The 72,089-nt window shown below is 38.8% G+C and overlaps 1 protein-coding gene across 1 annotated transcript; it reads right to left on the bottom strand.

The window, feature by feature from the left end:
* Positions 1–16,429: 16,429 nt before the first annotated feature.
* On the bottom strand, positions 16,430–68,173 carry LOC120522836 (high-affinity choline transporter 1-like). The gene is made up of 9 exons (XM_039743526.1): positions 67,761–68,173; positions 66,262–66,493; positions 64,442–64,555; positions 63,816–63,971; positions 33,464–33,612; positions 28,407–28,550; positions 26,807–26,960; positions 25,245–25,462; positions 16,430–19,502 (listed from the first exon to the last, which is right to left on the bottom strand). Exons 2-9 carry the CDS (start codon positions 66,443–66,445, stop codon positions 18,852–18,854), a joined length of 1,770 nt encoding a protein of 589 aa, XP_039599460.1. The 5' UTR covers positions 66,446–66,493; positions 67,761–68,173; the 3' UTR covers positions 16,430–18,851.
* Positions 68,174–72,089: the final 3,916 nt, after the last annotated feature.

Here is a 72,089-nt window from a genome sequence, read left to right as displayed (position 1 = left end):
GTCTTTTGAATATTTTCTTTACACAAATGTCATGCAGGGTGGCATGGTGGCTTAGCAGTGCTGCCTCTCAGTTCTAGAAGGCTCTGTTGAAATTCCAGTCTGTTCAATAATATTGTTCCAGGGAGGAAAAACCAAGCTGGTGTTTATATAAACAGGAATGGACAAGGAGTTAAATGGGCTAAGAAAAAGAGCAGTCAAAAGACAGACAGGAGGACAATCGAGATCAAGAACATATTATAACTAGCAGATCAGAATGAACTTATCTTTTGTTCTTTTTTTTACAATGGCACGGACTAACTGTGAAACATTTTACAATTAAGATTTCAACTTTTTGACTCTACAATTCATTCACCTGTTGTTAACAGTTGACTGGAACTTTGGACTTGTGTATGAACTTTGGAGGGTGGCTAGGGGTGTGATTTTCCACTGTATAGGGGTTATTGGTAGGGATGTTGCTGTTTTTCAATCTTTTTGACTCTCTTTTTCAGATCTTTCTCTCTGCTTACTGATGTTGCTTTGTAGCTGTTTTTTTTTCTCATATACTATATATATTCATTCATCTATTAGAGCTGATCATTTCAAAAGGGGTGCTTTAGGGTGCAATATCAGTCAATCCTTTTATCAGCCGCCTTACAGTTAGGAAGGTGAGCGGTACCAATTGGCCCGTTTCAGTGTGTCCGGTCCGATTCATTACAACATCATTAAATAGTATACAACATACAACACAGTGATATTTTTGATTGATGTGTGCTTTTTAGAAAACTGAGTTTTATGAAAAAATATTCAGCCGTGGGACAAAAGGAAAAAAAAAAATCAACCCAAAAAGAGACAAAGAAAGTAAGGGTTAGCTTAACCCTGGAAGACAGTAGAACCCTAGAGTGAATGTAATTCAGATCCATCAGTTCAATACTTTGAATTCAATCAGTCTGTAAAAGCTTAGTAGACATGGATTTGGGCAGTTTATCCCATTCTTACTTGGATAATCTTCATCTTCCATCTTCAGGTCTCTCCACAGATGTTCATGCTGATGGTCATACCTCCAACTCCTTAAAGAAGGTACGGTTTAGTTTATCCTGACAGATAGTAGAACCCTAATATAAATCCAATTTAAATCCTAACCTTACTGTTCACATTGTAAACTGACTTTCAATTCAGGGGATTGCATCTCAAGCCCAGCACCTTAACAGAAATAAAATGTCTATTAGCAGAAGGTTAAAAAAAAAAGGTATTTCTAATTGGGTCTCACCATAGAAACAAGCAGCTTTTAGGTCCGCAGGACTGATATGTCTGACACCTGCTATGGTTATTACTTTCTGGAAAAAAGTCCTGATTGATGCAGCTCACCAGATGTCCACCCTAAGATTAAATACCTGGCTGGTCAATCATTTTCAGATGGGTGTGTGTGAAACTCGATTGAAGGGCAAGCAGTCTCATCAATTCTGATCTCGTGAAAGCCGTGCTGTGGTCTCACATCTTTGATTCAAGGTCATCCTCCGGGGCAGCGACATGCCAAACAACTGTCAAGTATTTTAATATTTGGTTTGCTTTATGAAAAGGAATGGACACACACGGCTGTCATGCACATATTTTATGTTTAGCAATATGCTGTCAGCTGGGATTCACTAAATAAAGCAAAGGCATAGGGACGTGAGCCTGGCTTTTCTTTTCTCCTTAAACATATTCCACCTTCTGCATGCTGCTTTAGCTTATTCTTTTTTGGATTTTATTAGATCACAGAATATTATTGCATTCAAGACAGGCTGTCCCTTGACATTTGACAAGATGCAATAGAAAGAACAATTAACAAATTAAATAGTCTTTCTTTCTTTATCACACGTGCTCATTCTAAACTTGCTTAATCCAATTCAGGGCCATTGAGGGTACAGATCTTACGTGGCTGCACGGAAACAAAAGTCAGGAAATGCCACCCAAGCTGAAGAATGTTGAAAAATACTTGTCCTTTGATGCACCATTTGCATTTGAGTGAGTTGTGTGTTTTAAAAATCTTTTAAGAGAACGCAAATATGTTTTGTGTGTTTAGGAGAGAAATAGCAAGACTGGAGTTTTGCATGGCCTAACCTGGGTGGCCCCAAAAGTAATCAAGGTATATGAAAGAAATATTTGTTCTTTGTTTTTCTGCTGCCACACTTGCCGATCAAGGTCACTTTATCCATTTACTGTTACCCTGGAGGCAACACGCCCGTCATGAGTGGCATGCACACCCTACAATACAATATGTTACAATTTATTTTTGTATAGCCCAAAGTCACACAAGAAGTGCTGCAATGGGCTTTAACAGGCCCTGCCTTTTGACAGCCCCCCAGCCTTGACTCTCTAAGAAGGCAACAGAAAAACTCCCCCAAAAAAACCCTAGTAGGGAAAAAATGGAAGAAACCTTGGGAAAGGCAGGTCAAAGAGAGACCACTTTCCAGGGTTGGTTGGGCATGCAGTGGGTGTCAAAGAGAAGTGGGCAATACAATACACTACACAGAACAGGACACAAGTCATCCTCAGTGCAATAGAAATATTACAAGTACATAGCAGTATTTAACAGTAGATGATATCACATAGTATGATTTGTTCAGAGTCCTAGGTGACCTCAGCCATCAACCTGCCTCCCCCTATTGGCCATTCCGCAGCTGAGTCAGTGCTGGGCCAGCCAATCCAATGAAAGGATCCCTCTACCCGATGACTTCTGCAATCCTCCATCAGAAATGACTTAACATTAGACAGGCAAGACAACTTGTCAGGTGGGCAGTGGCACCAAGTGCCACATTTGAGTACCAAGAAGAGAAAAAGAATAGGTGAGGGTTAGTATCAAATTATAACTATCATATTACTCATGTTTTAGTGCTAATGACCAACAACAGAGATGAAGTTTGTACAGAAATTCAGCAGCTCTAGTCAGGGTATACTAATACCTGAAGTAGTGAGTCTTCAGCCGGGATTTAAAATCTGAGACTGAAAGGGCATCTCTTATAGTAGGAAGCAGAATATTCCACAGTGTATGGGCCCTGTAACTAAAAGCTCGACCTCCCACTGTTATTTTATTAATCATAATAAAATCATAAACAGACCAGCATCTTGAAATGCGTGGTCTGCTTTGTAAGTCATGAAAAACTCAGACAAGTACCGTGGACCTTGGCCATTTAAGGCTTTATATGTTAAAAGGAGGATTATGAAATCTGCCAGTGTAAGGATTTACGAACTGGAGTTATGTGTTTGTATTTTGTTGTTCTTGTAATAAGTCTTGCAGCAGCATTTTGGATTAACTGGAGGCTGTATAAAGAACAATTTGAACATCCCATGAACACAGCATTGCAGTAGTAAATCCTACTAGAAATAAACGCATGAATTAATTTCTCAGAATCCTGTTTATTTAGAAAGTGCCTTAATTTCCCAACATTTTTAAGATGGGAGAAACATGATTTGGACAACTTTGTAATATGCGCTTTAAATGATATGCTAAATTCAAAGATAACTCCTAGATTGTGGGCTGATTCGGTAAATGGTGATGCCAACTGTTAATGATGACAAAATATTATTGTGATCAGCGTCATTCCATCCAATAATTAACATCTCTGTTTTATCGGTGTTTAAAGACAAGTAGTTCTCATCCATCCACTCCTTTAATTCACTAAGACAACTAATGAAGCTGTGGAAGCATGTAAAGTGAAAACAGTAATGGTCCCAGTACTGAGTCCTGCGGGACACCATATTGAACTTCTGTGTATAATGATGGAGTACTGTCAGCACATTTCTGTACATACTGGAATCCGTTTGATAAAAACGAACTAAACCAGGCAAGATAGTATTTATAAGCAACATCACTTTCCACCCTGTGCAGTAAAATAGAATGGTCAATGATGTCAAACACTGCGCTTAAGTCTAACAACATAATTACAATGGATTTGCCTTCATTAGAGGATACCAGAGTTTCGTTTACAACATGTGTTAGTGCCGTTTCTGTACAATGACCAGGGTGGAAACCAGATTGGAATTTCTCTAATTAATTGTGATGTTTAAGGTGTGACTAAAGCTGATTGGAGCCTACTTTTTCAAGTATATTAGAGAGAAAGGGTAAATTTGCAATGGGTCTATAGTTATTAAGTATATGTGGGTCTATGTCTGACTTTTTAAGTAGTGGTTCAATAACCAGCAGTGCTTCTTGGTGGAGCCAAAGAAACTCCAAGGTCCAGGTTGCAAACAAACTGCATTGCCTTCCTCTGGAGTGACAGTGTGGACAACAACTATTTATTTCTCATATATCCAAAATCACACAAGGAATGCCTCAAAGGGTGTTAACAGGCCCTGTTTTGTAATAGACCCTCACCTTGGCTTTGATTTCCTAAGAAGACAAGAAAGTAGGAGTAGGATGACATTCACCTGGAGAGCTTTAGAGGAAAGAAAGGAAAGAAAAATAATTGTGTTGAGGAAGATAGAAGAAGCCTGTCTGATGGTAAAGCTTTGAGTGTTCCCAGAAACACAGTGCCCTAAATAATTGTGAAATGAAAGAAATTTGGAACCACCAGGAACATTACTAGCTTTGGCCATTCAGCCGAACTAGGTAACTTTGCAAGAAAGTCCTTTGTCCTTGTTTTCACTCTTATTTGTCTACAATAGATGTCCTTATCAAGCCACCAACTACAATGTATTCAAGCATACAAAGAATATGTACTATTTATATGTTATAGACTGACTGACTGTCCAAATGAACTGATGTTTACATGGGATTGGTGCAGGAAGTCACATGAGCATGCAGACATTATGAAAGATGGAGGCACACACAGTATGATGTCCAATGTTTGGATTCGAAGAGAACTAAAAACAAAATAGTTAAGGAAGGAGAGGGAAAGAATAACCAGATTAGCGTTGCTGGATTTGGCAATGCTTTGAAAATAACTTGACTTTGTTTCCTAACTTTGAGACTAGACTCCTTCATGTTTCTTTTCATGCTTTGACCCATACCTAATATTTGACTACTCTTTACTTTGTCTTCGGATCCATGGTTTCTTTCTCAGTTTTCATTTTAAATATATCAAAGTTCTTGGTGATTTCCCACCTGTGATGAGTGACACAACTTGCACAAAATTGATTCTGCAAATACAGTGTTTCACTACACCTAAAATATGCAAAATGAATTGCATTATACTTTCAGCGATATTCTTGCCATTGACACCAGAAGAATGACATTTAGTTCCTTTGAGGAATCGTTTTCATGCTTTAATTCTGCAGATGTTTGTCTAACATTTAGTACTTAAATAAAGATCTGTACTGAAAAAAACACTGCAAGTGTGCATATCCTCCACTAGGATAAGGGCGTTTTAATATGGAGAAAACACAGTAATGTGCCAGATGGTGCCTTTATGCCGTGTCTCTGCGTGTAAAATAAGGAGCTTGTCATATTTAAAAAAAAATGTACAACCTTCGCAATGTGAAGAATTAGTTTTACTGGTTTGGTACAGATTACTGGCTTGACACAACTGCAGAAAAGAACACATAAACGATAGACGTGTTAATGAGCCTTTCAGGAGCAACATTCCTTGTTTCCACCAAAGAAAACCTTCAAAATCCCAAAATGATCTTCATTGAGGTTTGAGTTTTGCAATTGTGAAATTTCCACAAATATTAGTGTCACTTTCGCAAAACTGTATGTAAATCGAAACCTACCTGTTTAACATAGGGCTACTTTCCACTGTTATCATCTTTGAACCCAGTCACCTGGAGGTGTGTGATGACCCAGTGTCCACAGCCATGGGCAGCAGCCTCTGTTGGGACATCCAGACTGAGATCATGACTGAAATGGACCAGGGCAAGTAATCAGACAGACCAGACTTTCTGTGCAGAAGTGTGCAGAATGAATTCAAAACCAAGAATTAAAGTTGTAGCAGTAGGTGGGCACTATCGCTCCCTTGAACCCTCAGGTACCACGCCAAACACCAGGTAAAAGTGCCACAACAATTATTTTTATTATAAATAGTGCACTAAGCACCCTCCACTGCACACTATTCATTAACCAAACAATACTAATCACTAAATCACAATACACCAATCCTCCGACTCCCAGACGTGTTGCCCTTCTACCACCCAGCTCATCTCGCCGTCTGGGAGCTCCCATAGTCCTTTTATAGTTCCTGACCCGGAAGTGTTTCTCATCCTTCAGTCCATAATTTCTTATCACTTCTGGGTCAGATAAAAATCCTTTTTTCTCACCCCGGAAGTAAATCCTTCCTTCCGTTCATATGACTTGGGGCATAGGGCAAATAACACTCCCCAAGCCTCGCTATAGCAGCTCCTGGTGGCCCCCATGGTATCCAGCAGGGCTGTCCATAAAAACTACAATGTCCATGAGGCTCCGCTGGAATTTGGAGACCTTCCATGCCGCTGTGAGGGCTCCCTCTGGCGGCCTGGGGGTATTGGCCGGGATACAAAGCCGGCCATGGACCACAAAGTGCATACAGTACATAAATTTAAAGATCTTCTTTTAAGTCATTCCTGTAAAATAGTCTGTTTAAGACTTCTAAATACATTTCATTAAAGCCCCAGGTAAAGTCTAAACCATGATAAGCCTTTCCTTTGCAGAACAGCAGTAACAAATCCCTCCCACACAGCACTTTCACCCGACACTTCCACCAGGGCTCGCAGATTGCTCCAGTGCAGTCTACAGAATACCAATCTGCTACCTCCACCAGTACCCACCGATCCCTCCCTTGCAGTTCACAGCATCTCGACCTGCCACTTCAATTAGTACCCGTAAAACCCTGCTCTACAGTACGCATCATCCCGATCTGTAATCTCCATCATTACCTCATTTCCCTTCCTGCACAGTCTGCAACATCTCAAACTGCCACATCCATCAGTACTCACAGATCCTACGGCAGAACAAGACTACTGCATCTCTTCTTCCAACAAAGACCCCAGTAATCTGCAGCTCTGCACTCTCCCAAATGATGCTGTAACACTCTGGAGTCATCCATACATGGTTCCTTTTCCTGTGGTGACTCTCCAACTTTCTCTTCTGTTCTGTATAAGTAAACCAGGAAACTTGAAAAGCATTACAAACTCTTTTTGCTGATTTTCCTTTGTGGAAGGAGGTGTATTTTTGACAAATACATTTCTCTTGTCATGCAATGCAGTACACTGATGGAGGGCAAGTCTATTGTAAATCTTTGAAGGAGCAAGTTATGAAACCAGATGAAGCCTAAACATGACTGTTTGTGTCTGAGAAACAGGGTCATATTGTACTCTAGTAAAATGAACAAATGCTACTGCAGTAAAATGAGGGGGACTTTATTTCCCACTAAGGCTTGAGCGATAGCCAGGGAAATGTGAATGGTTTATATCAGGGCCACCAGGGATGTAAACTTAAAGGCTTGTAGGATTATTGCATGAATGAGATGAAGTGCTGGAACAGAAACAAAGCAGTAGTCATCTCAAATGGCAAGGCTTACATGATCTGGGTTATCATGCAAAAAGCAGCTGTTGTGATTGCAATCAAACGGGAAAACCAAGCGAAACCCTTTCTAGCTCAAAAAAACTGATATGGATGTGGTCCTCAAAGCACTTCCATATAAATTTTACTTTTGTGATACTGGAGGGAGTAACCCAACAGAAGACTTTGCAGTACAATACAATTGATTAACATATATAATATGTTCACAAATAAATGTGGAGTAAAATGAACAAAAATTGAATTAAGGAAACAACTTCAAAAGTATTTCATTTGATACTAAACACAATGGGTTAAATAAAGTAAAGAAGCTGCATAGACAGACAGATTGGTGCAGGGCTGGCTTAATGCCTTTGTGCATGTCCACCTTTACAGGTCTCTTTGAGTGCAAATAAGCTGTCAGCTATCTTTACTTATACATTTCTCTGAGTGTGTGTTCACATGTGTGTTCAGAAACTGCACTCGTTAAAGTAGGTAATGACTTGCGGGTAAATGCAGACAGAGGCCGTTTATCTGTTCTCATCCTCTTAGATCTGAGTGCCGCATTTGACACAATGTTCACAATATTCTTAGAAATCACCTTAGTCAATGGGTGGGACTCTCTGGCAGGGTCTTAAATTGGTTTGAATCTTACCTGGCAGATAGAAAATTCTTTGTTAGTTGTGGTAATTATATTTCAAAGGAAAATTGATTGATTGAAAAGGGTCTATCCTGGGTCCGCAGCTTTTTTCAATTTACATGCTTCCGTTAGGTCAGATTACCTCAAAGCATAACATGAGCTACCACAGCTATGCTGACAACACACAATTGTATTTATCAATAGCGCCTGACAACCCTGACTCTCTTGATTCACTGACATAATGTCTTACTTGTGTTTCTGAGTGGATGAGAAGTAATTTTCTCAAAGTTAATAAGTTGAAAACAGAAATTTTAGTAATTAGCAAAAATTGATATAATGAGGGAATTAGAAATAAATTTGATCAATTAGGATTAAAAGACAAGACAGAGACAGAGGTAAAGAATTTAGGGGTAACTATTGACTCTGACCTGAATTTTAAATCACATATTAATCAGATTACTAGGACAGCGTTTTTTCACTTAAGAAATATAGCAAAAGTTACACACCTCTTATAACATTAAAAGATGCTGAGAAATTAGTTCACGTTTTTGTTTTCAGTCGACTAGATTACTGTAACGCACTCCTCTCAAGACTACCTAAAAAAGACATCAATCAATTGCAACTCGTGCAGAATGCAGCCTGCTAGAATCCTAACCCCTACTTTCTCTGCAGTTCTTTTTCCGGTTTTCTGTGACAGTGATCTGCGCCCCCTCAACCTGATCAAAGCACTGTGATGTCCCTACATTGATGGATTGAAGGCCAGAGATCCACATGATGATCATCATCAAGTTCTTCCATGTGAAACCTGTAAACCATGAGGACTGATTGAGGTCATTTTTGTTAGGTAGAATGACTACAGGGGGCTGGGTGGTCTCATGGCCTGAAACCCCTGCAGAGTTTTTTTTTTCTCCAGCCATCTGGTGTTTTTTTTTTGGTTTTTACTCTCCTCCCTGGTCATAGAACATTACTTTTATTCTATGTTAATTAATATTGCCTAATTTTATTTTTTTGTATTTGGTCTTTTTTCTCTTTCTTCATCCTGTAAAGTACTTTGAGCTACATCATTTGTATGAAAATCCGCTATATAAATAAATCTTGTTGTTGTTGTTGTTATTGTTGTTTCTCTCTGTGTGTGCATGTGTGTGTCTCTGTGTGTACTGTCACACACGTGCAAGTAGGAGGCAGCTAAAGGGCCTGAGTAATTGTAATAAAGCATCTGACCAGGGGGCTGCGGAGTGCGCTGACTATCTTTCTCAGTTCCCTACAGGCCTTTCCTGAGAAATCCTGCAAGGTTCCGGCCCCTTTGATGACATCACTGCCGAAGTCCAGAACTATGGCACTTAGAGTTTGACAATAAGGTAAATACCAAATATCATGCATGTGTGTCAGCGTACCTCCTCGTAAGCTCAGCTGAGGTATGTGTATCAGTATACTGCTGCTGGATTATGTGAATTTCCCCTTGGGATTAATAATCTATCTATCTATCTATCTATCTATCTATCTATCTATCTATCTATCTATCTATCTATCTATCTAGTAACTCGCTGGGACAAGAGGGGGCTCTACCACTAATGTTGTCATCTCCTTCTTTCCCCACAGTGCAAAGAAGCCTCCGAATTTAGGCATTTGACCCCGCGCCTTCCACTTCAACCATCATAAAATCAGGGCTCCCTGAAGGAGGTGTCATTATTGAATAGATACTGTAGCTCCACTAGCAGTGTCTACAACCCCAGACCATTTCATTCGCTGAAATTCCAAGCATTTGGGACATACACCAAAGAGCGTCATTTCTGTTGTTTGTTTCTCGTTTGTTCACGGACAAAAAAAGGAAGGACCTGGTTGGCGCCCCAAGATTTCTTTGCCATCTGGAGATCTGTCATACTTGTTAAACATTTCTTCTGTACTGGAACCTCTAAGATGTCATTAATTCTTGAGCCTACGATAGGGAATTTAATAGCCAAGTTCCATAAGCACATTCTCTAAACCCCATTATGATTCTCTTTGTCCCTCAGTGCAGTTTGAGCAACCTCCTCTGGTGAATTTCTGCAGGCTTCACTCCCTCTGCCCAAAGAAATCTCACTATGGAGTGTTGTACGACAATGGTACCAACCCTCAGAGGAGCGTCCATGTTCATCTGAGTTTGAGTTCAACTTGACTAACAGCAAAGTGCACTGCTGTGCGTGTTTGAACTACCCATAATCCATTGTGAGTGTGTTGTATTGCGTTAGCTTCTCTCCATTGTAGTTACCACATAATTATTAAAATACGTCAACTTTTTGATTTGCCCTCATAATTCAAATAATTGAAAAATGTCCAATAAAAAGAAATTCACATAAATCAGAATGGTGGCATTCATGGAAACAACTAGAAACCTAATAATGTCTAGAAAAATTATATGTAAGTAGAAAACACGTGTTCTTAATTAACCTTCAAAGCATTGGTTCCAGCTTCAAGTGGGTGAATTAAAATAATATATTACAAATGGTTGGATATCTTCAACATTTAATGTATATTTCAAAGTAATAGACATAATAAGTATTTTCACAACATCTAATGTTTTTGTGTGTAAAAAGAAAAAGAGATTCAAAAAATGATGGTCCATCAGCCACTTACCAAAAAAAGTGTTTTTTTTAAATAATATAATTTATTTCTGTTATCTATATAACATTAAATTTTAACATGGACACTTTATAAATAAATAAATATATTTCTATTGATGATCCTTACATAACTTAAAAACTGTACAATATTTATGAATTCTATTGGCACAGTTGACAACAGAACTATTGCATCGTAAACGTACATAAGAGGAAGGTATCTACTGTACACAGTCTTACAGATTTACATATATTCTATCTGACATTGACAAAAATATTCATTATTGTTTACAACATGTAATCACTAGGATATGTCCACCTTCTAGGAGACCTTACTGCATTTACAGGGCTAAAACTGAAACAGCATTCTGGAAGAAGCTCTAGAAATTAGAATTATGGACACCCCCAATGTATTAAAAGAAAAACACTGGAAGCAAAAAAAAATAAATGTTTTTCCCATGTTACATTCAGTTGGATTAACATATGATAATGTGCCTGACACACTGAATTTAAATTTGCATAGTATCAGACCAGGATCCTCATATTCCTTTAATTAAGGCGCTTAAAAATGTACAGATAATTAGGTATAAAATACTTTGGCTACACAAAATACCATTTACCGGAATGCTATTAAGGGTGGCTGAATTATAAATGTTATGTCAGAGACACTTGTATTACGTTAATTTGCCACACGTGACTGTGGGTGTGGTGCCCAGGGTTACCCCCAAGACCCTAAACTAGTTTAAGAAGTGTCATGGAAGGCAAGGTGAGGCTGGAATCCTGAGTGGGATAGATGACAGTTCCGTACCTGGACAGGAGGCTATCAAGTCAAGTCTAATCGTATCAAGTCACTTTTATTGGCACATAATGGATACAAAGGGGGAGATTGCCCTCTGGAGGCACATGTCCATTGTGTACACGTTTGGGTTTGGGGGCTCCCACATGTGTTCCTGCAAGAGAGCATGGGAGCTGTAATCCTGGTGGTAACCCTGTAGGGGTACTTGGGTGATGCCAGGATGAAGCTCCTCCATTCTAGGCAAGTTCTGCCTGACCCAGCAGTGCTTCTTGGTGGAGCCAAAGACACTCCAACAACAACAATATTTATTTCTATAGCACATTTCCATACCAGCAATGTAGCTCAAAATGCTTTACATGATGAAGAAACAGAAAAAAGATAAAATAAATAATTAAAATTAGGGAACACTAATTAACATAGAATAAAAGTAAGGTCCAATGGCCAGGGAGGACAGAAAAAACAAACAAAAAACAAAAAACTCCAGACGGCCTCAGAAATAAATAGAAACTGCAGGGGTTTCAGGCCATGAGACCACCCAGCCCCCTCTAGGCCAAACAAGCTGCACTGCTGCCCTCTGGGGTGACAGTATGGACAACAACAATTTATTTCTCATATAACCCAAAATCACACAAGGAATGCCTCAATAGGTGTTAAAAGGCCCTGTTTTGTAACAGCAACCCTAAGAAAACAAGAAAGTAGGAGTAGGATGACATTCACCTGGAGAGCTTTAGAAAAAAAGAAAGGAAAGAAAAAAATTGTGTTGAGGAAGATAGAAGAAGCCTGTCTGATGGTGTTTCTTACGTTAAAGTTGGGATTTGTGTAGGTAAAGTTATGTCTGGGGTTTGAGGCCTGGTACACCTCCTACAGGCAACAGAAGATATGAAACTGTTATATCAAAATACCGCATTTACTCGTGTACCACGAGCCCTCGTGTAAGACGCGCACCCTAATTTTTACAAAGAAAATCGCAAAAAAAGTTTTGCCCCATGTACGACGTGCGTTGTGATTGTATAGGAAGCGTTTAGAGAGAGAGAGAGCGATGTTGAGCGAGAGCGTGAGTGAGTTAGCAAGCGAGTGAGAGAGAGAGAGAGCGAGTGCGCGAGCAAGAGAGCGAGAAAGAGCGCGAGTGGGCGAGCAAGCGAGCGAGAAAGAGCGCGAGTGGGCGAGCGAGAAAGAGCGCGAGTGGGCGAGCGAGAAAGAGCGCGAGTGGGCGAGCAAGCGAGCGAGCCCAAGCAGAAGAAGTAAACATTACAGAATTACAGTTCCTCGTGTATGATGCGCACCTGGTTTTCTAATGCTAATTTTTGGGAAAAAAATGTACGCGTGGTACATGCGTAAATACGGTACTATTCATGAGATGGCTAGTTAAAAACTTAGTCGGGCCTCCAAATTGATTGGCACTGAATTGGGCCCTGAAGACAATTCACTTTTCTGTGACTCTTGAAGGTCATAAAGTGAACATTCAGAACAGGTCTGGCATGTAGGCCCAGAAAGAGCCACCTAAGTCATCCTAGTTTAACATTCAGGACAAATCCAAATCAACAAAATGCAATATAACACAGTGCTCATTTTTAACATTTCTCATTGGCTGGATATTTTTTGGAAAAATTAAATCAAAATCAAACATTTTATCCTTCAAGAAACATACAACATGTTGTTGTAGTTCAAACAAAACAAATGGCCTCATCATGAACATTTTGGCATGATGAAGATCTGCTATGCACAACCGGACTATTTAATATATGGAAGAGCTACAGGACAGCCCTGTCATAAAGCACAAGCAAGAAAGCAAGCATGTTTTCATCTGTTATGGCATCTTTAAATCGTGATCATTATCATGTGCTCAACAGATTTTATTAAAATGACTGCTTAAATGACATCATACAGTATGCCAGTCACTTGTAAGGTTTAAATCTATAATTTAGAGATTTTGTATACTGCTATTCTCTTATGAGTTTGTCATATAGCACAATCATTACAATCTTGCCATAGCTACCCCTCAGCCAGAATAATTGATTCACTTGGCATGACGCAATGTGTTAGCGGCACAGTATGAAATGGCGTCCATGAGATTTTACACAACGTGCCCGATTCTGATGTCCCATTTAGATTGACTGGTGTGTGCCAGCACCCTGTGCGTATCAAACTCAGGATCCAGCAGGTTATCATTCCAGCCACTTTGTCAATTACTAGCCAATTACTGTTCATAATGAAGCACACTTCTTTTAACTTAATGGTAACTGACTTGCTTTTTAACATTTAGAACCCTTAATTATTTTTTGTCCAAATTCAAAATTAGAAATCTTCTTTTTTTTCCCTTAATAATCAATCAAACAATAAGTGTGTTTACATGAAACAGGCACACACAAAATCGGGATAAGGTGAGCAACCCATTAAAAGTAGAAATAGTTTTTTAAAGGCCTCCATTTACATGCGTAAGTACGCTGCTGGAGTTCTCCTTTGGCAAAACACTCCGACGGTATTAAACTGCACATAAAAGAGTTAAACATCCACCGTGAATCACAAAGCAAGCACGAAGCCTGTGATAATTCTCATATGTTTTATTAATTTGTTTAGTCCCTTGTGTGCTGTGAAGTAAGTAACATCCATCCCCTTTTTTACATCCTTAACCTGAACAACAGAAGATCCGAAGTATGGAGACTGACCACTACATCACCCACTCACAGTGTTTTCAGCATATCTATAGCAAATAACTGGATTAAAGCAGAACTGACACTTAATTAATATGTTACTCTTAGCAGACTGCATGCAACATACTCTGTTCTGCTTGGCTGTGCAATTGAACCCTGCAAAGGAGCAGCGTACTGATAAGTGTGCTTCTAGTGCTGCTGATATAACAATAATTTTTACTTCAATAGAATAAGTATATATAGCAATTTCTGAAATATTTATACAGATAATTTCAATCAGACTCCATCAAAGATCGACTCTCACCTCAGTGTGGTGAAGGCGTGAATGACTAAGTAGGGGATTGTCTGTTGGGGCTATGGCATCAGCGGTGAGCAGTAACCAAAGTACCACCTAGGGTACTACAAAAGATGGACAGGCTCAACAGGAACCCTGCAAATGTCAGCCAATGAGTGCTGTAAAGACTCGGGCAGCAGTGGGTCTGGTGTCATGTTGGACAGAGGACCACCTTGAGTTGGCAACAACCAACTAGAGCTAACAGCAAGTGTGATACCTGGTCTAACCTGGAAATGGCTTGCTATCTGCTTGGTGGAAAGAGTCGAGTGCCTACCACCTCATTAGCCCCAGTGAGCGAGAAATAGCTGACGACCAATCCATAGAAGGACGGCATTGAACAACAACACATTTCAACCTGGAGAAGGAGTAATGTGATCGCCCAAGCATTTGCCTCAGGAAATTTGTCTTGCAGACACTTCGACCATCTTCTACCAGTAGAAAGCATGTGTGAAGCAAAGAGACACTCAGAAATCATTACCTTTAACCCGGTTAAAGGTTTATGCAGCAAAATAGCCGGGTTACTGGCAGAGAAATATGTATGTATTAACCTGGTTTCTCACAATATTCAGAATAAGGGTTTACACGGCATCTTAGAAACCAGATTTCTGTGCGCACTCAATGATATGCAAAGTGAGCCAACACGACAAGATGATCTGATCTGATTTGAACCCGTGTGTCCATCAGGTGAAAGAGAGAGGAGAGAGAGGTTGGGTATCGCGCACTGGTACAGCATGCTGCTGTGCCAACCACATGACGAACCACCTCAGGATCCCAAATCAGGACCCGAGTGTAGCCGTGCAACCATTCTAGTTTTATTGGAATGGAACAGTGTCAAGTTTTTTACGGTGACTGGAGTGCCAATCCTGCCACCAAGTTTTCCCTGCAAGATGGAGGACCTGCTTGCACCAACAAGCCACGGAATTTAAATAATGGGTTTCACTAGTAACATGAAATGGCTTCTAATTATGAAATTGGATTTTGAGGTCCCTGTTTAAGATGCTCATTTAGCTAACTTTGAATCTAATTTTTGCTTAGCTGATAATTAATAATAAAAGAAAAAATTAAGAGGTCTGAGTCTTAACAAGCACATCAGTTAAAATGAATCCAAAGCAATTAGCTGAAGCAACTGGCTACTGATGGAGAACTTGGCTAACGTCACTGTAGACCTCAGGGAGTTTGACAACCCTGCTGTATGAGGTTGCCTCCTAAATTGAACATGAATATACAATCACATGTTATCAGCTCTCTACTTGTAAATGGAAGACTTTTGTTGGGTCACATAATGAGTCAATGGAAATTTTGAACTAGAGGTCTTATCAAGTCAAGTCAAGTCACTTTTATTGCCCCATCACTTAACATGAATGTGAGTGAACAACTTGTGTGCAAGGTCTACAGTAAATGCTGACTGTGGGAGCTGGCAACACGACAGCCATACTCGGTGCCATCTTATACTGTACACTGTAGCCCCCCTTCTCTATTGAACTTTTTTTCCAACGTGCTTTATGTGCACACTGCAGTTTAATTGCTTCTGTATTTCTATAACTGGAGCCCTGACATTTCAGTCAACTCGCCCAGCATTACATAGTGGGTCAGTGGTGGGGTTTATGCTACTAAACTTGCCTTTTATTTAGTACTTTCAGCTTTTGAACATTGTGATGAGAACAGGCCACTCCACTCAACAATCTCATCCATCCATTCATCTCAATTGTCCAAAAAATATCAAGTCAACATCTGAAGGTCCTACTCTCCACCACTCTACTTGGTAATTTATTTCATTGGGTCTATGGATCTTTGCCTGAAGAAAAACCTAACATTTGTGAAAAAGTTGCTCTTAACAAGCTTCCAACTGTGTCCTTGCGTTCTTGTTGCAGAATTTATTTCAAAGTAACAACTGAGACCTACTGTACTAACTCCTTTCATTCAAAATATTAAACACTTAAATCACGTCATGTCATTTTCTAACCCATTTAATCCAGGGAAGACTCACACGGGGGTGCTGGAGCCAATCCCAGCAAGCACAGGGCACAAGGCAGGAACAAACCCTGGACTGAGTGAAAGTCCAACACTCACTGGGTGCAAACTAGAGCCAATTTAGTGCTGCCAATTCACATAACCTTCATGGTTTTAGGAGAAAAATGGATCATCCAGAGGAAACCCATGCAAACATTGGCAGGACAAGTAAACTCCATGCAGGGAAAAACTGGGAGGCAAACCTCGGTAACTTTACTATGAGGCAACAGCACGGCCACTATACCACTCTGCCTTCTCCACTTCAATCATGTCACCTCTTAATCGCCGAAAGTCTTTTGAAACAGATGTTTTTTCATAATTATATGTGAGTGTTTGGAGGGTATTGAGAAAGAAAGCTGACATTTACTTCCGGTATCCAAAATCCTGAAATGTGAGTACTTTTCTAGTTGAGGTATTCCATTTGGAAATGGATGAAACTAGATACAGGGTAGGTAAATACAGAAGGATCAAAACTGAATGAACCAATAACATTAATGACCAAATCTGAAACTCTACCTATAAAATTCTAATGTCTGTCCGTCTGTCATATGATTACTCTCAAACTAATGAGGCTAGAATCTTGATCTCTGTCTTAATCGAAGACTTATGACCTGACTTGTTCCGGAAAGTGGGCAGAAAAGTGTCCCGTAATTAAAGCACAATCCCTACAAGCCTATCAAGTGATAGTGCCCAGGATGTGGTACATACATGTTTAGAATTCATAGTCAAGTGTAAGTTCTTGGTGTTTTATTTTAGGACTGTAGTTCCGCATGCTTTACTAGTCCATAAACTCGAAAAAGGAATTGTAAATTCTTAATCTATAAGCACGTGCCACACGTTGCACACTGCTAAAGATTTTTAGGAAGTGTATCCGCAGTCTAACTTGTCATTTTAAAAAGCGTTGTGCTTATGACGTCCTAAGACCATGCTCTCTAGCAATGGTCTACAGCATTATGGTAACCAGCTCACAAAAATGACAGCCCCTACAAAAAAGCAAAATAGTGACGCGGAAAACATAAATCATAATGAATTTCTCCTAGAGCACGAATATAAAGTAAATAATTATTTGATGTTCGAAGCTACGAATGAGCCATAAAGGCAGATTAGAAAAATTATTTTAAAAACAGCAAATTACTACTCCATTGCATGGTTCTTTTTTTTTTTTGTGGTCACCACTATTGTGTGTCTTGCAGTGTGTACCATCTCACTAGTCTCATCATTCCTGAACTCATGCTGCAATTACACCACCCTGATTTACAATGGTACCATCACAGGAAGAATGTCCTATTTTGGGGATACATTCTTAAAGAATAAAGATATATAGCATAATAGGATAGGAATATCACTAGTTTTCCTTAGACTTCAGCTTCTGCTTTGCAGATTAGGCCTTTATGAACTTCTTTTTGACTTTTCCTAGCATGTTAGAATTTGATTCTTCTCCTTCTTATTATCCATCTTCAATTTTTCCTAGGCAGTTATTTGACTCCAGTCCACCTTGACAACCGGCAGGTTAATCGGTTTTTGGAATGCTAAAATTTTTGGAATGATGACAACTTCTGTTTTAGTTTATTTACGTAGATGTTAACATCATTGTTAATGGTAACAATGCACTCTAATTTTGAATGATAGCAGGCAGCCTTTATCACTTTTGCCTCACAGCTTCTGAATCTGAACAGTCTGCATGTTCTTGTCACGTATTTATGGGCTAACCCTGGGGGTCATATACATTAGCAGTGATACCTAGCTGACCGATAAAGCAAAAATGTGGCAACATGCTCACCCACCCTTTACCTGCCTAGAGCATGCTGGTATTTTGGGCCCCTAGTGAACCCTGCCATGATGAAATTTAGGGTACATGTAATTAAAGTTGCCTTCATATGCTATAAAAACTTGAAGAATTGGTCTTCCAAAAGAAGATGCATTAAATCACCCTTGGGAGCCGACTAAATGCAGTCACAGGCCACAGCCTGTTGAGTTCACCTCGTCTATTGCTCATAGATGACCTGTTATTGCTATTACGGGTTCCTTTATAACATTTCCTATATTCTGTTTACATTATCCAATACAGGACAATTAAAAAAATAAAGCTGCACATATCTTTTCAAATGAAAGACACTGCCTCCAAACATGAATAAGGATATCATCCAGGTCGTAGTATTGCACTAGTAATAAATTAACGGCAAATTCTCCAGCACCTCTTAACAGATGCCTATCCTACCATAATGAGCAGTATGCCCTCATTGCCTATTCATTAAAAAATAAATAATATAGCAGCAAATTAATACCAACAAAATGTTGTTTTGTTGTTTTTTTTTTTTTGCCAAAGCCACCATTTCAAATTTCTGTACACTTTACTCCATTCATTTAAGGCGATGTTGTAAGCTGAAGGAAACGTTAATCTTCTCCATCATTCGGTGAATCAGGGCTGCTGTCTTCTTCACTTAGTGCTTCTTTATTTATGAAAACCGCTGCATGCGCAATGCTGTGCCTTGGTTTTACTGGCGCCAATTCTGAAAGGACAATATTGTCATCGTTCACCAAGGTTGTTTTATCCATATTTTCCTTACTGTGCTTTGCAACAACAGATTCGAGGAAGTCATACTTTGGTGGCAACAGACCACTTTCAAAAAGATATTTAGCTAAATAAGAAAATAAAACATTTCCTAAGAAGGATGAAATCATTGACACAGTCTTGAAGGGGAATTTCTGGACAATTGTGTACTCTTCTGTATGTGTCAAAGGATGGACACTTCCAATTGTCTCCCACCAAGGATAATAGATGAATGGAGGCAGTTTGAGGTATGGCTCTCCTCCTCCGATTCTCAGAAGCAGCCCAAAAACATATCCTGCCACTGAACCATAAGTGTTTGTTCCTCTGATGAACAGCACACAGAGTAGCTGGGGGAAAATAATGACATAGACGAGATCCGAACTCAGGTACCACAGTCCATAAACTGTTCCTGTTAGCAGGGCCATGGCTGTTGTTACAGCTCCGAACACAAAAATGGTGATCCGCATGACCCACAAGATCTCTCTGTCGGATGCCTGTGAAAAGAAAAACAACACTCAGTACTTATTTTAGGAAGCCACATTTTCAGGGCCTAAATTGATTAGCATACACTAGGAAAAAGTATTAAAGAATGAACAAATAACGATTTTACCTCTGTCATTCCATGACATTGAAAATTACCATAGCTGTTTACTTTGAAATACAGTATGTTAATAAATTGTGCATATTAAATGTTAAAGAACTGAACACTCTATATCACAGTTTCTTGATCAAAATGGATCTCAGCTTGCTGCCCAATGCTGTATTTAATGGGAATGGGTTGTGTACGGCTTGCCAAGTGTCTCACAATGGGTTTCCACGAGTTGTTTAACACTTTGAACGCGAGGTACGAGTTAAATCATATCTCATTGAGTCTGTCAAGACGTGACGTACGAGAGAACTCATATCTCAGTATACAGCAACTATTTGCTGCTGAGCTTTGTTGCCACGTCTCTTTTTTTAATGCTGCCATCTAGTGGACAGCCATAGAATTTTTTTTTTAGACTCAACAGTTAGTGGGAAATAGTGCTATAAATAGACAATCTAGTAGTTAAGTAGTTGTGAAAAAAGTATAAAGTTGCTGATGTGTTCAAACAGCTAGATCTGTTGTAAGATGAACATTTTGATGATGATGACAGTGATTGAGATATCGATAATTAAATGACATGGAACCTGTGTGCTCTGATACTGATGCGGATAGTGAAGACGTTTCTTCATCTCAAGGCGCCTGACTTGTAACAACTGTCAGGACAGCACAACATAGGCATTCTGGTGCCAACTAACTGCAAACAATCACCAACAAGTGCATGGACAACACAAAGAAACACGTTATATTTATTTTCTAAACCTGCACTCTACATGCTGCTATCCTTCTAGGACTCTCAATCAAATGACGGACTTTCACTCATGTTGCTGGTGAAAATAAAGTAATTAACAGTTTCTTTACATTTTTGACAGATTTAGTGTTCATAATAAAACTATTACTTTCTAACATATTTCTATTCATATTCACATTTACGTTTTTAAAAATTTTCATAGAGTTCGTTATTTATCATACTAGCTGTGTAAGCCCATGCTGTGAAAAGCCCGGGTCCTAGAAACTACTGAAATTGTCAGAAAAAAAATTAGATGTAGAGATGTCAGGTAATTGAAAGGAACTACTCTGGGTATCTCTCTCCTAGGAGGATTTGTTTTGCCAATGTGCTCGCATCACTTATGTATTAGCGGCAGGAGGAAAAGTAAAATGGATAATGTTTTACCGATGTTAGCGGCTAAGTGACTTTGTCTTTCTTCTGAGGTTTCATTTTGCTGACCTGCTGGCCTCGCTTCTGTATTAGTGGCTAAGCGAGTTTTCTGTTTCCTCTATGGTGGAGACCTTACTTTAACTCCACCTCTCTCTTCTGGGCCGGACAGACACAGACACTTCCATCCTTAGATATAAGACTAGCTGTGTAAGCCTGTTCTGTAAAAAGCCTGCGGTCCTAGAAACTATTGAAATCGTCAGATAAAAAAAGAAATGTATAGATGTCAGGTAATTGAAAGGAACTACTCTGGGTATCTCCCTCCTAGGAGGATTTGTTTTGCCAATGTGCTCGCATCGCTTCTGTATTAGCGGCAGGAGGAAAAGTAAAATGGATAATGTTTTACCGATGTTAGCGGCTAAGCGACTTTGTCTTTCTTCTGAGGTTTCATTTTGCTGACCTGCTGGCCTCGCTTCTGTATTAGTGGCTAAGCGAGTTTTCTGTTTCCTCTGAGGTGCAGCCCTTACTCAAACTCTACCTCTCACTTCCAGGCCAGACAGACACAGACACTTCCACGCTTAGATATAAAAATAGCTGTGTAAGCCCGTACTGTAAAAAGCACGAGGTCCTAGAAACTATTGAAATCGTCAGAAAAAAATTGAAACATAGAGATGTCAGGTAATTGAAAGGAACTACTCTGGGCATCTGTCTGCTAGGAGGTTTCATGTTGCCGACATGCTTTGTTTGTGGCTAAGCGACTTTGTCTTTCTTCAGAGGTTTCCTTTTGCCGGTGTGCTCACCTCGCTTGTGTATTAGCGGCAGGAAGAAAAGTAAAAGAGATACTGTTTTGCCGATGTGCTTGCCTCGGTTCTGTTTAAGCCGCTAAGCGAGTGCCTCTTTCTTCAGAGGTTTTGCTTTACCGAAATGATGGCCTCACTTGCGGATCCTCGGAACCCTTACCCCGACTCCACCTCTCACTTCTGGGACAGACAGACACACACATTTCCACGTGTAGATGTTTATATACAGTATAAGATATGCATAGACCAGTACTGCAGTGTCCTAGTAATAAATGATGCAGCATCAATGTGTTAAGTAATTCTTAATGGGGAACCCCCCACACACACACTACTATGACTGTTGGAGGCGATTACCCAAGGGTAGAGCCTCTCCCCATGTCAAAGACTGTGGACTGGAAGACACTAAGAAGGGCAAGATTGGGTTGTGAAAAAAAGTTTAAGAAATTCAGCCCTTTATCATAGACGAATATTACAATTAATAATATGTCTGTACAACAGAATATTTCTGATTGAAAATGAGCAGCATGTGTAAGAGATAGGAAACGCCAGGCAAAACTGTAGTAGAGGACAAACAGGAAAACAATAACCAGACAGCTAAATATTTTAGAGGCACTAAACTCAAAGTCAGAATGCAATTCCAAAATCCTTACACTTGAACAAAGTAAACACAAGTAGAGTTGTTTTTCCTAGCAAAGTCTTTTTGATTAAATGTTAAAGGTTCTGGTAAGAAATGCAAGGAGCCACACCATCTTACATAATATGAGACTGTCTGACATCACATGCTCCATACACCATTTACGAATGATCGTAAAAGAACCTAGAACTAAATTATATCACCACAATTGTCAAAATGTAATATCAATAGTCCAATGAATAGTCAAAATGGAAAGCAAATCTTTAAAAATGGTATTGAAGGATAACCAGAAGTGTGATGCACCGTGCCCAAACTCAAACCCTGGGCATCTGGAGTCGTAACTGAAACCAAACGATAAGTGGTTGAGATATTTGAGATACAGACACAAACATTTCAATGATTTTTTTTATTTATAAATGTGAAAAAATGCTTAATTATTTGAACAATTTTTTTAGCAGTGACACACATAAAAACAGATACAATATAAAGAAAAATATTTAGGAAAAAAAACCCATGGGAAGATCTTTTTCCTCTTTAGAAAAAAATAAGGTTCTTCACAAACTAATTTCAAATAACACAGAGACATGTTGTTTGGAAATAAGTAACTCTTTACTTGAACCATCGTAAATACACCATGTACAACAACTCCTGCAAACACTACCGTTTCTCGTATGTAAATAAATTCAGACAACACAATTAGAGTTCAAATTCACAGATCAATGTCATTACAATCACGACTAATATGTTCTGATGCCAATCCCATTCTTCTAGCTGGGAAGCACCTGGGAATTCAGGCTTACACTCTGTGCTCACTCTGACCAGAAGGGCTTCCATAATTGCATTCAAAGTCACACTTATACACACATACAAGCCTGTAGCCAGATGAGCTTCAACATCTCTCTGTCTGTACTACTACTTCTACTGTTTTTCCCAGGACTTAAACTCTCTGTAACGAGTGTATAGCAATACTGTAGTAGAACTTTCTTATTGCCTTTTCTCCAACCACGGCAGGATAGCTTTGGGCGATCTGTTTCTCCTACCCAGAGTCACATCTGGGCCATGTAGTACACCAATAACCATGCATGCCACGGGAGCACATACTGTTATATCTCATTCAGGGTTCCTCCCCGGCTGTAGTTCACATTCATGTTTTATGTCATCTTTGTTAAATTTTGATGCTTTTGTATGTATCAATTTTATTTGTTTATTTGCCATTGAGTTTGTTTATGTTTCAGTGATTGCCAGTCACTGTCAGTAACTCCCCTTCACCTATAAATCCAGAGGGTCTCCCACAGTTCCTGGTGGTTCATTTCAAATGTGCTTTCGAGTGATGAGTTCTTGTGCTTTTTGCAAATTACAATATGTTTTAAGGTTACTGGATTTTTGACATTTCACTTTGTATTTTAACTATGCTTGGGATTTCGTATTGGGACTATTGTTTTTTTTTGTTCTCCATGCAGCTTCATTATTACTGAAGATTTTTTTTTTTTTTTCAGAAGAACAAATGTTTTATTTTACAAAGATTCTACAAGGCCATTTTTGTGTCTAGCCAGGGTTTTTTGATAGGATTTCCCCCGTTTAGTGCTTTTGGGATTTATCCATGACACCCATTCAGTTGCATAGCCATTTTCTTATTGGAACCTCCTTACTACTACCTTCTTACTACCTCACCTGCCACATTCAATTGCCTTTTAACTATTTCCATAAAAAGAAAATAAGCTTTAAATATTTATCTGTATACAAACCAAATTCTGTAATGTATTACGTTACAAGGAAATACAGTAAGTAGCCAGACAAATGACGAGACATAGCTATTTTAGGGTCACATTTAAACTCAGGGTTGGAGTGCAATTTCAAAATCCTTATGCTTTGATAAAGTGAACACAAGAACAGTTATTTTTCCTAGCAAAGTCTTTCAGGTTCTGATAAGAACCCCCAAATTCTTATATAATATTCTACAAATCTACAATTCTACAAATGACTGTCGCAAAACCAGAAACTAACTGACATTATGGAAGGTAATAGACAAAACTATTAAAAAAAATCTGTAAAATTGTAGTAAATAACCACAAGATGACATTACCAAAAATGTTATTTACTGGGGAAAAATGACACTGACCATAACAACATTCTGACCCTTTTTAAACTCATTTAAAGTCACCATTAGTCTTATGGAATGAGAAAGCAATTTAGGTGCTTATCTTTGACACTAGCATATCATGTAAATACAGGCCCAGTTCTGCCGGTTGTGCAAAGCAAAGTGCACGAAGGCGGCCAAACTTGCTTCAAAGAAAAAACAACTCGTGAATTGTTGCAGCTCAAGTACGCAACACATCAATCAAAAGTGTTTGTAGTGTTCAGTGTTTAAACGAGTGAAGGTATTATAGGGCGACACGATTATAATGACACGATGGCGGCTTTGACTCTAGAACCGGGCCTGTGTAAATACACACTGTTTTCCAACTTAAAAACATTGGAAGATGGTTTCCAAATATGGAGGATACAGAGAAATTATTTTATGTATTTATTTATAGTAGAATTGACTTCTGTTATTCACTTTTTTTTCAAATCGTTCTTTAAGCAGCTTTCAATTAATTCAAAAATGCTGCTGCAAGAAATATTACAAGAACAAGAAAGTGCAAACATGACTCCAGTTCTGAAGTCCCTACATTGGCTCCCGGTTATGTATAGGGATGATTTCAAAATCCTCCTTTTAACGTATAAAGCCTTGCCTATTTATTTGAACTTCTCATTTCTTACAAGCCATGATCACACATTGAGATCTCAAGATGCCAGCCTACTTAAAATTCCAAGGATTAAGAAAATAACAGTGGGACGTGAAGCTTCTAGTTACAGGGCCCTGAAGCTGTGGAATGGTCTGCCTGCTTATATATAAGATGCCCCTTCAATCTCAGCATTTAAATTCCCTATTTATTTAATCCTCTCATGTTCTAACCATGTCCAAAGAAGCCTTTATTAAAAAGTTCCTGTTACATAGCAGTGACTAGTAGCTGTCTGACTTGGGCTTACAGCATACAGTACAATGAATAGAATGTTTAATACCTGTTGTCGAAAAGCCTGATGGTAGATATTGCGTGCAAACATGGAGCTTGCAGACAGAATGGAGGAATCAGCAGAAGACATCACTGCAGCTGACACGGCACCAAGGCCAAAAAATGAAATGTATGGTGGACAGAGGTGCTGCAACACTATTGGTAAAATCATATCAGACTGATGTCTGTCCTGTGGCCACTGTGGTCCATATGTGGTCTGGTTCCATGCTGTTCATTATGAAGTACACCATAAAAGAAAAAATAAAAAGATAGGATTAATTGTAGCAAATGTCAGTCATGTATATAAACATCACCATTGAGCCACATTGTTGGTGTAAAACAATTATGGAAGTTAAATTCATCTTGACCATCTTTCTCATAAAACTCACTTGATTAATCTTGTGATCTATCTGCAGTCATGGACACTTTCTATTGATTTGTTTCAGACATGCAGGATACACATATTGTACCTGACTAACTGGTATGTGGTGTAGAAATAAAAGCTTTGGAAATCACACCACAAGGTCCTGGGTTTGCATCTGTTTGGAGTTTGCATGTTCTTTCTGTGTGTGTGCTTTAGGTTTTAATCTACAAAAAATCTCTTGTGCTTGGTTGACTGGTGTCTGTTCATTAAATGAATGTTTGTGTACTGAAGTGCCCAGTCCAGGGGTGGTAATTGAATTGAGATCCTGTGTGACTAAGAGTAGCACCAGGCCTCTGTGTCCCTGAATAGAACTAAAAAGGTTTGATAAGGAGTTGTCAGTGTCAGGCACAAGGAAGAAGCACACTTGGATACAACAGCATATTGGCTTTAAAGTCATCAACTACTGGAGCTCCTTCATACCTACAACAATCTTTCTGCACTTCACTGAGTTATTAGAGAACATCAGAGTTCCACAGTGATATCTGAAGAATTTGTTACTCCATAGTCATTCTAACTGAGCATAGAACCCAAGTGACTAAAGATGAGCTGTCAATTATTTATTCATTCAGCCATTTTCAAAAGCATTCAAATCAGCACAGGGTCACAGGGGCTGCCACTAGCCAGGAACCCATCCTGATCCAAGGTACCAGTCCATTGCAGGGCATGCTTACTCATACTGGACCAATTTAAGAGTGTCCAATGAACCAGAGAAAAAATGGACAGAACATGCAGATGCCCTGTAGTGTTACCAGTCCTGAAGGCTTCTGAAGCTATGAGCATTGTGTGCCACAGTGAAATGATTCATATGTTTAGGAATGTAAAGCACACTGAAATATTAACTACTGGAAATACCATTGTGCTGAATGATGGGCACACATTGTACCCAGTGCCGAATGATACAGTAGCCATACACTTTATGTATTTTACCTAATCATAACATTTTGATGCAATCCTGATTTGTAAATTTCCCTAAGCACTGGGTGTTCTACCATAACCAAATGAACTGCTAGATAGATAGATAGATAGATAGATAGATAGATAGATAGATAGATAGATAGATAGATAGAGCACATTATAGTAAAGTTCATTGGTTAAGCAGTTATTCAGACATTTGAGATATAAACATGCAATGTTAACATCTTTCTTACCTGTCGATGCCCCAATGGCTCCAATCAGGACAGATGGCACAGCCATCACTAAACAGCCGAAAGCAGCCAGGAAAGACAATACCTGTGCATATGTTGCAGATGAGGAAGACAGAACTCGTTGGAAATAAACCTGCCATGGAATTCCACCTAACATCTGAAAATAAAGAAATTAGACACTCAACACAAATGGTTCCAACTAAAAATCAATCAATCAATCAATCAATCAATCTATCTATCTATCTATCTATCTATCTATCTATCTATCTATCTATCTATCTATCTATCTATCTATCATATAGCACCTTTGATATCTATCTATCTATCTATCTATCTATCTATCTATCTATCTATCTATCTATCTATCTATCTATCTATTATATAGTGCCTTATCTATCTATCTATCTATCTATCTATCTATCTATCTATCTATCTATCTATCTATCTATCTATCTATCTATCTATCTATCTACATACTTACTTACATGCCCTACAGTGAATTCAGAAAGTTCTCAGACCCCTTCACTCTTTCACTTTCTGCACACTTTGTGTTGTAGATTTAATTTAAAAGAATAAATTTGACATTTTTGCCCACCAATTTGCACTTAATAATTCATAAATACAAAATGAAAATGTGCTTCAAAAAAGATTTGCAAGTTTATTTATAAATTTATTGAACTGAATGGACATTGTTTAGAAAGGCACACTCTTGTGTATAAGAGGCCCCCTCAATTCATACTGAACGTAATAACAAAACCAAGCCATGAAGTGCAAGGAGCTCTCTGTAGACCTCTGTGATGAAACTGTGGTTAGGGGTAGAACAGGACAAGGGAATGAAACTATTTCTAAAGCGTTGAATGTTCTCCACAACTAAATTCTGCAATTGTGAAATGAATAAAGTTTGGAACCGTCAAAACTCTTCTTAGAGTTGGCCATCTTGCCAAAATGAAAAACAAGGCAAGAGGGGCCTTAGTCAGGAACGTGACCCAGAACCTAATGGTCACTTTAACAGAGTACTCTAACAGATCTTAGACTAGGGCAATAGTTTGTTTACCTTTCAGAATGACAATGACCCAAAGCATACAGCTAAAACAATGCTGGAGATGTTCTAGGGTATACAAGTCCAGACTTAAACTCCATAGAACATTTATAGAGACACCTGAAAATGTTTGTCATCCAGACTAATGAAGCTTGAGATGACCTGCCAGGAAGAATGGGATCAACTGCCCACATCCTGGGGTGCAAAGCTTCTAGAGATTTACCCAGGAAGATTTGAAGGTGAAATTGCTGCCAAAGGGGTCTCTACAAAGTCCTGAAATAAGGGTCTTCTATCAATGAGAGATTTCAATTTTTGGTTTTTAATACATTTGCAAACCAATCTTGAAAAACTTTTCAGTTTGTCATTATTGGTTAATGAGTGTAGCTTAATGGGGAAAATGGCAAATTTATCCTTCTAAAATTAAATCTACGGCACAATGAAATATTCAGAATGTGAAGGGGTATGAATAGTTTCTGAATCCACTGTATTTTATATAGCACCTTTCACATGTGTTTGCCTACCTAGGTGAGTACAATGAAATTATTAGTTAAATTTGAAACTTACCAACAGACAAAAGTTATCCAGCCACATCATAATATCTGAGGATTCAATCGACCCAAGCCAGGGCTCTTGGTATACTTTTTGAACAGCTGTTTTTCCAATGTCTAACACAGCTGGATTGAACATTGCAAAAGGTACACTGATCCACTGCCAATGAAAAGAATCACACATAAAATTTACTTTAATGAAAAAGATAGAAGAATATCAATACAATGGACTTTACTTTCTTTTTACAATTAAATTGTGTTATTAAGAATATTTAAATATCATGGTAACTTATAAATAAAAGTATAACTGTTACAATTAAGTGGAATATAAGCTATTATACAAAACCTGATGTTAATAAGTTTCACAGAACATGATCCCATTTACTGCTTCAGATTGTCAAGTAAAAAACAATTTAATAGCCCCTGCTGGAAACACCCAATAGTTTCCTGGTTGCTGCTTTACATGTCACCTAGGAAGCACATCTTAAGCTGGCCTCAGGATTTTAAAGTGCATGGGCACTTTAAATTTAATAACTGCTTGGGACTGACAATGATTAGAGCTGGCAGAAAACCCATATGATATGATAGCTACAAGATTAAACCTGACATAAATGCCTTACACGTGATCGATCAGATATCAAATGAATATTAGCTGATCTGATTTTGCTTGCTTAGTTTTTTTACAGTGTTTGTGTTGTTCTGTTTATGGTATGTTAACATTTAAAAGGTGAGTCTGATCTCATGTAGGAAAAAAAGGGAACATATTACATTTTATATCCACTTTTGCGGGGGAAGAATCATTCTTGTGTCATGACTTCCTGGGGATAATGGGGAGACACTCAATAAGTGAAATTATTCAACATATATATAAACATATATATATGCTTTATATACACTTTTCAACCAGTTCTGTGGCAACTCAGTGGTGCAATGGATTTAATTTATTATCAGTTGCGGAGGACTGCCGGCTTCCCATGCCGGTCCTCACCCCCAGGCCACCAGGAGGAGCTCTCCCGACAGCAGGATCGTGCCCTAAGGTCCAGCAGAAACTTATGGACTTTGTAGTGTTTATACACAGCCCTGCTGGATACCTTGGGGACCACCAGGAGTCGCTGTGGGGGGGCTTATAGGCTCTGTGATGCCATATGACCCGGGAGTACGTCACGGTCACGTGACAGGAAGAAATGTTGTGCTCCCGGGTTGAAGTAAAGGACTGATTGCCCTGACCCGGAAGGAATAAGGAACTGTGGACTGTTGGGACAGAAACACCTCCGGGTCAGGGGCTATAAAAGGACGGTGCCTCACTCCAGACAACGAGCTGTGCTGGGTGGGAGAGGAGCAAAGTGTCTGGGCGAGGAGAGAGAATATTTGGTAGTGTTTTTGTGGTTTAATATATGAGTAGTGTGGAAGGTGCTTGGTGCACTGTGAACCAAAATAAAAAGTCTTGGACTTTTACCTGGTGTCTGGAGTTGTACCTGAGGGTTCAAGGGAGCACTAGTGCCCCCTACTGCCACACAGTTCATATCTAAATTTCTAAGCTTCTTTTTTATTTCAAAACATTCCGATATACATAAATAAATCATTTTTTAAGCAATTAGATTCAACAATAACCTCATTTATTTGGAACTCAAAACATCCACGTATCCAAAAGAGCGACCCTACAAAGACCTAAGGCAGAAGGTGGCATGGCTCCTCCTAACGTTCAGTTTTAATACTGGGCAGCAAACACACAAGCTATTAAAACCTGGACACAAATAGAAGAACATACACAAGCTTGGTCAGCAACAGAAATAAAATCCTGCAGTACTTCTTTATATTCCCTGCTCTGTGCCCCAATAAATGCAAGTTATCGGCAATATACTGATAACCCAATTGTGCTTCACTCACTCAGAATATGGAACCAATGTAGAAAGCATTTTAAGATGGAGAATCTTTTATCTGTGGCACCACTGCAAGAGAACCACCTCTTTCAACCCTCGCAAACATATGCAGTTTTTAATATCTGGAAAAAATTTGGGATTAACTAACTTAGAGATCCTTATATAAACAACGTCTTTGCATCCTATGAACAATTACATTCCAAATTTAACTTTCCAGCTACACATTTCTTTCACTATCTTCAAATCAGGAACTTTGTTAAACAGAACCTGCCCGATTTTCCTCATCTTGCACCATCGTCCATGCTTGAAATAATATTGCTCAGTTTCGAGGACAGACACCATCTCTGCAATATATAAAATTATTTTACAGTCCCTACCTTTCAAAGATCGAAGAGGACACTGGGAAAAAGATCTCTCAATTAATATATCAGAAAAGGAGTGGAAAGTAGCAATGCAGAGAATTCACTCGAGCTCCATATGTGCAAAGCATACAATTATTCAACTCAAAATTATATATCGAGCACATCTGTCTCGCCTAAAACTCTCCAAAATGCTTCCAGGGCATGATCCAACCTGCGAACGCTGCTATCGAGCTCCAGCCTCACTGGGTCACATGTTCTGGGCCTGCACCAAATGAACATCATTCTGGACCAAAGTTTTTAATTACTTTTCAGACAGCCTTGGTCTCACAATCCCTCCTAACCCATTAACAGCTGTGTTTGGTGTCCTTCCAGATGGGTGTAAAGTGGAGAAAGACAAACAAATTGTGATTGCATTCACTACACTGTTGGCACGCAGACTCATTCTGATAAACTGGAGGAATCCAAACTCTCCTCTTTTAAGTCAGTGGCAAACCGATGTTTTATACTATTTGAAATTGGAAAAAATCAAATATTCAGTTAGAAGATCTGTACAGATTTTTTTCAAAACATGGCAGAATCTAATCAACAATATTTTAGAATAAGCTTTTAAAGCACAGAGGAAGCAGTTATCTCCTCATTTCTTTTTCTTCTCCATTCATCTCTATTGCTTGTCAAAGTCATCAATTTAGGTATGTTTACAAGCCTTAAGTTTTACTCTGTTGGCCATGCTCTCTCTCTCAGTGGTGGGGGGTCGACTTGTTCTCAATCCTACTTTTTGTAAAAATTGATTGATTTGTATGGAATGATTACAATATAATTTATAAAAAAAAATCTAAATTTAAGAAAAAGTGGTTAAATAGTTAATCAAGAGTTTAAATTCTGTTTGATGTTGGAGCGTTTGGAAGGTTACTTCAGTGAGGACTGCTCCTAAGGGGCCTGCATATGTGAGAAATGCTGGCTAATCCATTGTAAAAATAATTGGAAGATTTTTCCCTTGTGTCCATCAAACTGGAATGGGGGGAGACTCCAGACCAGTGAGGAAGAGACAGATGGGTCACAGTCGGAGGTAAGTGCTAGTCAGGAGGTGCACATTATACAAGAACATCAACCCCAGAGTTAGAAGTGTCCGGCAGTTTTTCAGGATCTTGCTGGTTCATGATTTTAATAACTTTGGAGTGTTTTGCAGGGATGTTTAGCCCCAACGGATCACCTGAAGAACAGTCCTTGGTAAAAGATCAGGTGGATTGAAGTTCAGGTGTGCACCAGTGAAAGACAGTCTCAGATGTGAGACCTACCTAAAAAGGATGAATAGTTTGTTGGGTAGAGTGAGGATGGACAAAGTTGTCATTGTTCACAATGCTAAAAACAGACATATATAAGAGCAGGCTGTAATTTCTTCAAAGCAAATTAAGAATTAGATGCAAAGTTGAGGAGACCAGATCAGACAATGTGGTGTCATGCGCCAGTCCACTAAAATTGACAAGATTAGAAGGATTACCATATACTGTAACTGAAAACTTGGAAATGTATAGCTCACAGGTAAAAAAACAAAGTAATATCAGTAATGCATTAACAAACTGTTTATCTTAAGGAGTATCAAGAATAAAGCAAGTGAATTGGAATTATGTATAGCTACCCATAATTTTAATATCATAGAAATTACAAAAAGTCAGACATGTGTAACTTGTTCTATTGTGTTGTTCTGCTGTGATGGTTGAAGAAAGACAAGAAAAACTGAAAAAGTGGAGGAGGTGTCTTTTATGTAAAAGACTATTTAATATGGCTGCGGTGGGCTGGCACCCTGCCCGGGGTTTGTATCCTGCCTTGCACCCTATGTTGGCTGCGATTGACTCCAGCAGACCCCCGTGGCCCTGTAGTTAGGATATAGTGGGTTGGATAATGGATGGATATTTAATATGGATGACTGCTTCCAAATGGATGATGGTCAAAGCAACAAAAGCATATGACCAGAGAGGATCATAGGATGACATTTATCTTAATTGAGTTTTTCGTGATCAAACTAAAAGAAGTCAGAATGCAGGGTGCAGCGTGTGGGTGTGAGCTTAAACACAGGAGGCTAAGGTAATGGTGAAAGGAACTTTATCATAAAAAGGTGATGTTCAAAGTGGTGTCCCTCAGGGCTCAGTGCTGGGACCACTGCGGTTTTTAATATATGTAGACATTCTTTGTTAATAACAAGCTGGTTAGGTTTAAAGATCATACCTCACTAGGTGAAATGACAGATAATCTAAAATCAATACAAAGAGACCTGGAAAAAATTCAAGCTTTGGTAAATGCAGAGAGAGTTAAAATTATGTTAACATTTGAATGGCAAAAACAATTTATTCACAAAACATACTTCATATGTGCAAGACATAGGAATGTCTCAACCGGTCGGCATCATGTTCAACACGTGTACCATATGTGGAACATAAATTGTGCACAAAATTTGTATATAAGTATATACTGTACATAGCAGTACCATTAGTATTAACATAATTTTGACTCACCCTATATAATGTATTAAATGTAGGAATTAAGAATGTTAGATGTGAATATACAATAAGAGGCTTGAAACTTGAAAGCATGTCCTTTAAAAAGGCCCTTGGGGTCATAGCGGGCTAGTTTTCCAGATATGTTCAGATGCCATTACGAAGCCTAATACAATATTAGGTAGCATAGCGTACCAGGTGTGTGGAGTACAAGACAAGGGAGGTTATGCTTTAAAGTAGAAGCCAAAAAGTCTAGGACATCCCTATGTGTCCTATGTCAATGACTGAACATATTTATTCCACATATCAGTTTGAAAAAACAGTAACAGGAAATCTTACCAGTCCTAAAAAAATGCAGAAAAGCTGCACTACATCTGTATAGGCAACAGAATATAATCCACCAACCAGGGTGTAAAAGATTGCAATGAAAGCAGAAATTATAACTGATATGTTGATATCAATATCCACTATGACGCTGAGGGTGGCACCTAAAGGGAAACAAAAGCAACAGGTTTAATGAAGCAGAATCAGTCTATCTATCTATCTATCTATCTATCTATCTATCTATCTATCTATCTATCTATCTATCTATCTATCTATCTATCTATCTATCTATCTATCTATCATATAGCACCTTTCATATCTATCTATCTATCTATCTATCTATCTATCTATCTATCTATCTATCTATCTATCATATAGCACCTTTCATATCTATCTATCTATCTATCTATCTATCTATCTATCTATCTATCTATCTATCTATCTATCTATCATATAGCACCTTTCATATCTATCTATCTATCTATCTATCTATCTATCTATCTATCTATCTATCTATCTATCTATCATATAGCACCTTTCATATCTATCTATCTATCTATCTATCTATCTATCTATCTATCTATCTATCTATCTAGTATATAGTGCCTTGTCATCTCCAGTATTGGATCATGGGACCCTTTATCTTTTCCCACAATTCCTGTACAGTTGATATTTCACTGACCAGTTCCCAGTTGCATTTGATGATAACCTTCAGTGAAGGCAGCAGTTTAAATGAAAGCGTTTCGTAGATGGAGATGTCTGCTCTGTTGGTAATGTTAAATTCTAAAGCACTCATACTTAAAGACATTTCTGGGATGAAGGAAGTACAACCCTGTACATAATTTTTCAGGTCAACTGAAAGAAGCCTGTTCAAAAAGATATTCAATAAATGGATAGCCTGACATATTAAAAGTAGGGCAAATTATACTTTTTTTTGTGTTGATCATTGAAATGAAGTGTAATTATTACAGTAAAAGGGTGATCTGCTTCAAACAATTGTGCTGGTCACTTCTGGTAAGGTGAAATTATCTTCAAACAAATACATGCTAATTTCAGGCCGGTGTGACCAAAGAGAATCACCTTTGGTTCAGTCAGACACATACAAAGTGAATCTCATATGCATAAGGTTGGCACAGTGATTATTAGTGCTGCCACCTTACAGATTTAGTATTCAGGGTTGAAATAACACTTTGAATTCTTGAAAGATTTTGCAGGTTCTGCCTGTGATTGTATGAATTTTCTCAGGGTTCTGTTTTTTTTATTCAGCATCCTAATGTTGAGTTGATGGATGACGCCAAACTGATCTGTTGTGTGCGTTGTGTGGGATGCTGAATAGGATTAAATGAGTTTGACAATATTATGTTAGCTATTTAGGACGTGTAAATGACCTTCAGATAACATGGCTAATGAAATGTTAACAGTAAAGTAGAAGTAGCAGTAGTACTGCCACATGTACAGAATACAGTAAAATTCTTACTTGCATATATACCCAATGTGTGTAAATATATTCTTAGACAATATTATTGTTGCTTCTAAGATGATTTTTTCAGCATATATTACACTAGAACCTCAAACACAGCAACATCTTTTCAAAGTTTTTCTTCTTCTTATTCTGGCATCATACACATCAGCCGGTCAGAGTCCTGGCAGCATTGGGTAGGAAACAGTCCAGCACAGGGCTCAAATTGGATTCACTGGCTCACAAACCACACACGTCTTTGTAAATGTGGTAGAAAATCCCACAAATACAGCAGGGAGAACATACAGACTTCACATGGACAGCAAACAGATACAGGATTTCAATTCAGAACGCTAGGTGCATGAAACAGCGGCGCTAACCGCTAATCTATTTTCTACTCAATGCCACTTTAATTCATTAAATGAAAAAGCACTTGTTGGGCTCTTTAATAATCAACTTTACTGGAGTTTTTCTCAAGATTTCTTCCACAAGGATACAAAACTAAACAGGTGGTGTGTAAGCAAGAGTTAACATTGAACAAGTTATGTGGTAGACAACATTCTGGTTTTCATGGCACCAGTGAGTGGCAATGAGATATGTTCGTTGTTCATGCAAGAAACCATTTCAGTGGGATCTGTACATGTGACTACATCATCATCATCATCATCATAATAAGAAGAAGGCAAACAGATAGATAGATAGATAGATAGATAGATAGATAGATAGATAGATAGATAGATAGATAGATAGATAGATAGATAGATAGATAGATAGATAGATAGATAGATAGATACTCGTGTATAAGTTGAAAAATTTATGCCTTAAAATTCATTCAAAAAAACAGGGTCGACTTATCCACAGGGCAACACAATTTTCCATAGAATTTGGGTAATGGCACAGTGCACAGTGCTTTTATTTAAAACAGTCAATCAAAATCAGTGTTCAAAGTAAACAGTGCAGTGATTCAAAATAACTCTTCATTAAATAAATAATCCATAAAGCAAACGTGGAGGTTTAAAAATCAATAAAATAGAAAAACAATCCTTTAAAAACCCGGCCTAACACCCAGGCGTCCACACAGCTGCCTGCGAGCACTCGTTCGCTCGCTCGCTCGCCCACTCACACCGTCTCCCTCCCTCTCTCTCTCTCTCTCTCCTGCTTTCTCCAGTCACCTCCGTCTTTCTTTCTCTTCCTTGTTTTTTTTTACTCCATTTTTCCTTCCTCTCTAACTGACTCGCGCTTCTCTTTATATGCTGAGAGGACATAGCAGCTGCAGCACATTAGCCACAGGAACAATCACGGATGTGGGCAGTCCGTCACCTGTGCACTAGGTGAGAAACGCCCACACCGCAGATCACCCTGCGTCTCGCTTAGTCACGAGCGTGGTGATTATTTATTTAAAAACTAAAACGGTCTTTGCTAAGAGAACTGTGGACCCATAACACCACGTAAGCCTTTGTTGGAATTTCAAGCATCGGCTGGCTGGTGTACGCGGTTTATGAACAGATATGGGCTGTGCCTTCGTCAGTGAACAAAAATGGCGCAGAAGCTGCCGAAAGATCTAGAAGAAAAGGTCAGTTCCTTTCATAAATTTATTATCAAGCAAAGACAAAGGCATGACTTTGGTAACATGGATGAAACGCCAATGACATTTGATATGCCAGGGAATTGAACTGTAGCAGGTATTGGTGAGAAGACCGTACTTATTAAGACAACGGGCCATGAAAAAACCCAAGTTTTACCCTCGACTTATACGCTGGTCAAAACAAATTTCGTAATTTTCGGCTTAAAAATACACTAGACTTATCTGTAAGATCGACTAATACGCTAGTATCTACGGTAGATCTTTTTAATTTTGTATTTTACAGAAGGATAAGAAACGTTGTAAGATACAGCCAAAACTATACATTTGACAATTACTCATCAGATGCCAACTTAACATGACAACCTATATTTTTCTGGGCTGTGAAAGGAAACAGGAAAATGTCCAGCGTCCTTAGTACAAGGTATGGGCTCTTCCACTGTGTCACCATTGCACCCCAAAATAATAATATAAATTCACAAGAAAAGTCTCAAACCCAATTAATCCAATTCAGACCTGCTCCAAACAAGAACCAACCCTAGATGGGACATCAACACAGAAAACACTCAAGCTCACACCTACAAAGGGCCAGTTTAGATCTGCCATTTACACATTTGGGGGTGAGAGATGAAAGCTGGAGTACCCATCAGATAATACACAGACAAACAGAGAGAACATGCAAATTCCACACAGACTGGGTTCAGGATTCAAACCCAGTATGCTGAATCCACTAAACACTTGCCAACCATACATTCTAGAGACTAAAGGATTTGTCTCTAATATTATTCATGCAGTTTTTGTCTTTTCAGTCGTTGGTTCATCCAATAATGCATATTTAATACTGACAGTAATGTGGCCATTATGTTTACTCTTGAGAGTGAAATTTAATTTTGTAAACAGAATGGCTGCTTGCTTTGCTTGTAACAAATATAAAACAATTTGCTTATTCTGGTAATATAACAGTACAGCGCAGAGCCAGCATGTCCTCAGATTCAAATTCTGTCTGGAGGGGGTCTTAAGTGTGGAGTTTGCTCATTTTTCCACTATGCATGTTGACTTCCTCACTATAAACTGGATTCCTCCCACAGTCCAGAGGTGCTCTAACACTACTTACATGACGTCAATTGTCCTGCTAGACTGAGTATGTATAGGTCAGCTCTGTGGTAGAGCAGTAAGAAGTTGTGCTTTAAATGTTCTTCAATCATTAAAACTTGTGTGTTTCAAGAGAACCACATTCTGCATTTGACCCTACAAATGTTTTGTGAAGTCACACACATTAGACAAGTTGGTGCTCCACCCAAGGTTGTGTCCAGCTAGTCTGTAGCCTCCAGCAACCATAGATTGAATTACCTGTCCTTAATGCATCAGGTAAACTAATTTAGGCCTTTCCACATGCGTTTCAGAAGAGGTTATCCACCTGAAGCTAAGCATGTTCAAGCACAGCCAGTACTTGGATGGGAGTCCGTCTAGCAAAGGCTTGGATTGCTGCTGTAAGAGGTCTTGGTAAGGCCAGCAGGGGGCGCTTACCCTGTGAGCTGAATGTGGACCTCAATGGCTCAGTGCAGTGACGGGGACGCTGTGCTGTAAATATGGTGCTGTTCTTCAGATAAGACGTAAAATTGAGGTCCCTACTCTCTGTAGTCATTAAGGACCCCTGGGCATCCTTCATAAAAAGCAGGGTGTATTGGGGTGCCCTGGCTAAATTGCCTACCATGGTCTAGTCATTTTGTATTTCTAATCATCCTCTATCTCTAATAGGCCATCTGTCTCTGTCACCACTTCACCACCCCATAGCTAATGTGTGGTGAGTGTACTGGCGCAATAATGGCTGCCGTCGCATCATTTAGGTGTGTGCTACAAATCAGTGATGGTTGAAGTGACTCCCCACTCACCATGAAAAGCACTTTGAGTGTTGACAAAAATGCTGTATAAATGTAAAGAATTATTATTATTATTACTATAACTACTACTAATTAGAATGAAGTTCTGTATTTTAATACATCCCTATTTAATCATGGTGTTGAAAAATAGTAATATGTTGAGTTTTGGTCAGACATGAAAATAAGAATTTCACTGAACCATGTACATTTGAAAATATATGAATGCTACAACCACCACCCTGCTTTATACCGAATATTGGCCACATTAATTCTCAGCACTGGCCGACAGGTAGTGATGAATGAAACAGGCAACCTTTGATTCACATACAGTTCCATGAAATGCCTAAATTTGTTCTGTAGGTGACTTCACAATTGCAAAACTTGTTGAAACTCACAAAAGTTTTTGAAGGTTTTAAGAGCTTTTTTTTTTTAAATTGGAAAACAAGGAATATTGTTCCCTAAAACCTCATTCAAAATTCCGTGTTTGCTTTTCTTCATAATGCATGTAATCTGTTGTCCAACTGTAAGATCAATTCTTGTTATGCCTCTTGTTCTCATCAAAGGGAGGAACAGCATTGCATTTTTTACAAAATGTGACATACTGCATATTTTCAACATGAGGACACAATAAAAACACCATTCCGTCCCCCAACACCCTGCCGTTGCCTACCAACACCTGTTTCTGTTTCTTAATTCCTACAGAACAGGTTAAGGAGATGCACTCTACAAGGGCTGAGGAGCTTTAAATTTCTTTCTGTTTCCAATGCATTTTAGGATTTTGGTTCCCAAGATTGTCATCCTAATTGGCAAAGTGGGGATCAAACTACCAGAACACACCTGAAAACTCAACAAAATGTCTACATGTGACAGAAAATGAATGAGGTGATTTTCTTCTTTCTACAAGTCTACATGACCATCATCATCAAGTCCTTCCATGAGAACCCTAAATCCAAAGAGGACTGTTTCATTTATGTGAGGTAGAATGCCCAGAGGGGGCTGGGTGGTCTCATGGTCTGGAACCCCTGCAGATTTATTTTTTTTTCTCTAGAGTCTCCAGAGTTTTTTTTTTGTTTTTTCTGTCCTCCCTGGCCATCAGACCTTACTCTTATTTTTTGTTAATTAGTGTTGACTTATTTTTCTTACTGTGCCTTTTATTTTTCTTTTCTTCATTATATAAAGCACTTTGAGCTACATTTTTTGTATGAAAATGTGCTATATAAATAAATGTTGTTGTTGTTCTTCTTTAGTAGAGTGAAGGTGATGGGTGTAACAGAACAAGATGCAGAGGACAGAAAGATATGGAAGAAGATGATCCACTGTGGTAACCCCTAATGGGAGCAGCCGAAAGAAGACGAAGAAGAAGAAGAAGAAGTAGTGTTCTTTATTTAAATAGTAAATGGGAGGCAGATTGATGGGATCTGACACATTTAAATGCTTCCAGATAGAACTAAACCGCTTTCTTTTGTGTTGATAGCACAAATGTCCCTATTTCTGTTTGTCAGCCTGCCACCATAAAAGAGCAAAACTGGTGAGATCTTCAAAAAGAACTACAGGAAACAGGCCAGAATTGTAATTTCCTGGCCCAGATAAGAAACTCTCTAGGGCAGACAGCGTTCCCAATTGGCTTTAGCTCTAGGCACTTGGACAGCATACAGGTTTGGGTAGATTTGTGGCACATACAATTTTATGTCAGTAAATGTAAAATATTACACATAGGAAGTAAAAACATTTGGTTTGAATACACAAGGGGAGGTCTGAAAATCAAAAGTACACGTTATGAGAAGGATTTAGGAGTCATAGTGGACTTGATGCTAATCAACTGTCAGACTGTCTTCAGAAGCCATTAACAAGCATAGCAGAATGTCAGGTTATATAGCACCCTGATATGTAGGGTACAAGTCCAAGGAGGTTATTATTAAGTTATTTATAAAACCAAAAGAAGCCTGAAATATGCAACTTCCCATATGTAATGTCAGGATCTACAAAAGAAAACTTGACACAAAAGCTTGTGCATATATTACTCTGACCCATGCATTTGCAACATTTCGGAGAAACTGGGAAAAGATGCCCTTGATCAAGTAGGGAAATGTAGCCAATGATGATTGATAATCATCACAGTTCATATCACTGAGTCATCATTAGAATGTGAGTTGATGTGACAAACACATTAAGCCTCAAACTCTCTTTTAGTTCCCTTTTAAGAGGGCCAATGCTGCGTATTTGCACTGAAGGGCTTTTGTGGTTTTTCATAAGTTGACCTGCTGTCACTTTTTAGGGAACTGGTTGGCAAGTCAGGAATATCTCTGCCAAGCTTCATTCCATCCTGCCTGCTGTGCTGGAAGCCATTGTATCCAGTTTTCGTATGGTGTGGTGCACATACATAAAACATAACATGTTTTTCCAACATGAAAAGGTGTTGTGTAGCAGTGCCCGGCTCTCCCATCGTAATCAGAGAAATTTACTGCACTCATATTGCAATAAGGGCATCTAGCAGGAACGAAGCTACTTTTGGTAACCATGAACAGTTCATTCTATTAACGCAAAAGTCATCTGTGATGCCTGTGATTAATTTATTTTGACACTTTGGCAGATCTGACGATACTGTTCATGATGGCTGGCTTGGTAAGGTAACTGGCTGAACCCACAGTGTTTTATATGGCCTGTACTCTTCATTCTAACAGCAATCATATCATTACATGTGCCAGACGATAGCTCCTTATGCCTATCCTTGAGCCCCAGAACACAAAAGAGAGGTGCTATAATGCCACATATGGTCTTTTGCTCTCAGTTGTAGAACACAACCAGATAGTCCTGAATGTAGGGGGCAGTGCCAAATGTAGCAGGTGAGAGGCTGATCTACCAGCCAATCAAGTTCTACAGCATCATGATTGCATATGTATGAGGTTGATTGGCATACTCCATATAGGGGTGTTTTAAGGGCAACGTTCAAGGTGCATTTACATACACTCATGTGGTTTGTAAAAGTAAATAGAAACAGAAATGTGCATACATCATTTTTTATAAATCAGATTTTTTTTTTGCCATATGCCTTTTCCTATTATATTGGTGTGTACATATTTTCACACTTTTAAATAATTTTGAAACTAGAAGCTGAAGGCATCAGAGTTAACCTATAAAACTAGATCTAATGGGTTAACTAGCAGGAGACAAAGAGTAGAGGCAAGATGAGAATGTGGAAAAGTCATCAGTGGAGTCCCTCAGGGATCTATCCTTGGACCATTACTTTTTTTGATTTATATTAATAACATTGATTCTGATATAGTAAGTAAACATGTGAAATTCGCAGAGGAAACTAAAATTTGAGGGATGGCAGACACTGAGGAGGCAGAAAACAATTCAAGAAGACAACCTTCAATACTAGGTGAACACTTGGAAATACAAATTGCGACATGTGAGTAAAAGGAGATTCAATTATAAATACAAGATTAATGGCATTCAGAAGGCAACCTCTGAAAAAGATTTAGGAGTTTATATTGATAACAACATTTTCATCATCTAAACAATGTGCAGCATCTGCTAAATAGACAAATAAAATGTTAGGTTATACCATAGTAACTGTTAAATATAAATCAAGGGACGCTATTCTTAGACTGTATAATGCACTAGTGAGATGGTTTCTGAAGTATTATGTGCAGTTCTGGTCACCATACTACAAGAAAGACATAGCAGCACCTGAAGCTGTGCAGAGGAGAACAGACAAGAGCATCATGGGACTTATGGAAATATAAAATAATTTAGTTCCTATTCCAAATAACAATAACGCACATAGTACTCATCTCTGCACCTCCGAAACATTAAATATGGCACTATTAAATGTCAGAGCTTTAACTAACAAAACGTTTTTTATCAACGATCTTATTAGTGATAAAAAAATAGATCTTATTGCACTAAATGAAACGTGGCTGAATTCAGATGCCGCGTCAGTTTTAATCGAATCTGCGCCTCCGGATTACAGTTTTACTCATGCAAACCGCCAGGGAAAAAGGGGGGGCGGATTGGCTAACATTTACTCGAGCCGATTAAAATGTAAAGATGTCAGTTTTGGTAAGTTCAAGTCCTTTGAGTATCTCGCCGTTGTTATTCATGGAGATTCTCAAGTTCTAGTACTATCCGTGTATAGACCTCCTAAATATAACGCGTCGTTTTATGAGGAATTCTCTGACTTAATGTCAATTTTAATTACTAATTATGACACACTCCTAATAGTTGGCGACTTTAATTTTCATATAGATAATCAGTGTGATCTAAAAGTAAAAGAATTTATGAACCTCCTGGATTCTTTTGATTTGAGACAACTCATAAATCAGCCTACACATAAAGCAGGTCATACATTAGACTTAGTGATTACTAAAGGACTGAAAGTTGATATAAAACAGATCATTGATATTGGTCTATCAGACCATTTTCTTCTACTTTTAATATAGAAATAATGATAAAAACACTCATGAGAAGCATATTGTTAAAAACGCTTCTTTGATTCGTCAGCAGCTTTAAAACTTACAAACATTTTAAGCAATCAGTCCGTTTATAGTGCCAGCTATAATAGCGAGGACAATGTAAATAGTAAGGTGGAAAGATTTAATTCTAAAGTGAGAGCTGCTGTTGACATAGTTGCACCTGAAAAGACAGTGAAAAAATCTTCTAGCATTGGTATACCATGGAAGACCCAAAGAGTGTCTGATTTAAAGAGAACATGCCGTAGAGCTGAGCGTCAATGGAGGAAGACTAAACTTACTATCCACCACGAAATATTAAAAGTCAAAATAACAGAATACAATAACACTGTCCGTCTTGAGAGACGCTGCTATTTCTCAAGATTATAAATAACAATGCTAGTAATCCTAGAGTCTTATTTTCAACAATTGATCACCTACTAAACCCAGGTAGCTCAAAGGAATGCCTCCTAAGTGCTTCCAGTGAAACCTGTGAGGCTGTCGCTGTATTTTCAATCAAAAATTAATGATATTAGAAATAACATAGTATATCTCCCCAACACTAAGGATCCCCTAAACCCCAACATCCTGTTATAAACAAATTAAACTCTTTCACTAGGATAGATTTACCTGATTTACAAAAATAATATCTCAATTAAAACCCTCCACCTGCGTCCTTGACCCGATACCAACAAGGTTTTTCAAAGAAGTATCAGGCGTGCTAATTGATAATGTTCTTGACATAGTAAATTCGTCACTAGATACTGGGGTCTTCCCAGACTGTCTTAAGACTGCTGTAGTTAAACCCCTACTTAAGAAACATAATCTTGACCCCTCAGCTCTTGAAAATTTTAGACCCATCTCTAACCTGCCTTCTTAAGTAAAGTTCTAGAGAAGGCAGTCATTATGCAGTTAAATGACCACCTAAATAAACATGCTATTCTTGATAAATTTCAGTCAGGTTTTAGAACAAATCACAGCACAGAAACTGCACTCGTTAAAGTAGTAAATGACTTGCGGGTAAATGCAGACAGAGGCCATTTATCTGTTCTCATCCTCTTAGATCTGAGTGCTGCATTTGACACCATTGATCACAACATTCTTAGAAATCGCCTTAGTCAATGGGTGGGCCTCTCTGGCAGTGTCTTAAATTGGTTTGAATCCTACCTGACAGGGAGAAAATATTTTGTTAGTTGTGGGAATTACAACTCGAAGACACATGATATCCAATATGGTGTTCCACAAGGCTCTATCCTGGGTCCGCTGTTATTCTCAATCTACATGCTTCCGTTAGGTCAGATTATCTCAGGGCACAACGTGAGCTACCACAGCTATGCTGATGACACACAGCTGTACTTATCAATAGCACCTGATGACCCGATTCTATTGATTCACTAACACAATGTCTGACTAGTATCTCAGAATGGATGAATAGTAATTTTCTCAAGTTAAATAAAGAGAAAACTGAAATTTTAGTGATCAGCAATAATGGATACAATGAGGCTATTAGAAATAAACTGGATACATTAGGATTAAAAGTCAAGACGGAGGTAAAAAGCTTAGGGGTGATTGTTGACTGTAATCTGAATTTTAAATCACATATTAATCAGATCATTAGGACAGCATTTTTCACTTAAGAAACATAAGTAAAGTTAGACCTCTTATATCACTGAAAGATGCTGAGAAATTAGTTCACGCGTTTGTTTTCAGTCGACTAGATTACTGTAACGCACTCCTCTCAGGACTACCCAAAAAAGATATAAATCGTTTGCAACGAGTGCAGAATGCAGCTGCTAGAATCCTAACTAGGAAAAGAAAATCCGAGCACATCACAGTTTTGATGTCACTACACTGGTTACCTGTGTCATTCAGAATTGACTTTAAAATTCTGCTTATGGTTTATAAAGCCTTAAATAATCTCGCCCCATCTTATATATCGGAATGTCTGACACCTTATATTCCAAATCGTAACCTCAGATCCTCAAATGAGTGTCTCCTTAGAATTCCAAGAACAAAACTTAAAAGAAGTGGTGAGGCGGCCTTCTGCTGTTATGCACCTAAAATCTGGAATAGCCTGCCAATAGGAATTCGCCAGGCTGATACAGTAGAGCACTTTAAAACACTGCTGAAAACACATTACTTTAACATGGCCTTTTTATAACTTCATTTTAATCGTAATTTAACTTAATCCTGATACTCTGTATGTTCAATTCATCATAACAACTATTCGTGGTGGCTCTAAAATCGGTACTGACCCCAACTCTCTTTTCTGTTTCTTTTTCCGGTTTCTTTGTGGTGGTGGCCTGCGCCACCTCCACCTACTCAAAGCTTCATGATGCTCCAACAATGATGGACGGATTAAAAGGAAGAAGTCTACGTGACCATCATCATCATCAAGCCCTTCCGTGAGAATCCTAAATCCAAAGAGGACTGTTTCATTTATGTTAGGTAGAATGCCCAGAGGGGACTGGGCGGTATCATGGTCTGGAATCCCTACAGATTTTATTTTTTCTCCAGCCGTCTGGAGTTTTTGTTTTTCTGTCCCCTGGCCATTGAACCTTACTCTTATTCGATGTTAATGTTGATTTATTTTTTATAATTATGTCTTTCATTTTTCTATTCTTTAATATGTAAAGCACTTTGAGCTACTGTTTGTATGAAAATGTGCTATATAAATAAATGTTGTTGTTGTTGTTGTTGATGTCATACTTTGACAGACCCAGAGAATTAATTGTTTAGTCTTGAACATAAGAGACTACATGCAGAAGTAATCCAGGTCTTCACAATCTTCCATCTTAACGTATATCCCATACTTGAGGATGTCGTTGGAAATTAAGGGGAAGAGCATTTAGGACTGAAGCCAGGTAGCACTTCTTTACGCAAAGAGTTGTGGGAATCTGGAACTAATCACTGAGTCATGGAGTTGAAGTAGAAGCCTTAACAATTTTTAAGAAGTATCTGGGTGAGATACTGGGGCAGTTTAGCTATTAGCTAAACAAATGAACTTGATGGACTGAGTGGTCTCCAATCGTTTGTCAAATTAGTTATGTTCTAGAGATGGATGTTTAAACTTTGTAAACAGTCTGAATAAAAATGCCATGTCAGGATGTCTATGGTACTGGATCTTAAACCCCAAGGCTGTTGGTTCACTACTCACTTCTAAATCAGTGTATAACTTTAGATAAGTCACTTAACAACATCCTCTGAATCATCCATCCATCCTCTTCCGCTTATCAGAGGTCGGGTCGCGGGGGCAGCAGCTTGAGCAGAGATTCCCAGACTTCCCGCTCCCCAGCCAATTCTACTAGCTCTTCTGGGGGAATCCTGAGGTGTTCCCAGGCCAGAGACATAGTCCCTCCAGCATGTTCTGGGTCTTCCCAGGGGCCTCCTCCTGGTTGGACATGCCTGGAACAACTCACCAGGGAGATGTCCAGGAGGCATCCTGATCAGATGCCCGAGTCACCTCATCTGACTCCTCTCGATGCAGGGTAGAGCAGCGGCTCTACCCTGAGCCCCTTCCAGATGACTGAGCTTCTCACCCTATCTTTAAGGGAAAGCCCAGACACCCTGCAGAGGAAACTCATTTCAGCCACTTATATTTGCAATCTCTTTCTTTCGGTCACTACTCATAGCTCATGACCATAGGTGAGGGTAGGAACGTAGATCGACTGGTAAATTGAGACCTTGGCCTTACGGCTCAGCTCCTTTTTACCACGACCCCGAGATACTTAAACTCCTTCACTTGGGGCAGGATCTCGCTCCCAACCCTGAGAGGGCGCTCCACCCTTTTCCAGCTGAGAACCATGGTCTCGGATTCAGAGGTGCTGATTCCATTCCCAGTTGCTTCACACTCGGCTGCGAACCAATTCAGAGAGAGCTGAAGATCAAACAGGACAACATCATCTGCAAAAAGCAGTGACCCAATCCGGAGTCCACCAAACTGGACCCCCTCAACACCCTGGCTGCACCTAGAAATTCTGTCCATGAAAGTTATGAACAGAATCGGTGACAAATGAAATGAGATGAATTAACTGTATAAAAATACTTGCCGTGTATCCTGAATTTATAAATCACCTCAGATATGTAGTAGGTGTTGGACATCTACCATAATCATCAATGAAGGAAATTACATTTGTTAACATCACACTACTTAACCCCTGTGTCACAGACACTAAAAGCTTCCACAAACGCTGTCTTCAGCATTCCCTAATGTTTCCTCTGATTTTAAATGATCAAGGGGCGATAAGCTGCTAGCAATATTTTATCTGAAATTAAAGAGGATCATGAGCATTGCTGGGCGTTTGAATGTTGAATAATCTGAGCTATAATTAATTCAATTTGACCCAGTTTATTACTGAATTCTTTTCAATGTCATTGCTGAAATTCTTTCTCGTATATGCACAGCATAATTTGACAGGAAATAGTCAATTACCGGACTTTGTTTTAAAATCCTTTCATTTAAAGCAGGACTGAAGAGTGTTAGATAGTGGTTAAGGATTTTGGACTTTAAATGCTGAGATTGTGGGCTCCAATGCCACTACTGACATTAGCAATAACCTTCACCTGCCTGTGCTCCAATTGGAAAAACAAAAGAAAAGAAACATAACCATTTGTAAGTTGTAAGTCACCTTGGACAAAGTCATCATCCAAATAATAAGTAATAAAATGTAAATGATAATTCACAAGATAATTTAGGATGTTAAAGGTGACCGGGAAGGCAAAGTATGCAATTGTATTTCAGTTAGCTTAGCGAAGGATGGAAGTTGATCCATTTGGTGCTGACAAGGCCAAGACACTGGCCATACCACCATTGACAGAGGGCACTATACCAAAATATTGATTTTGGAACCCTGGAAATATCCACTCCAGGGGCACCAGCACAACTTCAGGACATGAGGGATAATTGGAAAAATGCCTTTTTGCTCCCCTTTATAATGGCTGGCTGGTTGTCAGGGGATTGCAGGGTCACTTGGAGCTGTTGGAGCAATCTGTTATGGAATGGGCCCAGAAGTTCCGTATGTCTTTCCGGAACCCACACGTACAAGCCAGTTTCTCCTGGAAGTTGTTCCATTAAAGAATACGGTTGGAATTTTTCAAGTTGAAGTTATTTCTTCTCAATCATGGTATATATGAGGATTGTTAAAAAAAAGTTTCTGCACTTTTTTAAACTCTATTTATTAAGAATTTCAAAACAAAATGACATCATTTTTCTACATAGTCACCTTCCTTTGCGATGCAATTTTCCCAGCGTCGGACCAACTTTTTAATGCCATCAGCAAAAAATGTTTTTGGTTGAGCGCGTAGCCACTGATGCACCGCTGCTGTCACATTATCATTATATGTAGCTGGACATCCGGAGCACTCTGCATCTGTCACATTAGTATTTTCGAACATTTTGCAATCCACTCATAGATGACTTACGAGAGAGAACTTTATCCCCATACTGAGCACACATGCGGAGATGAATTTGTGCTCCCTGTACACCTTCTGCCCACAAAAAGCGTATGACAGAACGTTGTTCCCCTTTGGTGCAATTTATAAGTTTCACTGCCAGCTTCACCACAGGGTAACAACTCTTATACTAAACTGTTGGGGCTTGCCAAACCGAACTAGTCACATGACACTCTCAGACATGACCAATTACTACTCCTCTCACCTTCAATGAAAAAGTCCCTGGTATTAATTTGCCACATTAAATTGTGTTCTAAAGTGAATGTTTTTTTATACATTTTAAAAATACCTCGTCTGTTCTTGCACCGCACAATAGCAACTATAGTTCTCTGCAGCCTGGAGATTCCATCTTGGAGCTCCAAGTATGTGGACTTGACTCCAGTGGGTGGTCCAAGTAGGTGGAGTTGAATCCAATAGGCACCGATAGAGTCTAGCTGCAGACCTCCAGAGCTCCACCCATTTACACTATGGTTAAGGTTAGGGTTGTGTGAGTGGAGTTATCTGACTAAAATAATGACGTGTATTGTCGAATAAGTTAACTTGACCTAATTGGAACTCCAAGATGGAGACTCTACAATGCAGTGATACCAGACTACAAAAATCCTGAAAGTAGTAGTTTCATTAACATTGGTGTGTTGTGGTATTCACAACATAAGCTAAAGGAGACCACACCCTTAGGGTGGAAAAAGGTTATCACTGATTGAGAGAAATTCACTAGGATGAGGTGCAGATCCAGTTTCAAAATGGCTGAATCTTGCTCGTTTTCTTTTAAAAGTCTAGTCTGAAGCGATGTGGATAAACTGTTTTAATATATTTGTGCAATGTCAAGAAGTGGATGAATATCCAATAACATTCTTGCTTCAAAAAATTGACATATTTGGTAGATAGATAGATAGATAGATAGATAGATAGATAGATAGATAGATAGATAGATAGATAGATAGATAGATAGATAGATAGATACTTTATTAATTCCAAGGGGAAATTCACATACTGATAAAAAACAATATTAAATTAAAGAGTGACAAAAACTATTGTAAATTGCAAGAACTGGCAAGGTATTTTTTATAACTTATTAAACAATGTTTTACTCTATAACACAATTGTATGTGCCAAATTAATATATACCATGCTTGTGAAGCAAAACCTGAAAAATGTTAAACTTATCCTTTAAGAAGCACAAAAGAATCTTCCTTCTACAGGTGAAATGAACTTAACAGTCGGGAGGAGACTTGGGCCAAAGAAAAAAGAAATGCAGAAGGAGTGAGCAGGGGAAGAAGTAGGAGATACCTTAAGGTAACCATTCCACCTACACTACACAACAGGTAATCCATCTGAAGCTAAGCGTGTTCTGGCCTGGCCAGTACTTTGGATGGGAGACCATCTAGGAAAGCTTGGGTTGCTGCCAGTAGAGGAGTTGGTAAAGCTGTCAGGGGATGCTTACACTGTGTGTGAATCCCAATGCCCCAGTGCAGTGATGGGGACAGTGCTGAAAAACTTGGTGATGCCCTTTGGATGAGATGTAAAGCGAAGAACCTCTGGTCATAAAAGGTCCCTGGGCATATTTCAAAAAGAGTATGGTGTATCCCAATGTCCTAGCTCTATTTCCTACCAGAGCCTGGTCATTCTAGTCATCGCCTGTCCCTTATTGGTTAAACAATCTCTCACACCTCTTCACCAAATAATAGATAGTGTGTGGTGAGCATACTGGCAGAAAAATGGCTGCTGTCACATCATCCAGGTGGATGCTACACATTGGTGGTTTCATTTTTCACCATGGCCCAGTACCATTGTGATTTAATATACATTTTGTGATAATAAAAGCTTTGTTAGTGTACTTTTGGCCTCCATGACTTAATTTGGGTTTGGGGGTGGTAATAAGTGCCCTCTTTAAAGCCATATAGAAACCAAAAAACCCTAAATAATTACTTGAGGAGCATCACAGCTCAGATCAGAGCCGGTAAATCCTTTAGGTGACTGCCTAGGACATAGTGACCTGGGGCGTGCTGTTTATAACACTCAAGGGGAGCACACTCCAGACCTTTCAGCTAAAGTCAAACACTATAAACACTAAGGTGCACCATGTTAATAACAAGAGGCTCATGATCTGGACATTTCACCTAGGGCTCCATATGGGGTTTAACTAACATCGGCTCAGATTATTGAGCTTTTATGTAAACCAAGTTATCAGTAAACAGCTGGGCCTTTTCACAAGACATGATGGGAGCCTCCAATTAATTGTGGTGAATTATATGTTTATAAAGAAATACTTGTGCCCCCTGGCACGCATAAAGCATGCTGTTTCTAGAATCAAATATTGTAGGGGTGTCAGTTAATTCCAAACAATTAATCAGGGAAGGGAAATGGATCTTCAGTAGTGCAGGTGATATTACAGAAATGCTGTGGCTTTCTCTAAGATTTCTCTCTGTGGTGTGATTACTACTGACTACTGACTGACTGTTGTGAGCTGAGCTCATTGCCGGCAGCAGACATGTTGATTTAATGCAAATGAATTTTCAATGCTGAAGTTCATTTTAGTGAATGAACATGTATAATACATTCTCTCATACTCAGCTTGTGCTACATGAATTCATACTGTATGTTGAGGCATGATGCAAGAAGGTACAATGAATACCAAGCAGAAGTAAGACAGCATATACAATGTATTAAATATTTGACTGATAATGAGGCACCCGACATACATTCTTATCAATCTATTAAAACTCTTATGTATTGGAATAGACAATTGAATGGAAGACTAAAGAATTATTAAAGGGCCTAGTTGTAATCAATACACCGTCACACATATGAGCCTGGAGGCCCCCTACCTGGCTCTGGAAAATTAAGCGGTCTCACCCTGGGATGACAGGTGCTGCTGACGCTAATGATATCGCCTTTTTCCCAGTAGCATCAAAGGGCCATCAAAAGAAGAAAACAAGCTCCACCCCACACCTTAGAGAAGCCTCTGCCCCATTCCGGCACTGACAGTATAAAAATCAGATAACCAATGAGCTTGGCGTCAGACGTTGACCACTGAAAGAGGAGAACAGAGAGTCCAAATACCAAGTCACAATGCTACTCAACAAAGCACAAGGAGTTCCTCAGGGCTCTGTCCTCGGCCCTTTTCTCTTCTGTATTTATATGCTTCCCCTTGGCCATATTATTAGTAGATATGGACTGAGTTATCATATTTATGCCGATGACACTCAACTCTATTTCAATGTCAAAAGTGCAACTTCATCAGAGTTTTCTCAGCTCACAACTTGCCTCAGTGAAATTAAAACCTGGATGGAGCAGAACTCCTTAAAATTAAATTGCAACAAAACTGAACTGCTGCAAATTGGCACTAAAGCGCTACTAAAGAAAATGAGCTCCTTTTCAGTCACTCTTGACGGTGATCTCATCAGACGTTCTTCTGATGCAAGGAATCTTGGTGTCATTTTTGATTCCTCCCTTACTTATTTTGCCCACATAAACCACATTAAGAAACGTTTTTATTTTCACCTCTGTAACATATCACGTGTTCGCTCCTTCCTCTCCTTTTCTAATGCTGAGAAACTTGTTCATGCTTTTATCACATCCCGCATCGATTATTGTAACTCGCTGCTGGCAGGTGCCCCTTCTAATCTTATATCACAGCTCCAGCTTATTCAAAACTCTGCTGCAAGAGTCCTTAGGGCCGATTTATGCTTCACGTTCAGAACGCGTACGCGCCCGCATCATGGCTGCCACGCGTTCCCAGCGTTCATTTCATGCGTCCTCTGAGCAGGTCCTCAGAAATTAACGTGACGCGTGCGCGAGTTGCAGTACCAGCAAAAAGTCGGGGGGTGCAGTGTGCTAAAAGTCGGAACGTGATGTCAGAGTCTCTGTTTACTATCTACATGTGACAGCAAGCCTCTATGGAGATCCTTCGGGTATCGATGTGTGCGCTTTGCTGTTTGATGAATGGCTCAAATACAGCGCTATACATTATGTTGCCGATGTGAAGTTGCAAAATAAAAAAAAAAATAGACGGCACAAAAGATGGTATGTGAGACTTTTAAAATGTATCGTGTCATTTATATATGTCTTTTTTATTTTTTATTTTTGCAACTTAACAACAGCAACATAATGTATAGCGTTATATTTGAGCCACTGAGAAAAAAATAAAGGACACGGTGAAAACGTGTATTTTGTGATTAAAGTGGAAATTTCAGCTTTAATCTCGAAATGTCCACTTTAACCTCGTAGTTTACTTTATCATTAAAGCAGACGATCGTAAACGTCATCCCAGTTTTTAATCGCTACGAGCTTCTTGGACCTGACAGCAGATGGCACAAAAGATGGTATGAGAGACTTTTAAAATGTATCGTGTCATTACGATTGGGAATATGCAACACTTGAATATAAAAGCTCCACGAATGCATCTGTATGTCCGCATTTTGCTTCTGCAGTGGAAAGCAGCAATAGATCGCCAAACAGAACAAATTAAATGTATGATATTCCAACTCTCTGCACATTTAGAATCTTTAGATTTATACTTGATATCACTTTTATGATGAAATGCATTAAAATGTGTATGTTACATTTTACATATAATTTTGTTTAAATAATGAATACTGTTAATAAATACACACATGGGGGAATAATTACACACATGGGGTGTCACGGTGGCGGAGCGATAGCACTGCTGTCTCGCAGGGAGTTATGTTGCTGGTATTCCACACTGTACTCCGGTTTCCTTCAAAAGATATGCAGATTTGGGGATTTGGTGCCGCTAAAATGACGCTAGTGTATGTGTGTGCTTGTATTCACCTTGCGATGAGCTGAGGCCTCGTCAAGGGACTGTTTCTCACTCGTGCCCAATGCTTCCTGGAATGGACACATCCCTGGATTGATATATTTAATCAATAAACATCCTTTTCAGAGATATTGCGATAAGGTGTCATCAGAATTTAATAGGTGTTCTAGGCAATTCACAACACAGAGAAGCCGAACATGTTCTCACCGTGATAATATCTCACACTGCCACCTGGTGGATTCCTCCAGATTTACGTAAAGTATGCGCGCAAGTATGAACGCTACAACGCTTGCGTAGCAGGAGCGTCCGCTGCAGCATGCGTCGTGTCGCGTGAAGTATAACTCCGGCCTTACTCGAACCAGCAACAGCGAGCACATTACATCCATCCTGCTTTGCCTTCACTGGCTCCCTGTGTCTAACAGGATTGAATATAAAATTCTATTAATAACCTACAAAGCTTTGAATGGCCTTGCACCGGACTATATCAGTGACCTTCTAAATCACTAATGCTCCTGTTCGCCTACTAAGGTCCTCTAATTCTGGTAATCTTGTTGCGCCTCACACTAACCCGCACTCTATGGGTGCCAGCAGGGCCTTCAGCTCCATAGCACTTTGGAATGACATCCCGAAATTAATTAGATCAGCTGACTCCATTCATTTTTTTAAAAAACAACTTAAAACTCATCTGTTTAAGGAGGCTTTAAACTTAACTTAACATTCTGCCCTTTCTTTCAGTTTACCTCTCTGTCCAGGTGCTCAGGATAACTTATGTGTCTGTTATATCACAAATTAGGTTTTTCTTTTAGTATTGAATTTCGTATTTTACTCTGGTTTATTGTACTTTATTCTATTTAATGCTTTGTTATCTGTTTCATTGTTCTATTCAGGAAAACAATTGTATCCAATGTTAGATATAGTGCCTTGAGCATGGGAGTGGCGCTATATAAATAAAATGTCTTATTATTATTATTATTATTTTTAAAGTGAGGCTAAACAGAACCATTTTTTTGTTTTCATTTTGCTGCTGTGTGCATTTCTGGTAATAATAAATGGAGTGACTCGGCTGGTACCCCAACTGCCTGTGCCATTCTGTTTCAAGCCATGTTACAACACATAATAAAAATCAACCACTTAGCTTTTAATTCTATTTTCTTCAAGAATTAGATAATCTTATAGGCGGCACGGTGGCGCAGTGGTAGTGCTGCTGCCTCACAGTAAGAATACCCCGGTTTGCTTCCCGGGTCCACCCTGCGTGGAGTTTGCATGTTCTCCCCATGTCTGCGTGGGTTTCCTCCCACAGTCCAAAGACATGCAGGTTAGGTGCACTGGCAATTCTAAATTGTGCTTGGTGTGTGTGTGTGCACGTGCCCTGTGGTGGGCTAGCGTCCTGCCTGGGGTTTGTTTCCTGCCTTGAGCCCTGTGTTGGCTGGGATTGGCTCCGTGGCCCTGTAGTTAGGATATAGCGGGTTGGATAATGGATGGATGGATACTAGGGGGCTTCACTCACCAACCCTCTGCCTGCACTATGCGCCAGCAACTTCACGTCACTGCTGCTCGCAAACAACAAATCTTTTAATTCTCGCAGATAAGCCTCTTCATTGGGAAGAAACACTACTTTTCCCTGATGGCAACATGAATTAGATGATCTACAAGTCTCTAATTTAAAGTTTAAAGCCAAACAATATTTACATACTTCTGTCATATCACCTATGTCCATATATTTGATCTCTTTTCGCTTTTAAATTTCTGTCAATAACACATTGAATTTTGATTCCGTGTTTGGAATTACATCGTGACAACGCAACGTATAACTGCCTGTGAGTGAATATCGTTTCTTTCTCTCTTCACGAACTGTGTCTGACAATAGCAGTCACACAAATGAGAAATGATTGCACGATGTGCGGGGTTGTAAATGTTTTAGATGTGGGCAGGACTTTTTTAAATCTCATTGGATAAAGTATTGTCTTGCGGGGCTTGAAATTTTCTCTTGCGGGATTTCACTTTCACCAAACAACAAATCTTTTAATACTCACAGATAGGCCTCTTCATTGGGAGTAAACACTACTTTTCCCTGATGGCAACATGAATTAGATGATCTACAAGTCTCCGACTTAAAGTTTAAATGCAAACAATATATTCGATCCCTTTTCACTGTTCTGTTATTTCACCGAGTAATAATTTCCATTTGTTTGCACTAATGTGATTTTTACTACCATTTTTTTGAGACTTTCGAATTTTCGTACTTCCATTATTTCTAACCTACTCTGCATGTGTATCACACCAGTGTTTTTAAATTCTTTACGATGTTCTACTTTGCCATCTACTCTTTGTCTTTTATTTCTGGCCTCGGACGTGGTTAAATCTTTTGGCACAAAGTCTTGTCTCAAGAGATGTGAAAGTGTCTCTCTTCAAAAGATCACATCTTGTCTCTAAAAAGTCTCATCTCCCAAGACTTTTTTATATTATAATAGAGAGATACGGATGGGAACAATTTCTGAAATCAGCAAAAAATGTATCAAGTCTGAAATTTGCAACGTCTATCACAAGGCTCACACTCCCACACTCATACAGGACCAATTTAGATTCAACAGTTAACCTAACCTGCACGTCTATGTGGATGTGGAGATATGAGGACACAGGTAGAATAAGAAAACACCTAATGGACCTAAACTGGGCATGAGATTCAGTGCTAGGTTTGTGAATCTGTAAGACAGTAGCAGTTACCCATTATGACCTTCTTTTTAAAGAGTTCTTAAAAATAGATGACACTCCCATAATGGATTTCAGCAACACATCCCAGAGAAAAATTTGCATCTTTTAATTAGAAACTCAAAAACTGCCCATGGTATGAAGGAATGTGGTGGTGTGTGAGTTTGACTGTTTAATCATCCAGTGTCCTGACCAGGACTGTGATAAGCTCCAGCCTCAATGTGACCCTCAAATGGACTGAGTGGGTTTGGGAATCTTATGTTGAGTATGTGTGAGTGAGTGGGGTATGTGGGTAAGCAGACGCTACAATGGATTAACACTAGGGGATTCCCGGACATTTTTCTGAAACTGCTGTAATTCCCGGGAAACCGGGAATAGCCAAGCTCACATATATAGCGTGTAAAAGTGTAAAAATTGATCAAGAAAAAACAGAGTTATAGTTGATAATAATTAAGTGGCATGGTTTTTTGGCCCACGGTGTAGTGTGTTGCTCATTAATTCAGTCAACAACAACCAGCAGCAGTCAGTCTCCCGGCTCTGACTAAGACTGAGCACAGTGGACTGGGAGGAGTCTGCACTCTGCAGCTCACGAATGCCGGGACGGGGCAGAGTTCATTGAAATTGCAATGCATCAGTCTGTTGCATCCACATTATCTGTGCCAAGAAACTTGCCATCACAGATTGATGAAAAGAAACTGGATGCATCAGTAAAAGCTGAAATGGCGGTGTTTCAGAGCAACGGCAAGTGCAGGCATTGTTTAGAACAAGTGTATCAGTATCTGATGAATGTGCCGCCTACTTCAGTGGAGGCAGAGCATGCTTTCTCAGCGGCTGGTGTACTCTGCATGAAAGTGCGCTCTCGCCTGGATGACCACATGCTGGACACGTTGTGCTTTCTACGCTCTTATTACCAGAGCTAACTAGATACATGTACTTATATGACAGCATGAACTGCTTGTAATAAGGTTAATCTTTTATTGGTTTCAACATATTGAAGCAGTTGTGTTAAAAATAAGTGTCGGTCATTCTAAAACCGTTCACATGTGAGGTGCCTGTGCACTGTGTCATCCCCGGGAGCCCGGGATTCCTGGTAATGACATGCGGGATTCCCGAATTCCCGGGAATGGATACACCCATCCAGGAATGGATTCCCTAATTAACACCATGCCCAGGGTTACTGTATGTGTCTGAAAAGGATCACTCTGGATTTGGACTGAATAAGCCCAGTTCATTTGGAGTGAGGTGATACTGGTGAGATACAAATGGTCAAAGTCATAATTTTGTGTTCTGAAGATAATCTAATATATTCTAAAAAGAGAAACACAAACTTTATTATAGAACTAGGCTCACCCGCCTTTTCAGGCGACCAACTTTTAAGTTGACCACTTCTTAAAGCAGGCGGCACGGTGGCGCAGTGGTAGCGCTGCTGCCTCGCAGTTAGGAGACCCAGGTTCGCTTCCCGGGTTCTCCCTGCGTGGAGTTTGCATGTTCTCCCCGTGTCTGCGTGGGTTTCCTCTGGGCGCTCCGGTTTCCTCCCACAATCCAAAGACATGCCGGTTAGGTGGATTGGCGATGCTAAATTGGCCCTAGTGTGTGCTTGGTGTGTGGGTGTGTTTGTGTGTGTCCTGCGGTGGGTTGGCACCCTGCCCAGGATTGGTTCCTGCCTTGTGCCCTGTGTTGGCTGGGATTGGCTCCAGCAGACCCCCGTGACCCTGTATTCGGATTCAGCGGGTTAGAAAATGGATGGATGGACTTCTTAAGGCAATTCAATATGTAGATCAATTTGATATTTTATACAAACTCATTAATTTGGTTATATTGCATTTGAGCGGTATTACTTTAATACTCGTAGTTTCTGTTATTTTTGTGATGAAATTTTAACTTTTTTTCTATATTGAGGTCGCCCTTTTGAACCCCCCTGATATTTACTATGAGGTGAGGCATTTGTACTCCATCAACATTAATTATTTCCAAAGACATAATTTTGTCTATTTTTCCAGCGCATCGCGCACAAAAGCAAGGGAACAATGGGAGCACCAGAACTCTGCTCACATCACGTCGCTTCACCACAAGCTGCAAGTAGTAAGTTTGTGATAAGCGGAATACCGCTAAGCTTTCCACTCACGGGACGGAAGGACAATCCCGACTGCTTTTATATAGTAAGAAAGAAGAAGAACATATCTCACAGTCTGGAGTAGAAAATCATCTTTTACCTGGAAAAACGAAACTACAAATCCCATCGTGCATTGCAAAATGGACGGGCGTGTGAAACTCCGCGCCTGCGTAGCACTCACGGGACGGAAGGACAATCCCGACCGCTTTTATATAGAAGGATAAGCAGACTAGATGATGATACCCACCAGTGGCTTTCAACGTTCAGTCCTCAGGGCCGACTGTGGCTACTGTGTCCTAACCCACTTCTTCTCTTAATTGGACCCCTACCTTAATAAACCAAGCCACTATTTCCCAATTTCTACATTTTTTCAACTTTTCAGAAATTACAAACTGGTTATTCTATATTTTTCCTGAATAAAGCAGAGATTTATATACGTTAGAGGCAAGGCCAGACTAAGAAATCCTCAGGCCCCTGGGTGACTTAGCTTCTTAACACTCGATCATACACTTAACAAAGCAGCGTACAACAATCGAGTTGTTTAATGCAGCGCAGTATTTCTCCCTTTTGATTTTTGTGTGAGACTTGATTGCTTTATCTCCCCCATAGGGTGGCTCAGGGAGTCCTCATTGATTATTTTGACTCGCAGATTCCTAATTGTTTTATTGAGGTTTCTTGTTGAAAAGGCCCCTTGCAAACACAAGGCCCTGATGGTAGATCCACCCCTGGTTAGATGGGTAATAATTTATTCTTATTCCTTTAAAATATTTTTTGTATGCTTACATTTTCTGGTCATTTAGACAATTATTTACTAATAAGCACGTATGTGGGTAACACTGAAGGGGCTGCTTCTTTCAAAGTCATTTGCACCAGAGCCTGCTGTGCTCAACTGTTATTGTCTGATCTCAGATGCAATCAAGAAAGCAAACTCCATGAAAATAATAATAATAATAATAATAATAATAATAATAATAATAATAAAGTGAGTATTTAAATATACAGAAAACCTACAAATGTGTCCTAATTTCCTGTAAGTGTACATCTGACATTTCTGCACATTTCTAAATGTAAAATAAAAGGAAACAATGGTCAACTAAATACAAAGAGGACTGTTTGACTTGTTAGGTAGATTGCCCAGAGGGGACTGGGCGGTCTTGTGGTCTGGAACCCCTACAGATTTTATTTTTTTTCTCCAGCCTTTGGAGTTTTTATTTGTTTTTTCTGTCCACCCTGGCCATCGGACCTTACTTATTCTAGGTTAATTAATGTTGACTTATGTTTATTTTTTATTGTGTCTTCTATTTTTCTATTCATTTTGTAAAGCCCTTTGAGCTACATTTTTTTGTATGAATATGTGCTATATAAATAAATGTTGATTGATTGATTGATTGATTGAACTAATTAAACAATTAGATCAGTTAAAGGAAACAATGACAGGCTGACTGAAAAATGGGCTGGGGCAAAAATCTGTAGCCATGCGGGCCCCTGAGGACTTAAAAAGTTCAGATACCCTACTGATCAATACTATCACTCTACTATACAGTGGAGCACTTTAAAAAACTGCTGAAAACACATTACTTTAACATGGCCTTCTCATAACTTCACTGTAATTAAAATCCTGATACTCCAACTCATTATAATAACTATAAATGGTGGCTCTAAAATCCGTACTAACCTCTACTCTCTCTTCTGTTTCCTTTTCCGGTGTCCTCGTCTACTCAAAGCACCGTGATGTTCCAACAATGATGGATGGATTAAAAGCCAGAAGTTTGTATGACCATCAACATCAAGTGACGCCGTGAGAACCCCAACTACAAAGAGGACTGTTTCATTTATGTTAGGTAGAATGCCCAGAGGGCACTGGGTGGTCCCGTGGCCTGGAACCCCTGCAGATTTTATTTTTTCTCCAGCCGTCTGGAATTTTTTTTTTCTTTTTTCTGTCCACCCTGACCATCAGACCTTACTCACTTTCTATGTTAACTTATTTTAATTTCTTATTTTGTCTTTTATTTTTCTATTCTTCATTATGTAAAGCACTTTGAGCTACTTTTTGTATGAAAATGTGCTATATAAATAAATGTTGTTGTTGTTATCAGCCAATCTTCTGGACAAACCAGAAATGCTCATGTTTTTGATTGAAACTGATACCATTTTGTATTACGATACCAGTAAATTGATTTAAAAATACAGCCAAGGCATTACTGATGTTACAAACAACTATTACTGCTTTGAATTATGGAGTTATAATTTATTATTCAAGTTTGACAAAAAAGCCCCATTTACAACAGATATTCCTTCAGTTTTTTAATGGTCAATTCCCTTAGCTTATCCTTAATTATTCAAGTTTAAATGCTGAATGGTTATTAAAGAAACCTTTGTAATTGCATTAGCACCACTCAAACCTGCTATTCTGTCCACTCGGGTTGCAAGGTACTGGCATTGCTAAAGTTCAGTTCTGAGTTCAAATATGGCCAAAATGTAACAGCTTTCTCAAGAAACAAGTCAAGATTATTCCATGTGACGGACTGACAAGAAATTGAAGACGTGTAAAGGTGTCTCTTAATGTCTTGAGAGAAGAGGGCAGACTGGATCTAATTAGGACAGGCAAAGCAGTGGAAGGCCCAGATGGACAACTGCATAATAGGAGAAAGACATCAGAGTGTGTCACTTGAGAAACAAGCACCTTACTGCTCCACAGTTGGCATCTTTCTTAAATACACCCTAAATACCAGTGTTGTCCACAACAGTCTTCTTCTGTGTAAAGTCTGTGCTCTTTTACCTATTTTACCCTTTCCTTTTTTTGGCCAGTTTCAGATATGGCTTTTTCTTTTAAACTCAGCTTCTAAGGTCAGCATCCCAGAGTCATCTTGTCAATGCTGCAGATAATTCCAGTATTCAGAGTGTATTTAAAAAAGAAGCTAACTAAAGATCAGTAAAGTGTTTGTTTCTCACACTACAAAATCTGATGTCCTTCATGTCTTATGCAGTTGTGCATCTCAACTGTCCCTTTCTTTTTATGTCCTTTTTAGATCCAGTTTGCCTTCTTCTTTCAAGACAGTAATAGATAGATAGACAGACAGACAGACAGATAGATAGATAGATAGATAGATAGATAGATAGATAGATAGATAGATAGATAGATAGATAGATAGATAGGCAGACAGACAGGCAGATAGATAGATAGATAGATAGATAGATAGATAGATAGATAGATAGATAGATAGATAGATAGATACAAAAAGCGAGTTTCTTGTCAGTCTGTCACATGGAGTAGATGTTGCCAAAACATACGATAGACAGACATGTTTCTTGAGAAAGCTGTTTCCTTTGGCTTCAGCAATCCTAATGCAGTTACAAAGGTTTCTCTAATAACCAATTAACATGCAAAACATGACTAATTAAAGATAAGCTAAGGGAGTTGACTATTAGGACACTGAAGAAATGGCTGTTGAAAATGGAATTTATAGTCATACGGGAATAATAAATTAAAAAACAGTAATTTCAAGCAGTAATAGCCTCTATAAACACTAGTAATACCTTGGCTGTATTTTAAAATTTATTTTATTGCATCTTAAAAGTATGTATCAGTCTGGGTGTGTCTAGACTTTTGACTGGTAGTGTGCTTCTTGTACCAAAAAATAACACAACAATGAGCATTTTGACAGTGTCATTTTTAACAAAGTTAGGGGAGCAAGAATTCAAATTTGGCAAAGCTTTTGGTTCTAAATAGGAATTAGCCTCTAATAAACAGGGGTCCACCCAAAATTAGAGAGAACCTCTGAGATAGGAACTACAAAATCTGGGAAACAAAAAGAGAAAAAGACAAGAACTTAAAGAAAACACACAAAGCATTTCTGATCAAGAGACTGTGAGACTGGAGCCGTGCAGCTTTTGTAACCTCAAAAAGTAGTTCTGAGACCTGAGATGGCTTTGCTTGGTCAGGAATTCTGTGGGTTTTGCTATGGTATTATAGGTTAATAGCGCCATTGTTGTGTGTGTTGCATGTTGATTAGACCTTCACTGCTCCCTGTCATAGTGACGTGATGCACCATATTAAAGCTCCCCATAAACTTAATTAATTTGTGCATGCATGCAACACAAAGTAGTTAACTATAATGAAGAACTGCAAGCAGAAGGAATCAATCATGGACTTCTAAAGAACCACCTCTGAAAACTCAGGTTGAATTCTGCCCATATTGTTATCAAAATAAAAGTAGTTTAATTTAGGGGATGGCAATATAAAGATACCATACATTAGGTTGGATTTGTATTTTATTGAATCCTGCTTAGGGTTTTACAAAGACACCATTGTTTAATCATATTCAGATTTACAGGACTGAAGCACTGGCAGGTTGAATGACTTGATAATAGTAAAATATAGGAATTGTGTACGTGCTAAGTAATAGTGGTACTTTAATATCACCTTATGCTTCTTTACTGGGTTGTATTTTTCCTCATAGAGTCATTGCGTGACAAAGCACCATTTCATTTTAGGAAGGTTTCTTTGCATATGAAGTTGGTTCTTTGTGCTTTAGAAAATTACCAACTATGTACTAAAAACCTGAAACCTTTCACATTTGGTATAGGCTACCTAACAGGACACTAACAGATTAAGAAAACCCGGACTTAGCTGGTGGTATTTTATGCAACAACAGTCATTTTAAAATCATTTGTGTTTCATATATCTGCTACCATCTTTACATAACTATTTGCTGTGTGGAGCTTCTTTTGGACTAAATAAATAAAGGGTGACTTTGGAACCTTCTTGTAGGTGGGTCATTTGGGAACCAAAAATGGTTCTCCTATGGCAATGCTCTGAGGAACCCCTCTGGCACCTTCAGATTTAAGAGTGTGCTGCAAACTGGACTGGTCACCTTGTGCTTTAGAGCCCAGAGCCAGAGATGCTATGACAAACTGTCTATAAAGTACAGTACATTAATGAATATGTACGGTATGAAAGTGAGACATACAGTATGGATAGTTTGGGTGACGGCTGAATCTTGCTTCTTTTTTTTCTTTGTATTTCTATTTAGTAAATTGTATTTGTTATGTTACTATTATATGTTTGATTGAGTAGTTTGCCAGTGTAATGTTGTGGATTTTGGAAATAGAATAAAATCTATAAATAATTAAAATAAACTGTCTATAAAGGTTACTTTTTAACATGAAATGTTCTGCCTTGAAATGTAAAAGGAAATTGCTAGCTCTAGATTGATAGATATGAAAGCCAATATAGATAGATAGATAGATAGATAGATAGATAGATAGATAGATAGATAGATAGATAGATAGATAGATAGATAGATAGATAGATAGATAGATAGATAGATAGATAGATAGATAGATAGATAGATAGATAGAAAGTAAAAGCATGTGAACAGAAGTTAAAATAATTTGCTGTTCTGAAAGCTTTCTGCTCATCAAACTTTTAGTGATGCTACATCAAACAGGATTTGAACCCAGGTTTCGTGAGTTGTGTGGATCACTCCAGTACAAATACATATGATATCCCATGATACATTTCTCAAACCACTTAATCCAATTCATATGCACAGCAAGTGAAAGACTCTCCTGGCACACATTCACATTCACAACACGATTGTACACTTAAAATTCACAAATTGTACTATACAAATCAAAAATGAAAATCTTTAAAAAGGAGAAGTGTGATCAAAACATGTGAATGATTTGTCCCCTTTGAGTTTTATTGTTCATGTCAGTACAATGCTTTAGCCCCTAATGGCGTATTTGCATACAGTCACTGTATGGGAAAAATGTTAAAAAGAGGAGTTGTTTTAGCTGGTTGTCTGACTTTCACATCCTGATAGATAGATAGATAGATAGATAGATAGATAGATAGATAGATAGATAGATAGATAGATAGATAGATAGATAGATAGATAGCCAAACCACTCACATTTATTTTGTAATGGACTCACCCAGTGCAGACAAAATGGCAGCAGACCAAAAGATTTCTCCCATTAGGGCTGGAATGAACAGCAGCCCACCCATTCTTTTTCCATAGATTTGCTGGAATGGGTCTAACATGGTAACATAGCCTTTAGATCGCATGGGTTTGGCAAAAAACAAACCACCTGGAAGAAAGGGAGTAAGTAATATTGTAAAAATTCAGTGCCCAAACTTTATTGATAAAGTAATCACCCCCTGCCTTAATCTTTTTTTTAGAAAGGCAATATATTTAACAAAACTCTATACTTTTTTTTTTTTTTGCATTTTACAACAGTAACAATAACAATAGTAACAATGATAATAATAATAATAATAATAATAATAATAATAATAATAATAACACGAGATGATTCCCTTTTATTATTCAAACAGTCTAAACAGTCTCGCCATTTTTCACCATTTTTGTTAATGAATAAATCGCTCATATCAAGAGAATTCGTACTTTAAATTTTTTGCAGAATGTAACAAGGAAAAACATAGCTTGACTGAATCCTTTTTCAAGAAGAGAACTCAATGCTTTCATAAACATTCCATGCTTCGTTACTCAATGTTATTTAAAGAAAATAAAATTAAAAGAGGATACAAAAGACCATACCTACTACCAAACTAAGTGAGTATCCGAAGGGTGCCTGCGCCCATGCCAGACCATACCCGGGTAAAAAGACGTTTTCTGCTGTTCCATTGATGTAGCCGCCGCCCACCCAGGTCGCTGAAACAAAGATATACACATTCAGATTCCTAAAGGTTAGCCCATTCAGGTTTCAAAGGTTAGAGCTTCACTTTACCGTCTATAACAACAAGTAGTACTACACAGGAAGACCTTAAAGATGTGTACTTTATTCACAATCCCAGTAGCCTGATGGCGGCTGATGAATGTGAAATTATTAATTGTGTCACACCGGCAAGCATAACTGCTTCATAGCACTTGGGTTCTCATTCGATCCTAAGCTGAAGTGCCATCTGGGTGTTTAGCATGTTATCTTCCAACAGGCGCTGTCGGCTCGGCTGACGTCTAGAAACACAATTCGTTTTTCTTTTCTTCTCTTTTCGTTTTTTTTTTCGTAAATAAATGGTAGCGTACTTCTAGTTCACGAGCAGTCTTGGACAATGTTCTCCTTCGCGCCTGTTGCTGCCGAGATCTGGGCAGGTCGCGACCGCTAAATGTAAGATGCGAACAGAAATATCGATGAAAAGTTTAAAAAAATATCCTTGAAATACATTAAATCACACATTTTATTCACGGTTCGCCTTACTAACATATGACGGATGGATTCGGTAGGTTAGGGTATTTCTCTTTTAAAATATTCATATTTTTATAAAAAAGGTTTCATTCATAACATCACAACAAGGGGAAGAGAGAAAAATAAAACTACAGACAATGCAAAATGTAATATGAAGCTGTGTTCCTTTAAGGCTGTTTTGCCAGTTTCCTTCTTACAGAGCTAAAGCGATCGTGGTATCTGACAGATTACTGCGCTGTCCATGGTATTCATTTCAATGATTGTACGGACTTGTGCAACTACGTAGGCAATGAAATCTTTCAACTCAAAAACCAAGTTCACAGAATAACCATTAAATGAATGCTATCTATCTATCTATCTATCTATCTATCTATCTATCTATCTATCTATCTATCTATCTATCTATCTATCTATCTATCTATCTATCTATCATATAGTTCCTTTCATCTATCTATCTATCTATCTATCTATCTATCTATCTATCTATCTATCTATCTATCTATCTATCTATCTATTTTCATTTTATATTACTAACTTTATATCTATCATGTTAAAAAATGCCCTGCCTATTGTACAGTATATTCATTATTGCACAGAGTGTAAGTCGTATAGCATCTATGACATCGAACTCCAAAGGAGAAGGTGACCAGTCCTTATCTCCACTACATAATGACTATTTAGCCATTATAAAGTCACTCAACGTTCTAGTGCTTCAGTTCTATTGTGCAATTGCTAAGTAGAATCCAACAAAACATAAAGTCCTATGTAATATGCAATATGTTTTTGCAGTTATCTGCTAAATTAATATAGTAATGTATATTTATTATAAATTCTAATCAAATTTGCCAGGGTCACAGAATATTTGAAATCACTTAGTATTGTTAATCGAAAGCATTGTGCAAGACAGTGAAGAGTAGGGTTTCCAGTACACTTTTTCTGCTGGTAGGCTACAAAAACTTACTTTTACAATTGTCAGCAGACTTGACATTTGTGCAGTTGTTCACGTGTCAGTTAAGCCACAGAAAGTCTCTCGTGTGAAACACGCCATAATCAGCTACACCATGACAGATACTAAATCAAACTCTCGCCAGTGTTTTTTTACTGTAGGGTTTATTCAAAGGCTTTCCCACTGCAACTGCCATAATCCTTAACGCCCCCAATCCCCGAGACTCACCGGTCATTGTAAAAGCGCCGACGAACAGTCCAATGTCTCTCCCACCGACCATAATGGTTTCGCAGCGATCTGTCCCACTTGCATTTCCAGAGTTTTTGTTTTTCCATGCTGCCCATATTCCAACAAAAAGAATCAGAACATAAAACAGGATGATTGCTACAAGCCCCTCCACATGAATAGCCATCTTCTTCAGCAGCCACAAGCAGCTCCGCTCACTGCTTCATGGAGATCGCTGTAGAAAAGAAGAGGACGCGTTACATGGGCGTTTCTTCCGACAAGCCTAGAAACATAACGAGATAGAAAACTTAAACACCACTGGCGGTCCATGCAGCTATACAGTACAGCACGGCCGATTTTCTATATGTGTTTGGGGGGAGTTGTTGTTGTTGTTTGTTATAATATTTTTTTATCTTTTGTAAAAAAACTACATTTCCTTCTGGGTACAAATAATATCTATCTATCTATCTATCTATCTATCTATCTATCTATCTATCTATCTATCTATCTGTCTGTCTGTCTGTCTGTCTGTCTGTCTGTCTGTCTGTTTAAGGAGTCCTTCCTATTTTCTTATGTTTTCGCCTTTTTTTGCCTGTTGATTTTAGGTTCACCAATAGATATGCCCTCCGCAAATAAAGTTAGAAGATTAATAGGAATTCAGCATTCAATGTTATTATTATTATTATTATTATTATTATTATTATTATTATTATTATTATTATTATTATGGGCGAAAACGGATCCCAATAGCTAGCCATTATCAGTGTTGTATAAGGTAAATTTTCTAATGATATTCGTTTCTGCAGCCTTGTTATTGAGAAAACAGTTCATTTAATGTACATTTCTTCCACGGATAATTAAGCGCCGATATTCTTTCGTCTCTTGTGTGGAGGTTGTTTATTGTAAATAAATTAATTTTAAAAAGTCTTTCTTTTTTTCTTATTTAAAAATTACATCAATTCGTTCGCAAGTTTTTTCATACTGAAAAGATCAGTTATATTAGTTTTTTTTAACTTTTAAAGAAAAATGTTCCAACATAATCTTTCTTTCTTTCTTTCTTTCTTTCAGCAATTAATAATTTTGCTTGAATAAATAATGGACCACGTTTTGAAACTTTTAAACAAAACCGTTACTACCAAAATCTTTCTTTCTTTCTTTCTTTCTTTCTTTCTTTCTTTCTTTCTTTCTCATTTATTTCTTTACATTTATTTAATGGATAACAGCCAGTTTCAAGGCTCATAATTTACCTTGACTCGAAAGATTGGAAGCTGCTATTGAATTTCTCTTTAACCATCTCTCCAAGTCTGCAGCACGCAGCATTTTTAGGGAATCGATGATTGCGCTTTTTGAGAGCGGACACCTTTTTTTTTTTATCTAATCACCAATACAGAACATCAAACAGAGAAACACAGCCGGCGCGAGGGAGTGAGAGAGAGGAGGAGAACCCGAGAGACAGCGAGACAGGGATGGAGGCACGCTGACCGATCCAGTAGGTTTCCTACCTTAAAAAAGCGAACCTGGTTGCTCATACGACCGAGGAATCTGGAAGAAACAGACGACGAACACAAGTAAGAACCTCGAACGAGTAGCAGAGTGCGCTCCACCACGAGGACTCTAAATTTTTTCTTTATTTACTTTTTGAACGGTTCCTTTTAAAGTAGCAGTTTTCGTCAGAGCTTCGGAGGAGACTAACGTCAGCGAGTGGATGGATGCCGCTTTATGAATAACGATGTCAGACTGTGCAAACGAACAGTGGTTTCCCCGAAGGTCTTCGAGGGATGGGCAAAAGCAGCACTGGAGGTTAATTGAAAATTAGCGTGACGCACGTATCTCTTGAGTCGATTGGCACTGAACTTCTAGGAGCGCTTCGCTGTTTGAATGCTTATTTGAAAATTCCAGCAATGTTTGACGTTGCAAAACTATTTTCGAACGGCAAGGGATAGATTCGTTTTCATGTAAGGTTGCAGGTGGCTTCCTGTAGAAGGATCTTTTGAAGACTCGAACGGTGACATTGTTTCAGCTCCTAGGCTGAAGATTCTGCTACTTGCTAAAAGCTTGGTGTTAATTTAGCAAAGAGCAACATCAGGATGTATTCTTCTCAGCGTTAAACACTGTGTAAGGTATTTTGTCACTGTCAGTAAATTACCCCTGGTAATTTGGCAGCCATGAAAAGCGACATGAAGCTGCAAGTTAAACCGGACGGTAAAGCTCTCTATAGTAATAAGTCAAAAGCAAAACAAACAAAAAAAAAATATATATATATATGAATTTTCATGCACTCATTTATTAAAACCTTACAGAAAACCATCATACTGTATCATACAACAAAGTGCTTTGGTATTCAACTTGCCTTCCTCTGTGAAAAAAAAAAAAAATCACGGGTAGAATCAAAAATAAAACTGAGGACAATTGTGCATTTCTGATTAATAACCAGCAAGTTAAAAAGGAATTAGAGTCACATTTTTTGTATTTTTCCCCCCATTGTTTAAAACATAACCATCTCAGACTCAATCCAATTTAAAAAATACAAGCAGGACTGGGCATAAGGTAGGTTTGCACCCAGTACACTGTGCCAGTCCGTCACAGGGCACACTCCAATATCAGGAACTGTATAGAACTGTACTAATCGGCATCATAACACCACAGTATTTCGTAACACTGCAAACCAAATGCAATAAAGTGCTCTTTGAACATCACACCCAGGAAACAAATTGACACTGGGCCTGGGCAAACATATTGGCCCTTTTTGGGCAGCCAACAATGACTCAATTGGGATTTTCACATTGGGACAACAATAACCCCAAAACAGTGGCCCAGTGTGGGCAAATAGGCAGGGAGCCCACATTTAGTCATAAACCTAAAATAACTAGTAAATCATCCATCCATTTTCTATTGTGTAGACCCCTTCAAAGTCACAGTTCAGAGTTCGCAGCCTCAGTCGTTCGCAGATTTTTCCTTAGAACCTAACTAATAATTGTTAGTGGAAACCGCAAATATCCTCTGCAATTTTTTTATGGCTTTTTCTTGGCAATACTTTACTGTAGAGAGAACACAAAGCAACCATAGAGGAAAAGGTGGCTTGGGATAGTGAAAGTAGCCAATCCGAGAGCGTTATTCATTTCTCCTTGCTGCTGATTAGCTGTTGCTCTGTGAAGCATCTCCAGCAGACGCAGCCCAGCATTCCCGTATCATAACAGTTTACTGCGTGTAGCTATCGCGAGTGTGTCACTGAGTGTTCTTGTGTTTTTTTGTTTTGTTCTTCTAAAAACCCTAAGATGCTACCCAAATGCCCTGCACCTTCTAAGGCTTCTGGCAATGAACTTAAGTGGCAGAAAAAGTTTAAGACAGTCCAGGAGAAGGATGAACTACTGGATTTGCTCCCGGAACTAAAATGTTATGCCAGAGTAGCCACCTGAGGAGTTGTAAATCCTCTGCTTTGCTGTGCAGTCATTATCTTCATTACATACATTCATCGTACTGCACAGCTAATTCATCATCATCATCATCTACAATCATTATCATTCATTATTGGTGAGTATCCACACATTTTGACATATTTTCATTAAATTAAATTATTACATATTTACCCTACTTATACCAAAGAAATGACAGTACATACCAAAGAAAACACGCTTACGCTTGCATGAATTACAGAATACATATAGGGGTAACATCGGTATTTTACATTCTAGCACTGCTGGAGACGTAGAAGTACAGTACTGTACAGTATACGGGTTTAACTTTACATTTTTCTTTTAGGGTAATGTGCTAAGCTGAGTTTGAAATGAAATCAAAGTGTTTTGGGGGCATATTTAGGGTTTAAACTATAAAAATAGGCATTTTTGACCATATCCAAAATTTGCGGTTTTTCACAATTCGCAGGTGCTCTAGGAATATAACCCCCGCAAATTTTGGGGGTCGTCTGTACCAGCATAGGGATGCTAGACACCTGGAGCCTATCCCAGCATGCAGTGGGCACTGGTGGGAGTAACCCATTAACAGGGCACTAGGCCATCACAAGGTGAATACACACACACACACACAGCATAGGGCTAGTTTAGCACCACCATCCCATCTAACTTGCATGATTTTGGACTGTAGGGGGAACCTGGAGCACCTGAGAAAACCAACATGGATACGGGGAAACATACAAACTCCGCACATGGAGGACCCGGGATGTGAACGCTGGTCCTGTTACTGCAAGGCAGCAGGGCTCCTTACTGTTTTTTTCGCTGTTTAGTTGATTTTCATGGATTAACTTATCTTTAGTTATGAAGATTTACAATTTATTAATTAATAAGGAAAAGAATAAAAATAATATGGCTTTAAACTGTTTATTCTTGCAAAACACAAAATACACAAAAATACACAAAATTGCATTTAATGCTACTAGTCAAATATATAAAACAGTTGTGCAATTTTAATATCAAATAAAAATGATAATTTTTGAAGCTGAAGTTGTTCGAATTGCGATTTATACTTCTACAATCAAAATCTAAAACCCACCAGAAATGCTAATTCTCCATGTTACTTATTTAAAGAGAGTCAGAAAGTATGTAGTAGTAATTAATTTGGCCAATAGGTGGTGCAGTGGTAGTGCTGCTGCTTTGCAGTAAGGAGACTGTGGAAGATTGCGGGTTCGCTTCCCAGTTCCTCCCTGTGTGGATAGTGCTTTGAGTACTGAGAAAAGCGCTATATAAATGTAATGAATTATTATTAATATTATCAAACCAGAGATGGACTTACTGAACCACTGACTCATTTTGGACCAGTAGGAGAACTTTACTAAGGAGCCCCTTGTAGCGGCCTCCACATTGGGGACGGGACAGTATTTAATTGTGCTTTTCCCAAGCCTGCACTGCCCATGGTCTGCCCACAGGCGGCCACTGTGTGCATGTCTGTTGGGTGTAAAATGCATATCTAACAATATAAAATACTAAGGATTGTGCTCTTCCCTCCTGTGGTTACTCGTGAATCACTGGGACTAGAACCCTGATCTTGGTCTTAATCAAAAGCTTACAATTTAACAAGTGCTGGTAAAGCAACAAAGTAGGGTAGCAGCAACTTCTGCAAAGTTATCAGGATTTCTGTCTTTTTTTTTTTTTACGGCAGAATGTTCAACAGGGTGACATGGATGAAAGGAAAAGAATACTGGCAACATTTGTTAAGCGTGAAGCAAATTGCTGAGGCTGCTCATAAAAAGAAGAAGAAGAAGAACAGCAGCACCATCTGCTGAGCACCAAGTATGGGATACATGCATGGCAAAGACAGACAACTGCCTGCACAAACTGGCCTGTGCTCCTGTCTTCATACCACAGTGATAGTTATGATTGCAAAATACACTGTGATGGCATTGAAAAGAACTTCAGCAGAGACATCAACAACAACAATTTGTTTCTTGTATAGCCCAAAATCACACAAGGAGTGCCTCAATGGGCTTTAACAGACCATGCCTTTTGACAGGTCCCCTGGCCTGACTCCCTAAGAAGGCAAGAAAAGAAACTCCAAAAAATTACACCCTTTTTGGGTTATTTTGGAAGAAATCTTGGGAAAGGCGATTCAGAGAGAGACCCCCGTCCAGGTAGGTTGGGCGTGCAATGGGGGTCAAAAAATGGGGTAAATACAACACACAAAGGAGAACACAAGTAATCTTCTTCACAGAGCTAGATGGTCAAACTATCATTGTCATCTCAGAAATACAACACAGCAGTGTAAACTACAAGGCAAGACATTTCATGAGTGCCAAGCTGAATGCAGGTGACCCCACAGGGGCGAAGATCAATTAGAGGTAATCCTGAATGCAGAGCCACTGAGTAGCTGTGCCAATACTA

Source organism: Polypterus senegalus, chromosome 2 (genome assembly GCF_016835505.1).
Source record: "Polypterus senegalus isolate Bchr_013 chromosome 2, ASM1683550v1, whole genome shotgun sequence".
In the NCBI taxonomy this organism is placed as follows: domain Eukaryota; kingdom Metazoa; phylum Chordata; class Cladistia; order Polypteriformes; family Polypteridae; genus Polypterus; species Polypterus senegalus.
Note: the sequence above shows the minus strand (reverse complement) of the source record. Positions and strands in the feature narration are given on the sequence as shown.

Coding starts and splice junctions, on each gene's coding strand:
- LOC120522836 (XM_039743526.1), bottom strand. CDS start 66,445: ATGGCTATTCATGTGGAGGGGCTTGTAGCAATCATCCTGTTTTATGTT. Junction 33,613..63,815: donor TGCCATTTTGTCTGCACTGG/GTGAGTCCATTA, acceptor GTTTCCCTTTAG/GTGCCACCCTCAGCGTCATA. Junction 28,551..33,463: donor TCTGCATTTTTTTAGGACTG/GTAAGATTTCCT, acceptor TTTCATTGGCAG/TGGATCAGTGTACCTTTTGC.